The sequence below is a fragment of the Abrus precatorius genome, unplaced genomic scaffold (genome assembly GCF_003935025.1).
Source record: "Abrus precatorius isolate BTA unplaced genomic scaffold, Abrus_2018 Scaffold1, whole genome shotgun sequence".
NCBI lineage: Eukaryota > Viridiplantae > Streptophyta > Magnoliopsida > Fabales > Fabaceae > Abrus > Abrus precatorius.
Genome location: NW_020874291.1, coordinates 2181741 through 2253829, shown reverse-complemented (window position 1 = coordinate 2253829; position 72089 = coordinate 2181741). Strand labels below are relative to the sequence as shown.

Below are 72089 nucleotides of genomic sequence, written 5' to 3'. Positions count from 1 at the left end.
CGGCTAATGCTTCCGAGGGCTCCTACAAATCACATCCTTCCAATCCTTCAGTGGAGGTGGGGGAGCGAATGGCTGTTGTAGATTATGATGATGAGGTAGTGGCGTCAAGGTTACTAGACATTGGCAAGAAGGTTGGTATGGTTGTACATGGAAACGATGAGCAGGTTCGAGAGAAATTGATTGAGATGGAGGAATGCGATAAAATAATTGCAAAAAAAAATAACATGGGGTTTGCTTTGGTTCTAAATGAATATTGGCTCATTTAATTGTCGAGGGCTGGGGAGCATAGTGAAACGAAAGAAGGTGTGTGAGATTGTTCGCTTTGAAGGTCTGGAGTTTTTGAAAATTCAGGAAACAAAACATGATACATGTAATCACAACTTGTGTGCGCGTCTATGGGGTTCTGTAGATTTTGATTAGATTGTCTTGCTCTCCATTGGCAGAAGCAGGGGTATGTTTTCACTTTGGGATACTTCCAAAGATAAAATATTTTTCTTTTTTTCTAGTATTGAATTCGTGGATGTTTGCTTGCACGTATTGGCTATTGGGAACTTATGTGTTATGGTGAATGTCTATGCATCATGTAGACTAAGTGAGAAGAGAAAGTTATAGGATGATTTGCTCATGACAAGAAGGGGTTTTGGCAAATTTATGTAGTGTATATTGGGTGACTTTAATGCTGTGAGACAGGTGAAAGAGAGGAAAAGTTGTCAGGCAGACCATGGTATCTCTGAAATAGATTGTTTTAATTCTTTTATTCAGGAAATGGAACTTGTGGATCTTCTACTTGTGGGTAAGAAATTTATATGAATAAGGGGGAATGCTTTTATGATGAGCAGGCTGGATAGAGTCCTTATTTCTGGTTCCTGGCTTGATTACTGGAGAGATGGTTTTATTCAAGTTCTAAGCAGAGATGTGTTTGATCATTGTCCCATTATGCTAAAGTACAAAGTGGTTAACTAGGGTCAGAAGCCATTTCAATTTAACAATTGTTGACTAACTCATAAAGGAGTTGTGGATGTGGTGGAGGAAGCATGGAAAAGAGATATTAACTTTCTATGAGCTGCCCAGAGAGCTAGCCAAAGGTTGCGGAATGTTAAGATTGCATTGAAAAAATGGAATATTGAGGTGTTTAAAAATGTTGATAAGGTAATTTCTAATTTGACAACTGAGTTGAGCTTGATTGATGATAAAAATTCTGTGATGAAACTTTCTGATGTAGAGAAGGAGTGTCAACAGATATTGGTAGGTGATATTTGGAAGGCTAGGAAGAATAGAGAGAGTCTCATAACCCGAAAAACTCGGGTGTGATAGGAGAAGAAGGGTGATTTAAATACAAAATTCTTTCATTTGTGTGTTAATAGGAGGAGACAATGAAATAATATACATGTACTTCAAATTGGGAAGAAATGCGTCAAAGAAGTTGATGAGATTAAAGCAGGTGTGGTATCTTATTTTGCGAATCATTTTAGTAGTAGAGGTTGGCTTCAACTTACTATTGATGTTAATAATTTACTGAGAGTCTATGTTCTACATAATGAGGGGTTTGTTAATGATTTTTCGGAGGAGAAGTGGGGAGGATGTTTTGGAGTGTGAGGGGGATAAAAGTCCGAGACCTGATAGTTTTAATTTTATGTTTCTTAAGAGATCTTGAGGAGTGATCAAAGAAGAAGTGATAGGTATGCTTACTGAATTTTTTAGAAATGGAAAACTACCTAGGTCTTTGTTATCTTACTTTGTAGCACTTGTGCCAAAAGTGTCTTGCCCATAAAAGATATCTGATTTTCAGCCTATCTCATTGCTAGACTACCTTTATAAGATTGTTTTCAAGCTTTTGGCAAATGGGTTGAAAGGGGTTCTAGATTCAATAATTTCAGAATAACAATAAGCCTTTATCCTAAGAATGAACATGTTAGATAGTGTGCTTGTAACTAATGAGGCAGTTGATTATGTGCAAAGGCATAACAAGAGGTGTTTTGTGTTAAAGCTTGATTATGAGAAGGCTTATGATTCAATGGAGTGGGGATATCTTGTGTCTTGTGTTTATGCTACATAGCTTTGGATTTTCAAAAAAATGGGTCAGTTGGATGGAAGCTTATGTGTGTAGGGGTAGCCTGTCAACTTTGATTAATAGTTGTCCTACATTGGAGGTTCAAATTGGGCGGGACTTAAAACAAGGGAATCCTTTTGTCCCTTTTCTTTTTCTCGTGACAACAGAAGGCAGTGGCTTGTGGGTTGTTCTTTGGTATGAAGATTGGGGTAAGGGGACCATATATTTCTTTGCTGCAGTTTGTAGATAACACATTGATTATAGGAGAGACTTTGGTTCAAAACTTGTGGAATTTGAAAGTAGTATTACGTAGCTTTAAGTTAATGTCAAGTATGAAAATTAACTTTCATAAAAGTTGTGTATTGAGAATTAACACTGGCGATGACTTTGAAAACTTGGTTTCGAAGTTTCTACATTGTAAAATTGATAGTTTTCCATTAAAGTATCTTGGGTTACAGTAATGTATTAACCCAAGGAAGCCTAGTTCATAGAAAGGTGTGTTAGAGGCTCTTAAAAAGAGATTGGCATCATAGAAACATAGGTATTTATCAATTGGAGACAATGTGACTTTTATTAGTGTTGTTCTTAATTCTATGTCATTACACTCGTTATCCTTTTTTAAGGCGCCGAAGTCAGTGATAAAGGAGATTGTTCTTAATTCTATGTCATTGCACTCATTATCCTTTTTTAAGGCGCTGAAGTCAGTGATAAAGGAGATTGTTACTATCCAGCAAAAATTTTTATGGAAGGGTGTTAAGGATGGATCTAAAGTCCTTTGGGTAAAATGAGAAACAATTTGTAGACCAAAGAAGAAGGGTGGCTTGGGTATTAGGAATGTGTAATGGTTTAAATGGACGCTTCTTGGTAAATGGTTGTGGTGAGGTGTTAATTATTCTAATTTATTGTGGGTGCGAGTATTGGAAGCTAGGTATGACATATTAACTTCTTATATTCAGCGTCCATTAGTCCACAACAGATGTTCTTTGTGGTGGCGTGATTTGTTAGAGGTTATTCATCAAGAAAATTTATGACTGGATGAGAAGTTGAATAGGAGTGTGGGTGCAGGTTTACACACTATTTTTGGAGAGATAAGTTGATAGGCGGGGTGTGATTGTGTGAGACATTTCTGCAATTGTTTGCGGTGGTGATGAATATTGAATCTTATATATTTGAGAATGGTTTTCATTATGGTACTAAGTGGGTTTGGGATGTTAGTTGGCAAAGATGACTCTTTTAACATGAGACCTCAAGTTTTAATCTTTTGTTAGAGCTTATGGATGGAGTTTCTATTAAAGTATTACAAGAAGATAAATGGGTATTCTTCAGGTTATTATTTAGTGCAATCTGAATATTCATGGCTATTTGAACTTTTTAGTGGTCCTAATTAAGGATGAAAACAGGTCAGGCTGCCTGACAAGGACCTGTGGCCTGGCCTGATTTAGGCCTGACTTTTTTAATAAACAAACCAGACCAAGGCTTTTTTTAAGGCCTGTTTAAGTAAATAAGTCAGGCCTGAGCTATTTATAAAGTCTGTTAAGCCTGACATGCCAACCTATATAAATAAATAAATATATATATATATATATATATATATATATTATAATTTAAATATTTAAATAATAAAGTTATTTAATAATATATTTTTTATATTCTTAATTATGTTATTATTAAATTAATATATTATGTTATAATTTTATTTATTTATAATTATAATAAATAGAAATTATATTCTATTAAAAATTAATAATATTTATACATGATTATACTTTTTAAATAATAAATTTATTTAATAATAAATTATTATATTTAAACAATTTAAAGAATAGTTAAGTCATTAAACATGAATAAGATATAATTAAAAATAAACGAAATAAATTTTAAAAATAAAAAAATAATATTATATTAACATATTTTTTATACTCTTAATTTTATTATTATTAATTTAATTATTTAATTAATATATTATGTTATAATTTTTTTTATTTATAAAAAATAGAAATTGCTTAAATCTGAATTATATTTTAATTGAAAGTAAAAATTTATAAAAAAATAATAACAAAATAAAATAAAAAATTTATTATAATATATATATATATAATCAAACTATGAAGCAAATAATATAAATAATATAATTATAAATAAATTATATAATAATATATATTTTTGTAATTTGCACGTGTTTTAATTAAATTATTAGTTAATTTATCAATTTATATATAATATATAAGTATGTATTTTAATTTATTGTATCAGTAATATTTTTTATATTACATAAATGTTATAGTGTAGTTAATTTTACGTTTATTGTTAATTTAAAATAAAAAATTAATGAAACAAATAAAATTTAATATTTTGCAACTATTTTTTTTAATTTAATAGTTATTATTGTTGTCATTATATATATATATATATATATATATATATATATATATATATATAGTACATTAAGTTTAAATTTTTATATTAAGTTTTATCACATATTTTTAATTAAGATAAAAATTTAGAAATATAAATTATTTTAATTTAAATATAATTTTAATAATTCTTCTTATACTCATATGTTATTTTTCTGCATATATAAATTTTATAATATAAATATTTTTTATCTACAATTTTTATAATGAGGATATTTATTTACTTTTTAAAATATAATAATTTTTTAGCTGATTTAATAAATTTTGTAAGTGTTATTTTTTATTATCAATTTTATGTATTTACTGTGATTTTATTTATTGAATATAATATGTCTTTATACAAACAAAATATAAATATCATAAAAAATAATTAAAGTATTTAATAATTTAATAATTTTATAAAATTAAATTGAGAAAAATAAAAATATAAAAATTTTATAATATGAAAATATTTATAATTAATGCTTAAATAATATTTTAAAAATTATTTATAAAATTGTATAAAAATTATTATAATTATTTTATAATTATCAATAACACAAATAAAAATTTGAATATATGTAAACTAATTTGAGAATAAAATAATTATATTTTTATTAATATTATCCAATAACAACAATCATTATAAATTTTTAATAATATACAAATTTATTTTGTTGTTTATCTTTTCTTAAGCAATTTTATTTGTATAAAATTTATAATAAAAAATTTCATTGATTGTATTCACTGCATCATAACAAATCACAAATTTAGCACAATCACATACCTCTGAGTCAAACCTGCTATCACACTTATTTTTTATTCTTTTTTTATTAGTATCTATAAATATAAATATAAGGTAAATTATTACATTTGTTTGAATAAACTAAAAAGCAATAATAACTTCGAATAAGATTAGAACGCAATCAAAATTAAAGAAAATAATATTTAAAAAATAATAATATTATTATATTAATTCATTTTTTATCTTCTTAATTTTATTATTATTAATATTTAATTATTATATTAATATATTATGTTATAATTTTTTATATTTATAATAAATAAAAATTATTTAAATTTAAATTATATTTTATTTGAAAGAAAAAATTTTAAAAAAATGATAAGAAAATAAATAATATAATTATAAATAATCAGACCATGTAGCAGATAATATAAATAATATAATTATAAATAAATTATATAATAATATATATTTTTGTAACTTGCATGTGTTTTAATTAAATTATTTGTTAATTTAGCAATTTATATGTAATATATAAGTATATGTTTTAATTTATTGTATCATTAATATTTTCTATATTACATTAATATTATAATGTAGTTAATTTTTTATGTATTTATTAATTTAAAATAAAAAATTAATGAAATAAATAAAATTAAATATTTATATTTATTTTTTATTTTAATATTTATTATTATTGTCATTATATATATATATATATATATATATATTGCATTAAGTTTAAATTTATTTATTTTTTAAAACATAATAATTTTCTTTTAATTGATTCAACAAATTGTGTGAATGTTATTTTTTTTTTATCAATTTTATGTGTTTACTATAAATTTATTTGTTGAATATAAGATGTCTTTAAATTAACAAAATATGTTTCTAAAATAAAACTAAAATATTTACTATTTATAAAATTTTTAAAAAATAAATCAAGAAAAATATAAATATAAATTTTATTAATATAAAATATTTATAATTAATACTTAGTTAATATTTTAAAAATTATTTATAAAATTATATAAATATTATTATAATTATTGAATAATTATTAATAACATAGATAGAAATTAGAAGAATATATAAATTAATTTGATAATAAAATATTTATATTTTTATTAATATTTTTTTTTGTAACAAACTTTGTTAACGGGCTTCAGGCTAGGCCTGAATAAAGCCTTTAACAGGTAACAGGTCAGGCTCAAACTTAATAATTATGCTACAAGTCAGGCTTGTTTAGAGTAAAGTATGGACTGATCTTGCCTGTTTCCATCTCTAGTCCAAATAGTGTAGATTAGTGTATAACTGATGCCTTATAAAGGCTATGGAGAGGGAATGTCCCTCTTAAATATCTTGGTAATTGCTATTGAATGCACTTCCCTGTAAAGATTTGCTGATTAATTGTGGTGTTCAAATTGATGATACAACTTGTTGCTTCTGTCATGGTTTGAAGGAACTTCCAACTCATTTGTTTTTAACGTGCTTAATTTCATCTCAAATCTAGTATTTTACTGTGCGTTAACTTGGATTCTCACTAGTTTTGCCTTCAGATTTGTCGACTCACTTGCTTTCTTGAATTGGTGTTAGTTGTAGTAAAAGAGAAAATATATGTTTATTAATTGTTTGAATAAGTATAATGTGATCTTTGTAGTTACATAGAAATAGAATTATGTTTTTCAATAGTCTTTTGGATAAGAGGGAAGCCCTAGATTCTATTATCCTAAGGTCCTTGGAAATTACTATCACTTGTTAGCAAGAGAGAAACTATTTTATCAGCTGATTAGTATCTGAACTCACGAAATTGTATTTGTCTTAGCTTTGTATAAATATATTTTTATTTTTTATTTTTCTAAGTAAGTATTAATTTTTTATCTAGTATATGAGTTTTGAGTTCTCCTTAAACTCTCTCTAATAATATATGTTTTGCTTATAAAAAAATAATATATAAACTACTCTCTCTTGTTGTGATTTTTTTCTATCTTTTTATTAATTTTATTTTAAATTGTTGAAATAAAAATTGTTACATAATTTTATTTTGTTACCTTATAATTTTTTTATTATCTTATATAAACTTTTAATTTTTTTATAAATACATACATTTATGTTTATCAAATTTTTAATAATTAATTTATTATTTGTAGTATTATATGTTAAAATTCTCAAACAATTTTGTGTAAAAAATAAATTTTCTCTACTAAAAATTGTAGAATTCATTATTTTCATTTTTTTGTCCTTAAAATTCTCACATTTTTTCTAAATAAATATTTTTACTTATAGTTTTTTTTTTGTTAATTATAATTTTTATATTAATGTATCTTTTACTCTTTTTTATCTTAGCGTAGTATTACACACACATATATATATATATATATATAATATAATATAATACAATATAATATAATATAATATAATGAGCTTACTTTTCTATATTTATATCTTTTAAAATTACATTATAGATGTAAAGTATATTTTTGTCAATATATATTATAATTTGTGTAATTTTTATTAGTGTTTTACATGTGATTGATTTTACGATCATATAAAATTCTTAAATTTCATATCTTTTGTTCTTTATATTGTATTATGATGTTTTAAATTTATAATTTTACATAAAGACAAAAAAATTCTTATTTGATCTATTAGTGTTTAAATTTTTTTATGATTTCTATTTTGGGATAAGTATATACGTTAATATTTTTATAATATTTTATTTTCAGCTTTTAAAAACTATTTTACATATATAAATAAAGTCGCATATATAATTTATTGTACTTAAGAAACCTATATATTTTTTCAATTTTTTAGAATTTAAAAATTACTTTTAAGAGTCTTATTTTTTAAATTTATGACTAATAATATATATTAATTATTAATATTTAATTAAAAATTAATATTACAAGTCCTTCCCTCTCTTCAAAAAGTTTCTCAATTAAAGTTTCTTTACTGATATGGGAGGATTCTAAAAAAAGCCCTTTATTGGGTTATGTTTCTAAAGGAAGTGTTATTTAGTGGGCTTAACTTGGAAAAGTTGCTAAGAAGATAATATCTACCTAAGAAATCATTTTCCTTTTATCAAAAGGAATCAAAGGTGATAGATTCGACAAGCCAAGGGTTGTCAAAAGAGGAAGATGACTAATTGAAGTTTGAAAAAAAAGGATAATGTAGAGAAAGTAAGGAAAGCTTAGATCAACTAAGAATATGCTATGTTGGAAGGAGGTTTGAAAGAGGAGCTAACCTATAATTTTTCAAGGACATTGATATGATAAATCGAAGTAACAAGAAAGCTAAAGTGGAGGATATAGATGTTGAGGAGCAAACAAAAACAATGATGGATAATTGAAGAGAAGTCTTATAATCCATTCCAAGGTGTTTACTTACATTAATACCTAAAATTGTGTAGAGTTTAAATCTTATAAGGACTATCTTTTAGATTTAGATAATATGGATTGTATGGGTTAGGATCCCAAACTTGCCCATTGAGTTATACAATGATAGGTTTCTATGAAAGATTAGTTCTACCCTTAGTATTATGCTTAAAATTGACTCTCATATGACTATCCAGTCTAAAGGTAAGTTTTCTAAAATATATATTAAGATTTACCTTAGGAGGAAACTTATACCCTCCTTTCAAGTCTTGGTCAAAAGTTTAATGTTAATATTTGTGGGCAAGTGTACCCATTAAAAAGTAATAAAGGGTTCTAAAATAAGTTCTCAAAATATCATCCCATAAAGATTATTTTTAATTATTAAGAATTTCTTAATTTAATCGTTTGAACTTAGAGAATGCGAAATTAAATAAACTGAAGATTTAAATATAAAATTGATTAACAAAAAATTAAAATAACACAACATTTAACAATAAACTAATTAAGAAGAACCTAAGGCGTATGGTTTCACCTTTACAATTCTTTATATTATCTTTAAGATTAATTCTAATTTCAGTTTCCGTATAATTATCAATCACTCATACTAAATCTATTAACACTCAATGATTATATAATGTTAATAATCTTTTTCCTTAGTTATTACCCCAATGATCAAGCAAGATAAAAGAGAGAGAAAACATAAAGAGCCTATGAGCTATTAAGTTAATAACGATTGAAAGAGAAGAGAATTAAGTTTGGTCCATCTAATTCTTTATCTCATTTTACCTTATAAATCTATTAACTATATATGATACATATAACACCCTCTTTTTATTTATTTATTTATATATTTATTTATTTGTACTTTGATAAGTTGTTTGATATTGGGTATAGTTGGAAGGTTTTTCTTTTTTTTTTAATTTGAATTGATAAATGTTTGATAAAATTATGGTGCAGGGGATCTCGTTCAAACAAGATTGAATGTCCAGAACCACATAATTTTAGGGCAATCTCGCTCAAGCGAGAACAGGATAAACTTGGCCCAAGACATCTTTATATTACATGTTTTGAACAAAATTTATTTAATTTCTTTGTATTGTTATAAATTATTATATAATTCTAGACAAGTGATCAATGTCAATTCCTCATCTTTCTTTTTACTAAGATACAACAAGCTATTCAACCTTCTTTGGTCATAAACCCTACTTCAATAGTCCTCAAGGTTACATTTTATCTCTTTTTCATTGTAATGCAGTGTCCAATCGTTCTTTCAATCTTTGGATAATCCTTATGTCAAATTTCTTTAGCACTTAATCAAATCTTGTTTCTCAATTGAAGTTCGTAGTTCCTTAGGATTTGTTTGGAAGTTTGGAGAAAGGAGACAGAAAAAGATTTGAGCAGTAAAAGAATATAAGAGAAAGGAAAGGAAATTAAGGTATTAAAAAACCTTCAAATTGGGAGATCTTAAAATATGAGGTTATGAGAGTTTTAAAGAGTTTAAAAATTCTTCTCCTCTCATCTAAAAGTCCTCCAACAAGGATACCCTTGCTCAAACGAGAATTCACGAGAAAAAGAGGTATTTAAGTGATTTTGGTATTCTAAAAACACATATCTCAAAGAAAGAAATAATTTTCATCTCTCTCTCTATTCTCTCACTTCCCTTCCTTAGAGAAAACTCCCTTGAACCCTAAATTTCTTCCAAATTTGAGCTCTAGTATCATTTTCTCTTGATCTCAAGTAAGTTCCTTGGAGTTTAAGCTTTCAATCTCACTTATATTTATCTATTTTCTCCTTTCTTAAAAGTACTTTATTTCATAATGTATAGGAAGAATTTGGTCTTTGGACAATATCTTCTTCAAAATGTTGCACTTTCTTTTGAATCTTAAGGAGATCTTGGTCTCAGAGACATCATCTCTCATCCCTTTGGTTGTGAAAGACCTATTTCCAGATAAAGGGAGTTGATTCTAAACTCTAACTCCTATTTATGTATTTTGCTTTTAAAAACTCCATTTATTTCTTCTTTTGAATTATAAAACTATATTTTCTTAAAACCTCAGTGTTAAGAATGAAATTTTGGGCATGAAAAATCTATGGTTGATTCTGGAACTACCTAAATAAAATCTCATAATAAAAGCTTTGAATAAAACTATTTTAAGGAGTTTTATGATTTTACTATCAATCATTATATATGTACAGTTAATATTATAAAATTTTATTTTGAATAATATGTGTACTATGAATGATGCTAAACTTTAGGATATAAAATTTTATTTAAGACTGAGGGAGTATGATCTTCGACAATGTATTTCTAAACTGTACAATTGGTTTGAGTTCGAAGGTGTCTGACCTGCAACATATTATATTGATTTATATGAGTGAAATTGGTTGAATACGTTAGAAAGACTATTGGTGTGTGTGATTATGTACGTTCTTTTATTTTGGAAATATGAATTGAGATTATGGTTGTTTGTTTAAAGTATTGAATGACATGGCATGGTGAAATTGTGTTATGATAAGGAAAACAAATAATGAAAATTGTACTATCATGAAAAGTGATGAAAGAAAATAGAGGTGAATATTGAGAATTACTGAGAAAATGTGTCATGAAAAATTGACTAAAATATGTATAGATAGTTACAAAGATATACTGGAGTATAGAATATAGAGAATTGAAAAATATGAAAAAACTGTAGGGTGATGAATGACATTCGCTTGTAGGTAGACAATCTAAATAGTGTGAATCACATGACTTCACACTCATTTCCTAACTAGACATCTGACTATATTTTTGCTAAGGGATCCTATATTGTAATACGTTGTATCTGTGTGCAAGGGCTAACCAACAATTATCTATACTTATGGAATACCCCAAATGATCCTAAGGGTAATGATTGTAAAATTGTGAGATGTGTGTTTATAATATGTGAGTTATAATAGATTGATTGGTATGATTATGATACATATATTGTAATACATCGAGTCATAATAGATTGATTAGTATGATTATGATATATACATTGCAATACATCAACGAGTGTAGATATAATACATATATTGTAATGTATCGATTAATGTGATTATAATGCACATATTATGACATGTTGATCTATGTAAGAATATATGAAATGACATGATCTTAATATATATTTTGAAATATTAATGTTGTGATTGTTATGATATTTTATCGGTTGAAAATTATTTAGTATAGTATATAAGCTAGGATTATTTTGGTGTATATCGCATTCAATGATATTTCCATATGACTTATTTCATTTATAAAATAAAGGATTTAGTGGAGCGGTAATTACTCACCCTTACAATTATTTTTCAGGAATTAAAATGAAGAATGATTCATCCTGGGATCATATTCTTAGTAACGTTGTAGGAAAGACTGCTCTTTTATAATTTAAACTAATCTAAAGATTATAATAATTTTGATTTAGTTTCTATTTTAAGTTGACAAGATTATGTAAACACTTTAGTGATAATTTTAGAATTTATAATACTTTGATATTTTATTATAAATAATAATTTGAAGTGTATTTGTAAAATTGATAGTTAGCTATTTTAATTGTAGTTTACATTCAATTTTAGATAGAAATTTACTCTGCTGAAAGGCAATGTCATTTATGTTTTAAACTTATATGTATGCAATATGAATTAAGTAAATTGTCAAGAAGTAAATCTTAATTTTTACTCTATTTGTAAATTTAAAAATTTGAAACTATTTCATATAAAATTTTTAATACCTCTAAATCTTCATAAAAATTGAATACAAGAAATATAAACTTTACTTTTCTTCAATTTTTTAAGCTATAAATATAAAAAAATCTCACTTTATTTTCCTTTCTTGTTATATATTATTATCTATATTAAATAAAAAATTAAAGATGTTACAATCATTCCCAAAAAATAACGAAGTCAAGAATTCAAGCCAAACATTATGGCTCAACATGGGTGAGCTTGTTAAAAAATTCTTATAAAAGATACAATATAAAAATTGAATAAGATCCGGTTTGAATGAACTTGTAACTAAATCCTTTCAAACGAAAAAAAAATAGTATAAAAAATAATTTTTCTTTTATAAATTAAAAATGACTTATCTCTTCAAGTTTTAGAAAAATTAAATAAGAGTAACTTTGTTAAAATAGAGAAATATAAGTCAATTTCAATTTATGAGATGAGTTTTTTTCATATTACTACTTAGGCTATAGATGGAAGTGAAGAAATTATGCGGTTAGAAGAAAAAGAATACTTGAATTGCAAATCTATGAAGTTTTGGAGTATATGATAAATTTATATTTTGATATATTTTTGTAGTCTATTTTTATATACTTGATCATTGTTTAAATAAGTTTTTCACTTCTGTTAATTATCGAGTTTAACATATTAAGAGAGAAGCCTAATTTCAAGACACGATTATTCTATCTTAAATTTCTATCGTCCACCTAAACATAGTCTTAGTTTTTAATTCTAAGTATTTATGGAGAATTCTATCCAAATTAAGCTTAAAACTTTTTTATAAATTATTTTATCAAGTTTAAAAAAATTAAATGATAGAACTTTTAAAATATATATATATAAGTTTATTTTAATTTATGAGAGAAATTTAATTCTTTTACTACTTAATTTTTAACTTCTATAAATATTTATTAAAAAATTTCTCCAAATTGATCTTGATCTTATACTAGTTCCATGTCTTTTCAATTTATTATTTATGTCATTAATTTTTTTAACATTTAATATTTAACATGTTTTATTTTGTATTAAAGAAATATATAAAATAAATTTAACTAACGGATAACTAAAATTTGAAAGTGAAGGGAGAATGGGAAGGTTTTCAAGCCACAGTACAATCATCCAATATTAACAAAATGGTAAATTTTATAGCGTCTTATAAATTAAGAGTTCATTCTATATTTTCTCACACTTAAAATATTATTATCATTAATTTTATATTAATAAATAATAAAATTAGTAATTTAATTAAAAATATAAATATTTTTTAAGTTTATGAATTCTGTAACAAGTACTTAAGAAAATTTAACTAATAAAATATTTTTAATTTAAGTACAATTGTTTCGTGTAAAAAAAGTAAAGAATTAAATGTTATAAGTTTTTTTAAAACAATTATATATAATTATATTATTTTAACTTGACTCTAATTATAAAATATAAAATAATAAAAAATTAAATAAAAAAAAAGGGTTGCAAAAGACGTATGAGTGCGAAATAGAGTTGATTTTGATATATCCAATTGCAAGGCATACGTGGCCCATTCCTACGCAACCAACGCATTTATCCACGCGGTTACACGGTTGAGACGCTCGTTTTTCGTTAGCCACCTCATCCTTAATCTTACATTTTATTATTACTCATTCTATTATTTAACTACTAATTATATTGTTATTTTGAATCTCAATTTTTTCAACACCAACGTCGCAATCTCATGTGCCCAAATTATTAATTCCCTTCTCTGTTACGTTCCTTTCTCTACTCAGTGATATTTTCTAACAAACCCCACACGCCCTTATAAAAGTAACTACGCGGGTACCCTCAAATTCAGAAGAATGCTCTACACACTCCCATGTGATATCCACTCTTTCCCTTTCTGTTTCATGTTTTTCGCTCTGCTACTGTAAATGTTGCTATGGTGATGGATTCCTGTTTCTGAACTCAATCAAGTAAAGGTGACTGTGGCGTGTGTTGTAGTGCAAAAAAGTTTGCGGAATCGTGTTCCTTGTTTGGTTTTAAAGATATCCCAACTCATACACAAACTCGTTGAACACCTTGTCATCCTAAGTTGCATCACTTGAACTCGGGATTTTGGTTGTGAGTGACTCAATCTTATGTCGCTTTCTGATAATGGAGTTTGTTTATTTTCGTTACTAACATTCCTGTGTAAGACTGAAGCAATATAGAGTTTGACTTTGATATTAATGATGAATTTGTTTTCTTTTGGGTTTGTACTTGATCTTCATTTTTGTCTGTTCTGTTCTGCTTCAATTTTGAATGGGGAAGCTTGAGTTATGGACAAAGGAAGTGCCTTGTTGTGTTTGTCATTACTCTCTGGGATAATAATTTGATGCTTTTTCTTTAATAATAGGTTGGAAGAGAGAAGGATATAATGGAGTTGTAAAATAAATTTTAAAAAAATAAAATTGGAGAGGGATGACAATGACATTATGGTAGTTTACCAACAGTTTGGTTCGAATTTGTTTTATGTGAATCTAACTAGCCCTCTTTTTTTCTTTTGCTTACACCACAGGAAGGTGTGCATTCTTTGAGCAGAAAGAAATGACAACGCTGTCAGATATAGGGGTTGCAGCTGCCTTAAACATTTCCAGTGCATTTCTTTTCTTCGTGGCATTTGCTATTTTGAGGCTTCAACCTTTCAATGATCGTGTATACTTCCCAAAATGGTATTTGAAGGGTTTAAGAACGGATCCTGTACACGGAAGAGCGTTTGTGAGCAAATTCATCAATTTAGATTGGAGAGCTTATCTTGGGTTTTTGAATTGGATGCCAGAAGCCCTTAGAATGCCAGAACCTGAGCTTATTGATCATGCTGGATTGGACTCAGTTGTTTACTTGCGGATTTACTTGATAGGGTATGCAGCATTGAGGGAATGCCACTTTTAGCAAAGCATAACATTGTAGCACTGATTTTTGTCCCTGGTTTTATTGTGCAGGCTTAAAATCTTTGTTCCTATAGCATTCCTGGCTTGGACTGTTCTGGTTCCTGTCAATTGGACAAGTACTGGTCTACAAGGAGCCCAAATAAAAAACATAACATCCAGTGACATTGATAAACTCTCAGTCTCAAATGTTCATAGTCAATCTGAAAGGTTTCAATCACCATTCAATGCCTTTTGTCTTCTAAGTAGCTTCTGTTATATTTAATTTAAGTTACCTTTTCTGTCCATCAGAATATTTATTTTTGGGTTTTTGATGACATCACTTAATTAGCCAAAATCTAATTGAATATTACTGATTCTATTTTCTATGCATCATCTCACTTGTTAAAATTATAGAGCACTGGTTGCGTACATAACAGTATCTGATGATCTAAATCATCTACTAAAATTTTGTGTACTACCTCAGGTTTTGGGGACACATAGTAATGGCTTATGCGTTTACCTTTTGGACTTGCTATGTTTTGCTAAAGGACTATGAGAAAGTTGCATCAATGAGACTCGACTTTCTTGCAGCAGAAAAACGTCGTCCTGATCAATTTACGGTAAATTTGATTTTTCATTCTGCAGTTTTATAAGAAATTGTTGTTTGTAGAACTACATGGCAGATTGTAGTTCTCTCCTGTTTATTTTTACCATAATTTGTTCAGCTTTGCAAGGAAGCAATGATATTCTGTTTTGGATTTTATGGGTTGGAGGCGTATTATACTTGGTCATTTTTCCTGGTAGACTTTGATTGCAGATTTACTGCATGCTAGGAAAAGCTCTTTGAAGGAAAATAACCGCTTAATTCTTAAAATAAACTTAACTAAACACACTAATTAGTTTGTGATACAGTTAATCACCAGAAAAATAGAAAGAGCAAATAATAAATAGTATCTAAAATGTATCTCTCTTGAACAGAAATGGTAACCAGGTCTAAACACAAACAAAGGTAAACATAAAACAGAAAAACAATACAAGAGAATATCTCACTCTCTTGCCCAAGCCTCAGCCTAATTCTTACTACAACTCTTCTCTCCCCTGCTCATGTTTCCTTTTCTCTCTTATAACCTACTTCCCATTCCACATACCCCTCATGAGTGCCCAATGTCCAGCCCACTCCACTCGGCATAACAAATCCTTCACCATGTGTCACCTTGTTACCTCTCCTGGAATATACCTTCCAAGCTGTGGCATCGCAGTTCACCTGCTGATCCATTAACTCCATCTTATTTCTAGAGTAAGTTGGCTCACGGGTCTCACCAGTTTGTTGCAATTTCTTTTATTACAACAGAGCAATCCGATCCTTATGCATTTTATACTCGACAAGTTCAGGAAAACTGCGGCCATGGATTGAATTTTGTCATACACTAGTAACTTGTAACGCCCATGCATATTTTTACTTATAGAAATATATTATACTCAGGTACTTGTTAGAAACATTCCACCAGACCCTGATGAATCTGTGAGTGAGCTCGTGGAGCACTTCTTTCTGGTCAATCATCCAGATCACTATCTTACTCACCAGGTTGGTTCCTCCTGTTTATACTAACACCGCTCAAATGGTACAATCATTTATTGTCTCATTGATTTTTGATATTATGCATTTCTATTTTCTATGTTTTGTCCAGTACTATGAGATTTGAAAGTTTAATAACAAGAAATTGCTTGGTTACCTCATTTCACCATGTGAGATGAATTCATGTTTACACATTGAAATTACATATTTATTATTAAGTAGATGTTAAATAAAAATTTAAGGATATGTTTGGATGGAGAAAATATTTTTGTTTACATTTCTTGTTTTTGCCGATTTTTACATAAAAGCCACCTAGTTTTCACCTTGTTTCCTATTTTCAGTTGTAGAGGAAATAGTGAAAACAAAATTTTGGAGTTTTTACAATTTCTTGCTTTAATTTTTCAAAACTAGAAACAAAGTGTAAAAAAGGAAACATTTTTGTAACTATTGACAGAAACAAGAACCCAAAACAAAATGTTTTTGCTTAAACAATATTAATCCCTCTAATTTTCCCGTCTATTCTCCTCACTTTTGACACCCGATATAGTATTGTTATTAAGATGGTTCATATTTACTAGTGCATAGACAAATTCGTTGATAAAGGTCAGAATTATCATTGTTTTATTCTATTTTTTTTACGGTAGAAATAGTTTGTTTAAGGCTAATTATTGTAATTGTTTATGCAGGTTGTTTATGATGCAAACAAACTTGCAAAGTTGGTTAAAAAGAAAAAGAAGTTGAAGAATTGGCTTGTCTACTATCAAAATAAATTTGAAAGAACTTCTAAAAGACCTGATATGAAGGTATTTAAATATAAATTGATATTCCCTTAAAAGTTTATCACAACATCCAGATTTTCCCTGAGCGTTCCCTCTTGTATGTTTTTGCCAGACTGGTTTCCTTGGTCTTTGGGGAAAGAAAGTAGATGCTATTGATTATCACACCACTGAAATTGACAAGTTGACAAAAGAAGTAAGAATTTTATATTTTCTTTTCTTTCAAAATTTTTATCACATTACACATGCTAATGATTTTTCAAAGTAGAGATTTTCCATGCTTATAATAATAGATTAACAAGCTTAAGAAAATTATTTTTATATGGGAATCTGACTTTAGTCTTGCAGAGTTCATACTAGGCTTTGATTTCCCATAAATTTTGGTAGTATCTTTACTTATTCACATGTGCCTCAGTGAATCAGTGTTATTCCACCTTCAAAATGTTATAATCTCATTTGGCAGCCTTTACTATCATTTTGATTGAAAGAGAGTTTTCTGAACGTTTGCTGGAATTTGTGCTAATCAACTTTGGACTACAGCAAATGCTGAAGGAACTTGTTTAACTCAAAATTTCACTCTGGTCATTTTTAAATAACCATATTGTGATTCATCACTTTTTGTTTTCTTTCTTTAAGCATTGTCTTTACAGTCGGAGTGATTTAAATTGATCACCTCTTGCAGATAGCCGTAGAGAGGGAGAAGGTCACAAATGATCCCAAGTCTATCATGCCTGCCGCATTTGTTTCTTTTAAAACACGTTGGGGTGCTGCTGTTTGTGCACAAACTCAACAAACCAGAAATCCAACACTTTGGTTGACTGAGTGGGCTCCAGAGCCACGAGATGTATATTGGCAAAACTTGCCAATTCCATATGTTTCCCTAACAGTCAGGAGATTAATCATAGCTGTTGCATTCTTTTTTCTCACTTTCTTTTTTATGATCCCCATTGCATTTGTTCAAACTCTAGCAAGTCTTGATGGAATCCAGAAAGCGGCACCATGGCTGAAGCCTCTTGTTAGCATGTAAGCCTAAACTGTTTGTTCGACATCTCAACTTATCATTTCACTTGCATTACTGGAGATTTCTTATTCAAACATATTCATTGTGCAGCCCTTTCATTAAGTCATTCATTCAAGGTTTTCTGCCCGGTATTGTGTTGAAGCTATTCCTTATCTTTTTGCCAATGATATTGATGATCATGTCCAAATTTGAAGGCTTTGAATCTATATCATCTCTGGAGAGAAGATCAGCATCTAGATACTATCTTTTCAGTTTTGTGAACATATTTCTAGGAAACATACTTACTGGAACAGCATTTCAACAGCTGAACTCTTTCATTCACCAACCTGCCAACCAGTAAGTCACTCAATATAGAAATCTCACTTTTTTCTTCTTTGTAATTATTACTTTGTAAATTGGCATTACTATATTCCTGTGTTGTGGGTACCTTTAATATGCTTCTGCACCATATTACATCACTCTGATAAGATCCAATTGCAAACAAGGCATAAGACTTGAGTCCCACATCAGAAATATCTAGTTCTATTGTGGAGTTTATGAGGCCTTAGGCTCTCATAAATCTTATCAATTGGTAATAGAGTCTTCCGCCCCATCTCTCAGCTACAAATGAGCAACGTGGGTGGTGACGCTGACATTGCTTTGGTTACTTTGGACTGGTCAAAGGGATAATGTACAGCCAGCCTGGAATGTTAGGATCCAAAAGCAGGAGTCCCATATCAAAAGTATTGGATTCTAGGTTGGGCATAATAAGCCTTTGGGTTCTTATCACACTCCTTATTACATGAAAATGACATTACTTCTGGATTCACTCTGGCTATTTAAAAAATGTTTACTATGAAAAATTGCTTTTGAATAATAATATTTTAACAATATTGACTAAGCTCAGATATTTTGGTTGCATATATTGATCCAAGAATTTGTCATAAATTTATGCCATGTGGATAAAAATTAAGCAATCTTGTTACACTTTTGGCAGATATCCTATAACAATTGGCACTGCTATTCCTTTAAAAGCAAGTTTCTTCATAACTTATATAATGGTTGACGGATGGGCTAGTATAGCTGCAGAGGTTTTGATGTTGAAACCGCTTATTGTTTATCACTTGAAGAATTTCTTTTTGGTGAAAACTGAAAAGGACAGAGAAGAAGCCATGAATCCTGGGAGTCTTGGTTTCAACACTGGAGAACCACGTATACAATTGTACTTTTTGTTGGGTCTAGTATATGCTGCCGTGACACCTGCTGTTCTTCCTTTCATAATAATTTTCTTTGGCCTCGCCTATGTTGTGTTCCGCCATCAGGTACACAAATGTTAGATTATTATGTGCAAGTCAATGATTATTGAAGTTTGTTTGTGCATTTATGATTCAGGTTCCATTAATCATTTGTTAAGAATGCACACAACACATTAGCACCACATTGGCTTATGCATTAGTCCCATCTGTAGATGAATATTTTGAAAAATATCAAGAAAAGTCCCTGCACATAGTCGCCTGTAGAAAGATATTTTGAAAATTGCAAAATTGGAATTCTTGGAGAGAAAATATTCAGTTTAGGAACAATTAAGTTTTCCATACAAGATTTTGAAGGCTGGCTCTTGGTGATCTTAAGGTCATGGGCTAACTCATCCATAGTGAGAGGGGTTCAAGATGCCCTCATGTTATTTCTTTCTTGGCTTTCGGAGCTTGTAGGTCTTAACAGTTGTTTTCCAACTTGGAGGACGATGTAGTAAGTAGTCTACTAGTTGACTTAATTAATCACTTTTACAGTTGAAGTCCCTAAGCTTGAATTATACTTACATAGAATTTCCTTTTTCTAATTTTATGAAAACAATTTATGTTGAGTTTCTAAACTAGTTTTGTCTTTTTGAATATGAATGTTATGTCTTTTCTTCCCCACATTGATTGTAGGGTCTCTTCTCCTTTCAATGAATATCATAGAATATATTCACCTTCATTACAATGAAATCTCAACCACCTTATTTCCTTACATGAGATGAAGACCTGAACTTTCCAATTGTTTTCCAAATGCAGATCATTAATGTATATAATCAGGAGTATGAGAGTGGTGCAGCATTCTGGCCTGATGTCCATTTCCGTATTGTGTTGGCACTGATAGTCTCACAGATAGTTCTGATGGGACTCCTCACCACCAAAAAAGCAGCTTCATCAACTCCATTTCTTATTGTGCTCCCAATACTAACCATAGGGTTTCATCGGTACTGCAAAGGCCGATTTGAACCTGCATTTGTTAAATTTCCTTTGCAGGTATGTCAATTTGTCCTTTATGATTAGTAATTCTTTGGACTGTTTGCATTGATGGTAGAGTCCTTATTTCTATTGTTGGCAGTTTATTTGCTAGATATAGTTGATGTATCATATTTATTCTATAACAAATACTCTTGCCAATTTACTGTGTATGGTGTCATGACTCATGACAAAGGTTCAGATGTATTAGAATGCTGTGCAAGTGTTATGGTGAGTTGACTGCACTTCAGTATATCATCACGTTAGTTTAATCTGAAATTAATGAATTAATTTGTACATGCCATACATAAGTTTTCGGTAAATCAATTTGGATGTGGTGTACAAGTTCTCTACTTGGTGGCTGCCTTAAAATCAACATCACTAGTTTCTTCTTTCATGAAATTTTGATGTAGCCCTTCCAAATATACGCAGGAAGCAATGATGAAAGATACATTAGAACGAGCAACAGAACCTAACCTGAACTTGAAAGGTTATCTTCAGAGTGCCTATGTTCATCCAATTTTTAAGGATAGCATGGATGATGATGAAGAGGAAGAGATATTCAGTATGGACTTGGAAACTGAAAGTGTGACTGTACCCACAAAACGTCAATCCCGAATGAATACACCATTACCCAGCAGAATTAGCGGTGCATCGTTTCCCTCTCTGCCTGACGATACTCAAAATCATCAAGAGCCCTGAAGAAGAATGATATCACTGTGTATTTGACATTTACATCGATTCTTTCCAGACAGACCAGGTGCATCTTTGCACTCACCTATATTTGGTAGCTTTTTGAGAGAGATTTTGAAAAGTAAGTGATTATTTCCCTTAAAATAAGTTGTTCCAAACATTCTATAGGATGACATGCAAGTGCAGAAATAATAAGCTAAGTCAGTTAAGAATTGCCAACTGCATAAGCTGAGAATGATGGTTAATCTCTTGGAGTGCCTCCTGCAAAAGGATAGTTTTTGACCGGCAGATGAAATCACTAAATGGAAAGTATAAGGTGCATAGATTTTTTAAATGCATCGGATTTTGTTGAGTTTAGTGAATTTGCTTCCTTAGTGGACAAACAAGTTTTATCTTTTAGATCTGTATCACCAAGCACATGGAGGATATACATTATATTACACCAGGAATATTGTAAGTTACCAGAAACTGAATGTACATGGATTAAGCTTTGACCTTATCTGCCTTTATGAATGTTGAAAGAGAAAAGAATAGAACAGACATTAGTAACAGAAAAAATAGCGATATTGTTGCATTTGTTCTTTGGTATCTTCTCTTCTTTGCTGCAGTTGGTTCAAGTATGCTAGCTAAACTATGGTGTAACCCTTGCCTCTAAACTCCTTTTGCGAAATATTGAAGAAAATCAGAACAAAACGGTAATGACCAGAACCAATGCCCTGGATAAGGTTTTAAAATATTGATGTAGCTTTAACGCTGCACCAGGATTTGTCTAAACAAAGTCATTGTAATATAATCAGTGCGATCCCTCCATATCTGATAATTTATTTGATAGAAATAAGCACTATTGAGCTTTACACAAAATTCTTTAAAAAGAAGTAAAATCGTAAATCGAATAGTAAAATTTTACAAAAACCATATATATTTGCATATAAATTTATATTATGCATATAAAATAGCAGTAAGGCACATATATATGCATATATACATCACCACTGTTTTCACGAGCATTTTGGAGAACAAAACTATGAGGCACACTTGAAGAGTCAGCTGCAATGGAGTTGTCAGTTGTAGTGTTCTGACCAACAACCGTATTTGAAACAATTTTTAGACTCGAACAAGATATAAAAAAAACAGAGCAAGATGAGAACATAGCACAATTGGAGGGGAGGAAACCATGAAAAGATAACGTATTTAGCTGCAAACCAAGTCCCACACATTGGTCACTAATGTCGTCAACATTTTGAGGAAGAAAGAAAAGGAGGAGGCGCTTTGGAGGAAAAATATAAGTCAAGTCATTCAAAATTAGGCTTATATAGCAGGTTATGAATGAATTGCAATTTGTTAAGGATAGGATACTCTTTGTTTTGCTGGTATTAGCATTAAATTCATTGATTTTATATATAATTGCATTTCTTCGTCTTCAATCAATGGGAATGGGAATGGTAGCCATTCTAAGTTTTTTCCTTATCTCTTCGTATTGTATATTGAAAGGCTTAGTTACTGTATTAGAGATGAGGTTGATTTTAGTGGCAAGGGTGCCTTTCTCTTTTGAATTGCATTGTACTAAAATATCTCATTTCTTTTTCTTTTTTTTCTTTTTAATGATATTCTATTAATATTAATTTCTAAAGCTTCTTTGGATCGGGCCCACACTGTAAATCAGATTTTAGGTAAGTTTTGTGTAACTTATGAGATAGCGAATTAATAGGAAGTAAGTTATTTTCTTATAATACTGATTTTAATATGGCAAATCAAATAAGTGAAGCCTTAGCTATTAGTCAAATAAAAAAAATTGACTATCATCTAGTATTCCTATAATTTTAACGACATCTAATGAAAATACTTTTGCTGGTCTTATTGATAAAATAAGAAAAAAAATTGTTTTATTAAATGTCAAGCCTCTCGAGGAGAAGTTTTTATAAAAATAATATAAAAAAATAAAAAATTACATGAAAGGATCAACAACAAATATATTTACAGAAATAAACTTTTTTATTGTAGCAGATATTGGGTAGCTAGAATTCGGTTCTCCATGAACCAAATTCAGAACGTTGATTTTTTTTTCAAATTTGTTTTAATGTTTTTATGTAATAAAATAAATTTTATTATTTAAATTATATTTATATGTTTATATTTTGTTATGAAAATAAATACAATTTATTTTACATATTTATTAGAATTTATTTTACATAATTATGATAATAAATAATATTTTTAGAAAATAATAACAATTAATTTTTAAAAATTAATTAAAATATTTAAATAATAAGTATATTATTTTAGATAATAATATTAATGCTTAAATTTTTATACTTAAAGAATAATAATTATATTTTTAAAAATTAAATAAAAATATTAAATATTTTTCTATTTATTTATTTATTTATTTATTTAAATATGTAATTTTGACTTAATATTTTTAAATATTAGTATGATAAAATAAAATTTTGAATAAAAATTTTATTTTAATTAAATTAGTTTTTTTTAAAATGACATTATTTAATATTATAATTTTTAATACTTTAAATTCTAAAATTTTACTATTATTATTTTTAATAAATTTTATTTAAGAATAAAAAATTTATTTTTAAAAAGTAAATAAAATATTAAATTATAAGTTAATTATTTATACTTGAGACAAATATTTTAAAATTAACAGTTTCATATAGACAAAGTGTATTAACAAAAATGATAACAAATTCATAACAACATTAATAATTAACTATCTCCGTAATGGTAGTTAGTTTCACAACGAGGGCGACGTTTGTGATATGGTGAGTTTCGTCGTTGTGATTGTTGCTCTGGGATTTCAGGATGAACTTGTAGAAGATTTGGATTATCATGAAAGTCTAGTTGTTGGAATGCATTTGATGAATTACCAGGTTCATTAGCAAAATTTGATTGGTAAAGAGACTGCATGTAAGTTTGTGCTGAAGATGGAGCTGTAAAATCAACTCCAAATAAGTTTGTAAAATAATCCTCCGATGTTGTTGCAAATGAATGTCTTGTGTTAATTATGTTTGCTTTTGGCGTAATGTTAGGAGAAATTGATGCAGTCTCATGGTACGACGGTGTGGACATCGTACCGATTTCAAATATGTTGGTAGTCCTTAGTTGTTGGTCGCTCCTCCTTGGATCTTGTAGTAGTGGTGACACAGATAGGAAATAGATGAAATTGGCAATGTACCATTCCATGTATTCTTGTGTGTGACACAATGGATCTTGCATTGAATGACCCGTTATTGTTAGCTCACGTCTGTTGTTCCATATCTCAATCTATTGAGTATGTCTTGTAACCCAATTTTCATCCCGTCTTCCTCTCTTGTCAATTTTGTAGAGGTCATTCAAATTATTCAGTGGAGAAGGAACTTCTTGGAAGAGACAAAACTTTAATTTGACTCTATCTGTTTGGTATCATTCAACAATTGGAAAACAAAGGATGGCGGTACATGAAGTCCATAGTTGGACATCTCTATATGCTTCCATGGGTATTGATGTTTGCAAGTCTTGATATGGCGCCCATAAAAACTACAAATAAACTTAACTTTGTTACTTAAGATGATGTGTAAAAGATAAGAAAATAAATATGAAGAGTTACTTGATTAGCTTGAATGTAATCAAACATTTATCTGCACCCCACAACATCATTGTGAGGTTTATTTTGAAAATTTAGTACTCTACCCCCACTCCATTTGCACACGAGAGGGTATGTTGGTAAATTACTAGAAATTGGCGCAATATATGGCATGCGATACCATTCTCAGGACATTAACAGTGATGAGCAACTACCCATTGTTTTGCTACCAACTTCCGTGGCTCTGCATATTTTCCTATACAACATAGCTAAATAAGCAAAATCCTAACTATATCGTTTTGTTCTTCTAAGATTAATTAATAAAGCTAAATACATAAGATGTACTTTGTTGCCTGTTTTGTCAAGCATCAAAACACCTCCAATTAAACCTAGTATATAAGCCCTATAATGAGCGTGAACTTCTTCTTTAGATGGTTCTTCTAATAATGGCAACATGTTGTCTCTCAGCCACTTCACTTTTACGATAGAGCCAATAAATGACTCTCCCTTGACTGGCACGATACTGAGATATGTGTCACACATTTTCTCCCAGTCAAACATTGTTGGAGCAATGACTGGTAAACCATCAACTCTTAGCCCGGGTTGAAGTGCAACATCCTCCAGGGTTATGATACACTCCCCTATTGGAAAATGGATTGTGTGAGTTTTAGGTCTCTACCTCTCGATCAAAGCTGTTATCAATGCGTGATCTACCTTAAGATGCTTTAGTTTTGCTACTCCAGCAAAATCAAGTTGTTCAATTATAGGAACAATTAGAGGACTGAGTTCTAACATTGAATGACAGAAAGATGAAATCATGTTTTCAATTTCCTGCAGTTATTAATAAATTATTAACATTATATGTAGAATATTAATTTACATAATGGTAATGTATAAAACTTACCGTTCTTCCAATAAAGGCGGACATGTGTTTGTTTTGCTTCCAAGACAACATTTTTACTAATTGGAGCAAAGATAAAGAGAAATAAAGAACAAAGATGGATGCAAGTTTGAATGAAAACCTGTGGGACCTTGGATAAACATATTTATAGATAAACTTTGGTACTAGAGAGTAGCCTTGGAATCTTGAGAAGTCACTATCTCTTGGTCTGTCTGACTTGAAAAGTCACTATCTCTTGGTCTGCGTGACTTGAGAAGGAAATCATCACTCGTAAAATGTGGTGAAACATTGAATGACTGAGAATCCAATGTTACCATTATAAATAGTCATATTCGTGTTTATTTTATTCATTCAACCTTCTAAGCTTGTTCATTGTTCTTGTGACTCTTCTCCTTTTAAAAATGTCTTCAATCTATGTTATTGTTCACTTTGATGGTGCCATTAATCAATGTTCTTATGAAGGAGTCACGTTCACCTCATCATCAGCCAAATTGGTACATCTAAAGAGAGGAGTGACTCTACAAAGGCTCAAGAAAGTCATCCACACAAAACTTAACCGAGACGAAAATGAAAGGGTGACAACTATACATTTTCGCTACCTAATTAGACTTGGCCCGGGAGTTAGCAACTACACATGTGTTAAGTTGAACAATGATGAAGACGTCGAGGCACTCTTCAACATCCACGATTCAAATCAACTTCAATCAAGTATAGAATTATATGTTACATTTGCTACAAACATAACCCAGCCACCACAACTTTCACCTTCATCTTCATCTTATCAAACTTACGAAACCATAAATCCATCTTTTCCAACATATGATATGAATTTTGACCTTTAGTCCTACACATAAGTTTTAACTAGTCCATTCATGGACCTTAAAGAAATACCCTCCCAACCATTTGAGCAAACCCTATCCTCTCAGCCTCTTGAAGAAATCCCTATTAAAGAACATGCTGTTGTAGGTTTCCCAATTGAAGTATTTGATCCTTTTAGCGATGACGAAGATGAAATCCTATCTCAACAACAGGATGATGAAGAAGACTCCCTCCCACTTCCAAATATTCCACCATCACAACCATTACTATTATACAACTCACTTCCACATTTTCTAGACTTTTCCAGTCAAATACACGAACATGACTCTGAGTTTGGTCCTGTCCTTGATCGTGAAATGGTAGTGTATCCGCTTGGAATACTATTTGTTGGTCAGCGCTTCCTAACAAAAGAACAAGTGTAAGATGCCATAAATAGATTTCACATTGTCAATCATTGCACTTACAAGGTAAAGATGTCAAGCACGACTAGGCTTGTCGTGGAATGTGTTCACAATGACTATGCTTGGAGATGTCGCGTAATATTGCGCACCAAAGAGCAACACTGGGAAATAATGAATGATTTCTCATGGACTCATGAAATGATATAGACTGATCCATCCACACCCATCGCAACTATCTTAGCCCACATAAAGCCTACAATGGATTACACAATTAGCTATAGAAAGGGATGGTTGGGAAAACAACATGTCATTGAAAATATCTTCAGAAATTGGGAGGAATCATACCATAAGTTACCTAGACAGTTGCTTGCAATGCAATTGTATATTCCGGGCTTCATCTGAAAATTGAGTACACAACCGGCATACAAGGGTGGCTTGCTTGACGAGGGGAATGTGTTCTTTAAGAGGTTGCTTTGGACCTTCAAGCCCTGCATTGATGGTTTTACCTTCTGCAAACCAATTGTTCAAGTGGATGAAACATTTTTGTATGGCAAATACAAACGGACTTTATTAGTAGCAGTTGCGCAAGATAGCCTCAACAACATAATTCTCATTATCTTTATTGTGGATGAAGGTGAAACTAACGATGCATGATTTTATTTTATTTTTAAAAAAACTTAAGGAGGTACGTAATCCTGCAAGAGGGGTTGTGCTTCATTTCGGATCGTCACAAGGCCATAAGAAGTGCATACTTCAGAAATAGAAGTGGTAGGACAGAAAACAATTCTATCCATGTCTATTGCATTAGACATATTGCACAAAACTTCATGCGATGATTTAAAAACACTGCACTGAAGAAAGATGTCGTCAATATGGGTAATTTTAATTTTTTACATACTTTATATTATCATAATATTTTATATAATTGCTTAGCTAGTTATATTAATTTTATTTGTAATCTTGTTTCCAACATATGAGATGACTAAACTGAGATTCTTTTACTATTACAATATAGTAAAAGATAATAATCCTGAAGCTACACAATAGTTGGACAACATCCCAAGGAAAAAATGGACACTAACATGGGATAATGGACAACGCTGGAGACACATGACTACAAACCTAGCAGAGTCAATCAATTTGATCTTGAAGAAAATTAGAAACCTGCCAATTTGCTCCATGGTCATGGCAACATACACCCGTTGCAATAAATTCTTCATTGACAGAGGCAGGGAAGTAGATGCAATTATTAATGCTGGACATATGTACTCAGAGGTTGCAACTAAAGCAATTCAAGATGCGTAGTCAAAGGTGAACACTCATAAAGTCATCACCTTTGAAAGAACAAGCACTAGATTTTTAATTGAAGAAATGCAACATCTGACAAAAATTTGACCTGTAGGAAGATTTACAGTACGGTTAGATGAAATTTGGTCTGATTGTGAAAAATTTCAAAAAGTTCACATCTCATGCTCGCATGTACTTGTTTCATGCTTATACACACACTACAACTTTGACATCTACATATTTTTCATGTATACCTTACAACAAGTTTCTAAGATATACGAAGGTCAGTTTGGAGAACTTAAACATGAAGACTATTAGCTAACTTATACGGGTCCAACTTTGTGTCCAAATCTAAAACTGAAAATAACTTCAAAGGGTCGACCCAAGTCCAGTAGGATAAGGACAAAGATGGACATTAGAAAACAACAAAGTCGATCAAAAAATTGTTCTTATTGTCACACCCCTGGTCACACAAGGAAAACATGTTCAAACATTGCTCAAGCTTATACTTCCCGCCATTGATTTATGTTATTGTTAATACTTTAAAATTTTCTTAATGTAATTTTTAATTTTATGAATATCATTGCAACTTATAAATTTTTAGTATTAGTAATTTATATTAAATATATATATATATATATATATATCTACATAATATTATTTAATAATGTTTATTAATATTAATAATATATTTTTTAAATAAATAGTTATGTATAAATTTTAATAAAGATTAAATTACTATATATCTACATAATATTATTTAATAATGTTTATTAATATTAATAACATATTTTTTATATAAATAATTATGTATAAATTTTAATAAAGATTAATATCTTAAATTAAATAAATAAACTTATTATTATTTAATACTTTTATTTATTTTATAAAAATATAAAATTAAATAAATTATTATTGTATTTTTATCAAATATAAATTTAAAATTAATTCAATTATTATTGTAATTTTTCTTTTTTAAAAAATTTAATATTAAATAATAAAAAATATAATTTCAGAATATAATATTAATATCATTTTACAAAAATCAAAATTATATTAAATGATATAATAAGAAAAATAAAAATATTATTTATTATCATAATTATGTAAAATAAATTTTAATAAACATGTAAAATAAATATTATTTTTATTTATTTTCACGTAACAAAATATAAATATATAAATATAATTTAAATAATAAAATTTATTTTATTATATAAAAATATTAAAATAAAATTGAAAAAAAAAACTAACATCCGAAATTCGGTTTATAGGGAACCGAATTTTGGCTACCCAATACCTGCTACAGAGGTTTACTTTCGTAAATATATTTGCTCTTAATCCTTTTATGTAATTTTTTATTTTTTTAATATTATTTCTGTAAAAACTTCTCTCAAAGAAACATTTTTACTCAATTTTATTTGATGAGTATTTTTAGTTATATCTTATAGACCAACTAATTCCTTTATTTGTACGTGAGAAAATCAATAAAATTTAAAGATATTTTATGTGAAGTTTCTTGCAAATTAGAAAATGCTATCTAATTGGCTAAAATAAAATTTGTACCCTAAAGAGGAAGGAGGGTTAAGTTTTCAAGGTATTCATAATTTCAACCTTACCTATATGATGAAGTTGGGATGAAAATTTATTAACTCTCAAAATGATTTACGGTCTCAAACTTTTAAAGCTAAATATAAGTTTCAAACTATAAATTCCTTAACAATGTAATCAAAAAGTTATCTAAACACTTAGAGAGCCATGACTCTAATTTGACCCAAGATATATAAGTGTCTATAATGAAAAATTAGGGATGGAATATCTGTTGAGTTTTAGTACTAGAATTATAAATCTTATACTTCATGTTAGTTATCCCTTATGGTTTTAGATTCTGATTTTTCAATAAGGTTGTTCTCTCCTTTAGAGAGATAGAATTTGGATAAAATTAGACTTGTTTTACCACCCTTATATTTGTGCATGTATAGTTATTGTTATTCTCCCTAAATTTGGGAGTGTAAATAATGTTGTAGTGTGATTTTTAACTTTTAATTGAGTGGAATTGGCTTAGAACTTCAAAAATTCAAGTTTTCTAAAGGAAAATTGCTCATGGTAAATTAGAATTGGAACCATTGCCCACCTTAGCTTACTTTCCTGTTGTTATGTGATGCTATGGTGATGTTCCACTTGACGCTCTAATTTTTATTTCTTCCTTTTTATAATTCCCACTCATAAAAAATATATATTAAAAAGTTAATGAGATAGAGCAAATTGATGGAAATCACATAAATAAAATATTAAAAATTATATTATATCATATAAAAAATTAATGGAAAGATATCCCTAACTTATTCAAGTGTATCAAGATCTGAAATTTACATCAAATTTATGAAATGGTATTTAAGAGAAATAAAAATAAATACTCAAAACGGAAAAAGTCATAGGACTTAATAAAGATGAAGGTAGCTCTTAAGTCTTAAGATGCTCTCATTAGTTGATCATGAAACAAAATTATAATATAATTGCAATAGAAAAAAATTAATATGGTTTTTATCGATGAAGAATATAAAATTTTCTAGTTTTAAGATTTTTTCTTTTGCATTGATACTTTGCTATTATTCTGTATAAATGTTTAAAAGTGACTCTTAACTAGGAACGAGAAAAATATATAGATAACTTTTTTTTTAGTATATTTGATAAACAAATAAATAAACTAGTTGAAAGATGAAAAATTTAAAATGAGTTGGTTAATGTAAATTAACAGAAAAATATATTTAATTATTGAATCACAATCTAAAGTTTAAAATATTTTTAAAATAATAATCTTTTAAGTTTTAAATATTTTGTATAATAGAACACATTTTAAGATAAATTTATATTTAAAATTATTCTATGATAATTTTTCAATATGACTAAGTATAAATTCCTAAATATTGCTTTTAACTCAACACATAAGGAACAAACTAATTACTATTAAAAAAAAATATCATTAGCCATTTATCACTATATTCTCATAACACCACTAAAATTCATATATTTAAAATTAGCAGAGAATAATCATTTTAATTAACTAATAAAATCTTTTGTTAAAGAATATATTATTCCTCTAACATTTGTTGATCTCTTTAATAGTATAAAGATTTATTTTTAATTTTCTTTGCTTTGTGAAGAAAATAATTCTAATACAATTGAAGAGACTTATATTTTGTAAAAAAAAAATATTTTACGAATAATTAGAATATAATAGTGCAGTTTTGAGAAAATTAATCCAACGAGCAAACATTCTACAATGATAAATAGTGTACAAGGAACTGTGAAAAAAAGATATAAAGATAAAAATTAAAATAACAAGAATAAGAGTTATTGAAAGAAAGAAACTTTACCAAATATGTTTATCTTAGAAAAATCTGGTAAGATAAATAGTTTGGTAAAACAAACATTTAACAAGTCAAATAGGTTAGTAGTTAGCCTAAAATAGGGGGAAGAATATCTAATAATAAAATAAATAATTTTAAAATATGAGTGTCCCCAATCCCTTGAGCGGCGCATGTGGTTAACGATAAAAGTAAAATTGGAGATAAGGCTTTTGTTGAGTTGAGAATTTGAATGAAGCAAAGGTTTGGGTTTGGGTTTCAATGGAAAGTCATAAGTATTAAAGAAAAAGGGTATCGTAGTTGCGTCGCTCGCAGAGGGTAATTGGCGTGCGTGCGTGCCACTCCTTCGGTTTCAATACAAATCAGAAACTCACTTCAACGCAAAATCTCTTTCTCTGTCTCTGTTCTTTGGCTTAGGGTTTTGTTCCAGAAGATGCAGATAGAAGCATGGGTGTGTCCTTGACCTTGATGACCATGCGCCCCCTTCACAGCCTTCAATTTTCTTCGTTCATCACCACCATGTCCTCCGTCCGGTGCCGATTCCAATCGGCATTCGATTCCTATTCCGTTGCTTGCGAGGCCTTTTCTGAACCCCACCCTTTTCCCCTTTAATACAGACTTTCCTCTCCCTCTCTTCTTTTTTCTCCTCCATGTCTTCCGTTACCGATAATCATGACGTTGGCGTTGTGGAAAAAGATCCAACTTCGCGATACGCGCGGGTACGTTATTTTTTTCTTGGATTCAACTCCACTCAAGTGAGACTGCCAGTGCTTGGAATTGAATTCTTTATTAATTGTAATTCGATTTTTGTTTTTTCTTCAGTACGATGAATTTTTGGGGAAAGGAGCCTTCAAGACTGTGTATGCCTATTGCCTGTGACTCTCTTATGTCGCTATGTGGAAGTTTTTTTATTTGTTTATTGTTTGGGTTGTTGCAGATACAAAGCGTTTGACGAATTGGACGGAATTGAAGTGGCGTGGAACCGGATCAGCATTGAGGATGTTCTTCAATCTCCGCAACAGTTGGAGAAACTGTACTCAGAGGTTCATTTGCTCAAGTCTTTAAAACATGAGAACATCATCAAGTTGTACAATTCTTGGGTGGATGATAGAACTGGCTCCATCAACATGATCACTGAGTTGTTCACCTCTGGGAGTTTGAGACAGTTGAGTTTATCGAATTCGGGCAGTGCGATAAGCATTTTTTGAGTAATTTTTTTTTTTTTTTTTGGTGATGCTTCATGTTGCTCTTGCCTGTGCAGGTATCGGAGGAAGCACAAGAATGTGGACATGAAGGCCATCAAGAACTGGGCGAGGCAGATTCTTCGTGGTTTGTGCTTTCTGCACAGTCACAGTCCCCCCATTATTCACAGGGACCTGAAATGTGATAACATTTTTGTCAATGGGAATAATGGACAAGTTAAGATTGGAGATCTTGGATTGGCGATTGTCATGCAGCAGCCTACTGCAAGGAGTGTCATTGGTAATGTGATTGAATATTGATCTTCTCCTGCAGTTTTTGGTGGATTAAACCTTGCAAATTAAATGAATATTTTGGGATTTCGCATGGTTGCAGGAACACCGGAATTCATGGCCCCAGAACTTTATGAGGAGGAATACAATGAGCTTGTTGACATATATTCATTTGGCATGTGTATCTTAGAAATGGTCACCTGTGAGTACCCGTATGGTGAATGTAAAAATCCGGCGCAGATATATAAGAAAGTTACCTCTGTAAGTCTGCAGTCAGCGATGTTAATTTAATCTTTTTATGTTGTTTTGAACTTCTGTTCTTGATAAACCGTTTGTCTCTGCTGATTTATCTTGTTTTTAGTCATTACCAATGTAAGTTTGTTTTCTTTTCCCTTTCAGGGTATAAAACCTGCTGCGCTTGCTAGAGTAAATGATCCTGAAGTGAAGCAATTTATAGAGAAGTGTCTGGTTCCTGCATCTATGAGATTGCCGGCATCTGAACTATTGAAAGACCCGTTCCTTGCAACTGAAAATGCAAAGGAGATCAACTGTGATACACTGAAGCCACCTAATGCCCATACCAGATTGGTGAATCCACTGACAAGTGAGCCTCATCCCATGGAGATAGATTCAAACTCTAGGCATACTTCACCTGGCTCTTCTGAGAGAAGAAACGAAGAAACTTCTCAATTTTCAGTTATTGATCTCACGAGGATGACAGAAAATAACGAATTTAGGTTAAGAGGGGAGAAAAATGCTGAAAGTACAATTTCACTTACTCTGCGAATTGCTGAAACATGTGGTGAGTGATTGTCAGATCTGTTTCTTTCTTTCTTTTTACCTTGTGCTAATTGTTAATGTGTCTGTAGGTGGAGCAAGGAATATCCATTTTCCATTCTATATCGATTCTGATACAGCAATTTCAATTGCTGAGGAGATGGTGGAACATCTGGAACTCACAACTGAGAATGTATCTGTCATTGCTGAGCTCATACATGACATGCTTGCTAAGCTTGTGCCCAACTGGAAACCCTTCTGTGAAAACCTCTCATCTGGAACAGATCATTTGTATGGGCCTTCTTCAGAAGTTCAGAGCAGTGAACAATTAAACTGCCATTGGCCATTACGGTCAAGTGATTTTGATAAGAAGACAACAATCTATGAAGATTTAGTTCACTCCCAGCTTGAGGATGGAGATGATCAGGAGAAACAAGAATCTGTTCTGTCAGATATTTCAGCGGAGTGTGGAATTATTCTTGATGAATTCTGCGAGGGGTTCGATTGCTTCAATTCCAATTCAGACGTCAGGCTTTGTGAGCAAGAAGATGGACACAAGAATCACTCTGAGAATTCAGCAGGCTCTTTAATAAATTCATGTTGCAATCCTTCCAAAAACTTTGAAACGTTAAGCAAATGTTCTCATACTCTAGTTGACAATGATCATTCAAATGAGCTGCAGTTGGAGCTCGAAGCAATAGAAACACAATATCGGCAGTGCTTTAGTGAGCTTGTGAAGATGAGGGAGGAAGCCATAGAAAATGCCAAAAGGAGATGGATAACTAAGAAGAAAATATCAGTCATGTGATGCATTAGGATCATTTTCTGTGATTTTTTTTTCTTTTAATTTTTTTGGCATTGTTTACATCATTCGATTTCTGGCTGCTTAGTCTTTACCTTTATTTGATTTCTTAATGGAATAGGTATTTTTTTGTTCAGTACCAGGCAATAACAGCCCATGCGATTTTAATAGATATTACTTTGTGTGGATGATGACGAAGAAAGAGCAAATTTATTTTTTGTTATTGACAAATAAGCTGTGAATTTATCATTTCAATTTCTTATCAAATGCATATTGCTACTGCAAATTTTGTCCGACTACATTTTTTACCATTTATGTAAATGACCCATTCCGTGGTAAATTGTGGCACCTTATATATTGCCATGGTCACAGTTTTAGTCTACAACACCTATTAGATTAAAAAAAAAAAGTCGCTGAAACAAGGGAACACATCAAGTTCCAAACCTGTGCTCAGATTGATTAATTTTGTTTGAAAGAGTAATTGCAAAAGTTGTGTGCTCCAATATGCACTTTTGGTACCGACTGAGAGTCATGCACAGGTTCGAATAAGTCAACACAAGGTCTTTGTCCTGCAATTGCGTGTTTGACTTTGTTCGTGGGTCAAAGCTTCAATCCATGATGAAAAGGATCAGACTGAGTAGGAGGGTCAGGAGGTTGTGGTTGAAGAGGGTCGTCCACGTTTACCACTGGCCATATTTCTGCATGCATTTCACAAACCAAAATATTCAGTAACAAGGTCGAGAAATTAGTGCTCAATCAAAGCATAGCTGCCCTTTTCCACTACAACAGTCCAATGGATTGAACTGCTGTTATACTATAATCTAATACATTGATTAATATACAAAGCTTACAAGAAAAATAAAATGGTTTTCCTTAAAATTTTGAAATTTAAAAGCTTAGTTAGATAGCCTCTTATTAGAAAGAATAATGCTCCTCAATTTAACCATTGTGAAATATACCAATTATATACATCAATTGTCATTTTAAAGACATAACTGAGTACTTAGTACAAAAATATGAGATAATACAGTAATTATTATGTAGTTACATACATGTATCTATTGAATCTTAGAGCATAATCAAAATATTAGGCTTTTTTTACAGACGTGCAACTTTTTTAATATCAAATTACATATGTTTTTCTTCTTTTTTTTACATAAATGTCCTAAAACGTATATGTAGAAGTGGATTATAGACGACTTCTACATTCCATTTAAATTTTGTTTTTCTTTTAAAAAAGTTGACTTCAATTAACTTCTATTCTTCAAAAAAGTCAATTGTCACCGAGATTGCAGGTTATTTGTCATTTCTACAATCTTGGGCATGGTATAAAATACCTTAGTTAGCCCCTAAGCACCATCATCCTCTCATTTTTCTACTAGCATTGAGGTACAAATTAATTCTATCAATATATTATTTTTTTGTTATTTATATATGTTAATTTTGCAAGTAAAAACTAATTATGCATATTTCAAGTGGAAAAGTTATAGGTTATCAATAAGATCAAATACGAATAAATTATTGTGAAATAGAAGGATCATTGATTCAATTGGCATTACTGAGGTAAGTTCAAATAAGGTGTGTTACTAAATTATTTTGTTTTAAATAATTATATTTTTGGTCTAATATTTGTTATTTATTATTTCAGTTTAGGTTCCTACAACAATGAGGTCAGAAACATTACACCTCCTTTCGTGTATGATGAGGCTGATGTTTGAGCATTTGTGACTGCTCTTATACAGTTTACTATGATTGTGTGACACCCTTTTGATCGCGTAGTTCGACAATTTGGTGGAGCACAACACATACCAATGAATCTGATAAATATTGATTGGTTGCACGCTAAAGATGAGAGGGGTGATCTAGATATAAGGTGACCTGATTATCATGTGACATGGTATGGTGTATGAGAGGTACGTAGGGATCGACGAGTACTTTCAATGGTACTTGTCATTCGCTAATAGATTTTTGTCATTGGATGGAGGTCCACAAGATGCAGAGCTTAGGGACTTATCTGATGGTGTACCACTAAATGTTTCCCCTGCACCTGACATAATACACCCTGATGACATTCTAGATAGATGCTCTTTCATACGTCATTTGCGTGCAGGTACACATGCTAGTAGACGTCAGTACCATGATAAGACGGATATACTAGCCAACCTCCCAGCACACAATGTAGAACCTGATGCAAATCCAACTATATAACATACCTAACACTATGTATACCACCCGACATCCACATACCCCAGCCACCACCTCATGTCAGGACCTAGTCAACAGCAGTACATGGCTGGTCCTTCTCAGCACCAGTTCATGTCGGGCCCTAACCAACCATGTATGACCCTTAGCTACCATTTTATGGCAGGCCCTAGTCATCAGTTCATGTTAGATACTAAGGCTACTCCCAGTCCTATGCAACATTTTGTCACAGGTCTATCTCAAGATGATATTGCACAACATATATCTTTTAGTCCACGTTTCATGTCAGATGTTGAGGTTATAACTTGGCTAAATTCGACCGGTACAAGTAGATCTGTGCCACCACCAGATAATGTATATCGACCATCACCAACACATATCTGAACTCCCTCCTTTAATGGTTCACCAGAGGAGGAGGAGCATCACACACCTTTCCAACAGGAGGAAGCGGATGATCAGTACATGCATGATCAAAGTCAACAGAAGGAGGAACATGCACACCGCAGACCTGTACGACAGATTGTATATCGTCATTGTGCAATAAGAAGTCACCTTGTTGGGGCCAAACGCAACAGACGTGGCTCATAGTCACATATGCTGCACAGTGATCTACATATTTTATGGACTATGTACTTTAGAATTTAATTTTCTCTACTTTAGAATTTTAATTTTTTGTCTTCAGAATTTTAATTTTATGTACTTTATAATTTGAATTTTATGCGGTTTAAAATTTAAATTATATGTCTTTTAAAGTATTATTTTTACATTGATATTATTTAATAATTTATAAAATTATTATACAAAAATATTAACAAATTTAATTAAAATTATTATTTTTCTTTAATTTAGATAAGACATCTAAATAAATTATATGGATAGGATATGCGTAACACACATTACAGAAGTCGATTATAATTAATTTCTGTATTTGTGTATGAAATCAATTTTAATCGACTTCTATGCAATTCAAATCAGGACATTTATGTAAAAAAAAAATTTTGAAACATATACATAATTTTATATTTAAAATGTTTTATTTCTATAAATTTTCCAAAATAACCCAAAAAGTAGAATTCTAGCACACATAACTACTGTCTTAAATTCTATCCCCATGCCGATACATACAACGATAATCCAAAATACAGCAATTACTAGTCTATTTACATTCAAGCTGTTAATCCGAAGCACACAAACACCAGAGTGCAGCTTCTCTAAAAGAAGTTGCAACCAACCTAAACCTATGAATCGGAAAAAACCATTTTAATGAGACTAGAGACTAGAGTCCTACTGAGAATAATAATAGTATTTTAGGAATAAACTAGGAAAATCAACATTGTATTCAGCTAAAGTTACGTAAGAAAAACCATCCATATTGTAGTAGGAATTGTTCAATACAAGTGGATCGGGATAAACAATTCCTCTAGTATAGACTGTCTTCTATGGTCATGGTCATGTGTCAGAATGTGGTTATACAATTGTACTATACAATGGTTAAGTTACCTTGGTTTTAGCATAAGCTAGGTTGGTTTGATGCAACTTGTCCGAAGTGATAAAAGTGATTGCTAATGAGGGGTGTCTTGTGACGGTAATCTTAAAGGTTAGACCCCAGATGAAGAAGCCTAATCAAATAATTAAAATTCAGCATTTCACACTTTAAAGCCTTTCACCCTATAATAATAATAATAATAAATGAAGTTTTGGTCCAGTATACAAGAGAAAAGGAGGTTGAATCTATTTTGAGAAACATTTAATAATTTTTAAATCAAAAGGATTCATCCAAAAAGCTAAGAGTTACATTGAGAATGGTTCTGATTCCTATAGTCAATTTCTTATATTGATGCTTCCTTTATTCTTGAGCTTCTTAAAGTTTGTATATGTGTTTGTATATGTAACAGTCTCTTCAAAGTGGATACTCTTATATATAGACAATGCTTGAAACATTCTTCCCCTTGAATGGTATTTTCTCTTGTTGCTTTAAGAGAATAGTCTTATAGATGGTACTACTGAAATACTTCTCTTGACTGTTAGATTAGACAAATATACTATTTGTATTAAAAGCTTTTATAGTCATCAAAATCATAACAAACCTTTCATACTTTAACAGCCTCTCCCTTTTTAACAATGACAAATTCAGAGCATAAGATGAGTATACACCTTTAACTTTGTATTCAAATTTATATTTAGTGAATAATTAACTATAAAAAGATAGAATAATCATTTTTATTAAAAATTATTTATTTTAAAAAAAATTGCTTGAATTATTTAAAATGCAATATACAGAAACACCACGTTATAATTACTATTGTCAAAATACAAACTGTTTTAGAATTTTAGATGTTACGTTGAAAGTATTAAAAAAAAATATTAGTGAAGATTCATATATTATTACAAAATACAGACAAACAAACAACAAAGAGGAAAGTGAGATTCTAATTCATGTTTAAATAAGATAATAGAAAATAATTAAGTTTAAGTCTAACATACAAAACATATCATTCAATTGTTAGTAAAGCATATCTTATTGTATCCTACGTGTAAGCAGTAGCGGATCTATGACCCTAAGGTCAAGAGTGCAAAAACATAAAATTAAGAAGTGCAAAATATAAAAAAAAAATATATTATTAGTAATTTATTAAAATTAAAATTGTTTATGAAAGTTGAGGGGCTGCATTTGCAGGGGCTCCATGTGCATCCACTACTGCGTGTAAACATTGCTATTTTTAAACCAAACTTTTTTAAAATATATTTTTTAATTAGTTTTGTCAGCACACCTTATGTATAAATAAATAAAAATATAATACTTTCTTTATCATTTTAAATTTTTTGTTACAAAAAGGAATTTTAATAATTTTAATATCTAAAAATATATTTAAAAATTATAATTTTATTAATATTTAACATAATAATTGTTATATTTTATTAAATTTTTGCATATACTAATATTTAATAATTTTTATGATATTATATTTATAATTTATAATTTAATAATTTTTATCAAAAATATAAACTCTAGAATTGTTGTAGCATGGCATCCCATCTTTTCAAATCTCAAATCATGAACTTAAATAATATTTAATTTATAATTATTGAAATATATAAAAAGTAAAAAAAATGAGATTTTACATGGCAATAATAAATTAGATACATATGAAAAGATATTTTTTCAATTTTACTAATTTATAATTTTCTTCTAAAATATTCATCTTTCATTTTATTAATAAACAGGTCTTTAATAATAATAATAATAAGAAAAATTGATTGTTCCATAGCAATAATAAAATATTAAAGACCATATTTATCAAGGATAATGTATAATAATTTTAAATTATGATTAAATACTATATTTAGTGAATGTTTAACTTTTCAAATTTATAAAATTTATTCGAAAACAAAAAATTAACTATAATAATAAAATTGACCCATAGAATTTTCACTATCCGTTGATTAAATTACCTGAATGTATTTTAAGTCTTAGTTAATATATATATATATATATATATATATATATATATATATGACATATTATTCGCAACAAGTGGGTGTTTATTATATATAAAACCGGAAAAGGGGTTAAAATATAGAATATTTATCTTTCCTTTTTATTCATAAATAAGTTTTCAATTAGGTATGCAACTAATTTTATCTTCACTTATACAGAAACCTAACTGCGCTGTATCATCAATACAGCAAGAAATATTATATTTATAAAGAACAATATAAATTCAATTTAAATAAAATAATTCAATACTAAATTTATGATTTTTTAAATAAAATAAATATCAAATTTCATAAATGTCCTTATAAAAGAAAAACTCGAAATATGTCTTTTCTTTGTAATTGTATAAGTTGCACAAGGTTAATACAATTTATAACTTACACTGCCACTTATGTATGAACACTATTTTTTTTTTTTTAGGAATATGTTAGTTTTTGAATTGAGAATTTTTTTTTAAAATTTTATAAAAAAATAAAAATATTAATTATAAAAATATTAATTTTTAGAGAAAGAAAAATATTTAATTTTTTTGTATTTAAAAAATAAAAAAAATAAAAAAAACAATAATAAAAAATATATAAGATAATAATATCATTTACATGATTAAACTTTAATCATCTTTTCCTTTAAATATTAAACATTCAAATAAAGGAGATTTTAACTCTCTTTTCCACTCTCTTTCCTTTTTCTCTCCTCTCCAACTTTCTCCTTCAAATTCTTTCTTTCTCTCTTTCTTCAAACATATAAATAAGTCTTATGCATTAAGTCATATTTATGATGACCTCAATTATATTAATTATTGAACAAAACATAAATTGGACATGTTTGTGATATATATTTATATTAACATAGACATGCTTAGTTTAATTTGGATATTTTTTTAGCCTTTTTAATCTTAACTTTTGAAGGTATATAGTTTTTTACATAAAATTTGTTAATTTATGTAAAATACATGTTCATTTTACATAACTTTTTGAAATCTTTTATGTAAAACATCCATAATCGATTTGACCCAAATTTTTTTCAAAATACAAGTTTAGTTGAATAAATCTAAAAAAGTTATATGAAATTGAAATATAATTTGCATAAATTAGATTCGTGTACAAAATGTTATAACTTTTTAAAGTTTAATAAAAAAACTCAGAAAATTCTAGACATAATCCCTCTTAACTCAAGTAAAGTCGTGTTACTTATCACGCCACTTTTAAGTATATGTGAGCATGTCCCGTGCTAATTAATTTGAGCATAGTTGTGTTGCTATTTCACATAAAAATGACATATATAAAATTTTGTATTTATTTTATTTTATTTTTACAAAAAAATTTCAATTTAAGTTTTAAAATTTACAGTAAATATATACATATATTTTAAGAATGTATAATAGATGTTAAAATAAAGTTGTCTAGTAAACTATCAATTATTTCTTAATTTGTATAATTTTTTTAAAAATTTGAGCTATATTAGGTAAAATGAGTTAGAAATATGTTATAAAATACAAATAAATCTTTTCATATGTAATGTCAATGATATTATGTGCCAAATAACGGGTTTGTTTACAAACAGATTTTATAGACAGGTTTTATCTATTTGTAATACAAATAGATTTATAGATGAAATTTTGCAGAAAATTAAAAAAAAAAATTTTTTTGACTTACCATATGTAAACAGCATGTTTGTAATAGTAATTATTAGAACTTATTACAAGATCCCCAGTTTTAGGAGGCAAGACCAATTGAATGATTTCTTCATTTTTATAATAATATTTAAATCCCTAAACTCTGTCATTTTATCTTTAATCGAAATAAAAATAATTGAGTCGTGTTTACAAAATAAACAAATGATTAGTATGGATGTCTTTAGCCCTATTTTCTTGCATGAACACGTGTTAAAATCTACCTTCAGTTTCTTCTTACTTTGATTTATCATATCCAGTTCTTTTGTTGAGTATTTCTGTACTTTAAGTTGTTCCATCTTTCAGTAGGCCGCTTCAACGACAGACTTTCTAAGGTAAAAACCCTTTGCTGAGTCTTTGGGATAGTCATCAAGCCTCGACAACAACTATAATTAATAACAATAAATGTTCTATGACCCTAATAGAGTCATAGAAGTCTTCTCTCTCTCTACAAAACTAATCTTTCAAGCACAAAAGTGCTAATTTTTACTTTCATAATTAATAACAATTTTACTTAACATATTTTATATATTAAAATAACTTATTGGTATTATAACTATGACAACAACTATAATTATAACTGTCCGCAGTTGTGTGTAAAATTTAGTATACTTTAATATTAAATGATATGTTTAATAAATGCAATATATGTATGTCAACACTATCATAATTATTGCTTATTTCTTATGCCTTCTGATTAATTTTGTTTGAATGTAAGTTCCGGCCGTTGAATAATAATAAAAATTAAATTAGACTTTATTATATATAAAAAAAGATTTTGTTAACATTATTTCTATAAACAACTAATAATAGTAAAATTTTATTATAAAAATAAATATTTATTATATTTTTATAATTTTAATATAATAATTATATATTTTTTTATAAATTTTTTTAATTATAAATACTTAAGCTTAGGTCTAAAGATAAAATCTATATATAAAACGAATAATTATTTAATACACATTTAACATGTTTTATGAAATAACATAAATTAATCTATACTGTCATTTATAGACCTTATAAGGCTATATAAATTTCGGTTTGTTTATAATAAGAGACTAGATAGGCAAAGCGTGACTTCTTGGGAAGTGTAAGTGTAACGTGGATTTATGCCTTGCAAACATGTAACACTCCAAACAAACAATCATATCTGATTTTGAAAAAATAATATTATTTTGGTAACATTTTTGACGGGTATTGAAAAATATATGTTAAGAATTATTAAATATAGTATATTAATTAAAAAAATATTTTAAATATTTTTTATAATTTTAAAATAACACACACTTTTATCTTTAATAAAAAAATAATTTTAACCTTCTAATACGTATCTTTGGAGTCATGTGAGAAAATCCTATTTTTATAATTTACTTTTCTTTTAATTTGGTGAGAGCCATTAATGGACTAAGCTGGAGGATCTGGTTGAAGCTGGGCATATACTTAATTTGGCCCTTCACCTACAAACTATTGTCCACCCTTTCTCCTCATTCTCTTGGAATCATATATAGTTTGAAGAACACAAATTCAGAATTAATCAAGTTGAAGATCCAATTCATGGAACAATCCTCGCACGAGATCACATCCCCTCTCTGTAAGCCCCTGGTGCTTTTACTTAAAGATCGATGGTCAACTTTTTCTTCTTTAATTTTTGTTTATTAATTGTTGCGTTGAAATGCAAAACCATGTCTAGTGCCAAAGAAGGAGGACAATGTTGACGAAGATGTGAAAGAGATTGGGGAATCATCGGGTGAAGAAGAGAGAGAGAACTCACCCATAAAGCAAGTGGCCCTAACGGTGCCAACCACAGATGACCCATCGCTTCCGGTTCTGACGTTCAGAATGTGGGTGCTGGGAACCCTCTCATGCGTTCTCTTATCATTTCTGAACCAGTTTTTCTGGTACCGAACCGAGCCTCTCACCATCACCGCCATATCGGCTCAGATCGCGGTGGTGCCGCTTGGTCAACTCATGGCTTCAAGAATCACCAAACGTGTCTTCTTCAAAGGAACACGTTGGGAATTCACACTGAACCCGGGTCCCTTCAATGTGAAGGAGCATGTGCTCATTACTATCTTCGCCAACTCTGGCGCTGGCACCGTTTATGCCATTCACGTTGTTACCGCTGTCAAAATCTTTTACCGCAAACACATGTCCTTTTTTGTTTCCTTCCTCGTAGTCATCACCACGCAGGTGCGTTGCTACATGGATTAGTTATTTTGTTATTTTGACTTGCAGTAACTTTTTCTTTTACTCTTTATACACAGAGAAAAAGCTTGTCTTTTTTGTATAAAAAACTTTAACATCAAAAAAGGTTTTTTTGTCAGTTATTTTGAATTCCAGTTATACCTGCCTAACAACCCCCATCCACCTAACTTTCTCGGTTTGCCTGAACAAATTTGTTGCGGCAGTTACCAATAAAAGGAATTTGACTTAAATTAATTACTAAAAATTAAAAAAAATTATTATAAAACATAAAAAATTAAGATATATTTTTTTATAATATTATAAATCTAAAAACTCTTAAACTTGATCTTAAATTTTTATTTAATTTATATATAATAAATTATAATTTTAGATGTAAGTTAAATAAAAAAATTAAATTAAATTTAAAAAAATTTAAACTTAATTTTAAATATAAATTAAATAAAACAATTAAATTAAGACTTACTATAATTTTAAAAAAATTCTTCTTCATGAAAAATAAGAATGGACGGTATATTATTATTTTGTGAAGGTATTGAGAATGCATTGAATGACAGGTATTGGGCTTCGGATGGGCGGGCATATTCAGAAGATACTTAGTAGAGCCAGCGGCGATGTGGTGGCCGGCAAATTTAGTTCAAGTTTCACTCTTCAGGTAATAATAGTAGAGTCTAAGGGTAAACATTATAATAATGCATGACCAACACATTATAATCATCTAAATACGAAGGGTGTTAAGTTGCATAATACTAAATTAGTAACTATTAGCATAATACGTAAGAGTTAATTTGCTTCAAAATATCATTACATAATACGAAAATATCTACACCCACTAGCCACCAATGACGTTAACCTCATTGCATAAATACATTATAATTTTTTTTTAACAAATCTTCTAATATACTTCAAAGACACGCCTTATTAATATATATTATCATTCAGTGATTGATAAAATTTTTAAAAATTGTTATTGTTAAAATTTAATGTTTAATTTTTTTATTTTTAAATTTTATTTTTATTTTGAAAATTTGTCATTAGTATTTTATAATTTTTAGATATTTTATCTTTGAATCTTATATTTTTGTAATTTTTTTAAAATATCATTATTTTGATATATCTTATTTTTAAATATTATATAAAAATTAAAAAAGTTTTTGCCGGTGGAACAAGTTGTTGCAGCTATATATATCACGTCATTGCTTACTTTGATAACCCATTTACAATAATTATGGATGGGCCCAAACGTTCCGAGAGACCCTTATCATGCTTCTTAAATTTCGGAAATTATTCTTTTCACTTTCTAATATATATATAGTTTAAAATAATTTTGGTACATTTTTTTAATAAATATACGTTAAATTAATGTAATTATAAAAACAAAAAAAAGGGTGAGCGTTGACTCCTTTGTCTTACTACTTAATTATTTCGATGTCCGTTAATTTATTGTCTACAGTTATAAAAAAAATTCCTTAAAACTATTAGAATTGAATTATTTTAATATTTAAAATTATGAAGTCAGTTATTTTAATTCTAAAATTATAAAATCAATAATTTTAGTCTTAAAACTATAATATATCAGTCTCATCCTTGAAATGAATAAAAATCGATTATTTTATTCTCTAAAATTATAAAATCAGTTATTTTAGTCTATAAAAATATAGATATTTATCAACTTAGTCTCTAATATTATGAAAAAGGCATAGCAAAAAAAAAATATTAGAAAAAGGATTTTCATTACTTTTATAAAAAAAATTAATCATTTTAGTCATTGAATAAAAAATTGTGTAACCAATATAATTTTTAAACGTCTATAATTTTTTTAATCACTGGAGGACAAAAATACACCATTCCTTATTATTGTAAGCTTTTGTCATGAAATGTCATTGAGTTATTCTTTATTATTATTTCAAGGACTTAAGTAATAGGTGCCTATAATTTTAGGAGTTAAAATACTTGAGTTTAGTAACTAAATTGAATGATCTTATAGTTTTAGGAGTTAAAATGATTAATTCTAACTCAATGGCTTAAGTCATCTTATAATTTCAAAGATTAAATTGAATTATGCTTATAATTTTAGAGGCTGAAATGATTAATGTCTTATATTTTATCTACTAATTATTATTTTTATAATTTAAAAGACTAAACTGATTAGATATCTATAATTTATGGGACTAAAATGACCAATTTCTAAATTTATAGATTAAATTGACAGATGTTTATAATTTCGAGAACTAAAATTATGATTTTTTAATTTCAAGGATTAAAATAATTATTTTTATAATATTAAATACTAAAATATCTAATTATAATAATTTTATAAAGTAAAATTTCTTTTTCAGAGATTAAATTGACATTTTCCTATAATTTTAGGAACTAAAACAATGTTCTACTATTTAAATATATCTTGGCATTTTCTTTTTTAATTTTCAATGCATCATTCAAAAATTCATAAACTAATATATGTTTGTTCAAGTAGTTAGAAATTTAATTTCTCTTAAATAAAGCCTTATGTTTGAATCTTATTTATGAAAATAAACCTAAAAAAGCTTTGCCTTCTTGAGTATATTTACTCAACTTAGATCAATCAAAGTTTAAAGTAACTTTTCATATACTAATTAAGAATCTAAATTTTATAAATCTTGAGTTAAGCATGTTTCTTTCTGTTATGATTATATTTAGTGAAAAAATATCTTCAAAATTTATAATATTATTTTAGAAAAAAAAAACAGAAAATACGCTCCACAAAATACAAAGCTTTAATAGTTAACATCTCAATATTATTTCACGGGGGAACAAGAAACGGGTTCTAAAAGGAACAGAAGAGCCATCACTGCTAGAAAAAAGGACTTTTCTTTACAAGCATACCATACATTCCAGCTTCATTCTGCTTTGACAAGGATAAGTATATAGCTATGAAAGTTTATATTATATATATATATATATATATATATATATAGGGACAAGATTTTTTATACCGGTATAAGTCTAAAAATACTTACACTTAATTTGAGTTTTTTTATTTAATTTAATTCTAATAAATTATAATTTATTACTTTACTGACCGTTAGATTTAAGTTAATTGAAAGATTCAGATTATATGTAAGAATTTTTAGAATTACACTAGTATAAGAAGATCATTCAATATATATATATATATAAAAGAAAGAATTGAGTTGTTTGACTCATTGTTATTTATTGAGAAATGCTATTTGTACAAAAAAAAATAAAAAATGTATAACACTTTTTATATATAATATAGAGAAATAAGAAGAAGAAAACCAAAAAAAGAAGTGATGTAACGGAGAAAAATTAAAAAACAATGTTTTAGAAATTTATTGTAAGAACTTACTATAAAAACATTATAACCCTTATTTATTTAGCAGTGTTTTTAATGTAACATAATAAAAGTTTATATATTAAAAATCATAAGTTTTAATGTATTAATAATATTAAATGGTTATAATTTTTAATAAAATTGATTATTTATTAATTTGTTTTTATATATCTTTCCACATACATTAAAAAAATGGTTATAAATTGGTTTGATACATTACACTCAGGGCCCTGCACGAGAAGGAGGAACGAGAAAAAGGAGGGTTAACGAGATCGCAGTTCTTTGTAATAGCGTTTTTGTGCAGCTTTGGCTACTACGTGCTTCCTGGTTACATTTTCCAAATGCTGACCTCTCTCTCTTGGATATGTTGGTTATTTCCCACGAGCGTGCTGGCCCAACAGCTTGGGTCAGGCCTATATGGGCTTGGCATCGGTGCAATTGGGCTTGACTGGTCTACCATTTCAGCCTACCTCGGGAGCCCACTTGCAAGCCCATGGTTTGCCACTGCCAACGTGGCCGTGGGATTCGTGTTTGTGATGTACGTTCTGACTCCATTGTGCTATTGGTTCAATGTGTACGGTGCCAAAACCTTCCCCATTTTCTCCGACGATCTTTTCACTTCCAAGGGTCAAATTTATAACATCACAGACATAATTGACTCTAATTTCCACCTTGACGTTGCGGCTTATGAGCGACAAGGACGACTCTATCTCAGCACTTTTTTTGCCATGACCTATGGTGTTGGCTTTGCAGCACTTACCGCTACCATTGTCCACGTTGCTCTCTTTCACGGAAGGTGTGTAGCAATCTCAACTCCATTGTTTTGTTACACATCCACCCCTCAATTGAAAAATAACATGTAAATACAGAGAAATATGGGAGCAAAGTAAATCAAGTTTTAAGGAAACGAGAGTGGACATCCACACGAAGCTTATGCAGAAGTACAAACAGGTTCCTGAATGGTGGTTCGTGTGCATCCTCATCGCAACCATTGCAGCCACCGTCTTCACTTGCGAGTATTACAACGATCAGCTTCAGTTGCCTTGGTGGGGCGTTCTGCTCGCATGTGGCATCGCCATCTTCTTTACTCTCCCCATTGGGATTATAACTGCAATCACAAATCAGGTACGTAGATATTATTTTCATTCATTCTTTAAAAATAATTCACATTTTCGGTATTTTTTTTACTACCTATTCCATTGTAGTTACTTTTCTTTATTTGATAATTTGAAAAAAAATGAACATTGATATTTTAAAAGGAGTATCTACTTCTGCAGTACAGGAACATCACATGTATACTATCAAGAAGAAATGTTATTTATCTAACGATTTTGTTGTATTCTTTTTTTTTTAACAAATTAGAAAGTGATGGGAGGAGAAAAGGAAGAAGGAAATGATTAAATGAGTAATGTGATAGATAAAAAAATAAAGAACTTTATTATTATAGAAATTCATTATAAAATATTATCATGAAAATAATACAACTCTACGTGTCCTTTATGATATTCCGAAATTACAGACTCCGGGGTTGAACATAATCACGGAATACATTATAGGATATATCTACCCGGGCTATCCAGTAGCTAACATGTGCTTCAAGGTTTATGGTTACATAAGCATGACACAAGCCATCACTTTCTTGCAAGACTTCAAGCTCGGCCACTACATGAAAATCCCTCCACGAATCATGTTCATGGCACAGGTCAATCCTCAGCTTTCATTAACTCAAGGCATTTAATATTTTACTGCTAATACATAGAGGCATAAAGGTAGAGTGAAAAAAAAAGTGTCCAAAGTTAGTAATAACTGTTTGAATGGAATGCTGTTAATTGATTAGGTTGTGGGAACGCTGATAGCGGGTATTGTGTATTTGGGCACTGCGTGGTGGTTGATGGAAACGATCCCGGACATATGCGAGGACACATCCTCTGTTTGGACGTGTCCAAGTGACACTGTGTTCTACGATGCGTCGGTTATTTGGGGTTTGATTGGGCCGAGGAGAATATTTGGAGACCTTGGGACCTACGCCCAAGTGAATTGGTTCTTCCTGGGTGGGGCCATTGCTCCTTTACTCGTTTGGTTGGCTGCGAGGGCCTTCCCACAACAAGAGTGGATTAGACTCGTCAACATGCCAGTGTTGATTGGAGCCACGGGAATGATGCCTCCAGCAACTGCAGTGAACTACACTAGCTGGGTCATCGTTGGTTTTCTCTCTGGCTTCGTGGTGTTTAGGTACAAACCCCAATGGTGGCAGCGTCACAATTATGTGCTCTCTGGAGCACTTGATGCGGGTCTCGCTTTTATGGGGGTGCTTTTGTATCTTTGCTTAGGATTGGAAGATATTAGTATCAATTGGTGGGGAAATGACCTTGATGGCTGTCCCTTGGCTCATTGCCCAACCGCCAAAGGGTTTGTGGTTGAAGGTTGCCCCGTTTCCACTTGACTAAAGTTAAAATGTCCTTCCCTTAATTCAAGCTATAGGCAACCCTCCTTTCATTCGCTTAGTGCTGTAAAATGTAAATATTTTCCAAATTCATCATTGGTAGCATTATATGGATGTCATAGTTCAATTTTTTTTTTTTAAATTCCTCTTTCGTTAACCGTAGATGTCATAAGTTATGTTTACATGAGTTTGAAATAAATTGAGTATTTAAAGTTTAAATTTGATTGTAAAAAAAAAAATAGAGAGAATGTTAAAGTTTGGTTTATTTATTTAATTGAGTAAGATTTAAAGTTTAAGTTTAGATTGATTAATAATTTTAGTTGAAGAATGAGTTTACAAGTTTGTTTTTGTTGTTAAGGCTTTAAAATATTATTTAATAGCTTAATAAATAGTTAATATTATACTCAATTACAACATTAAATCATTCTGTATATTTTAATATTTCTTAATTTTAAAAATTGTCATTAATATATTTTATATATTCCTTATTTTAGAGTTACCACTTTTACAACTCTTCTCACTTATTGTTGTATGTATATATGTATAAACATTCAACAACAATTTAATAAGATCATTCTTCTTAATTTGTCTTAGAATTAGAGTTGTTCAGTTCTAAATGCCTAATAAGTCATAGCCTTTGCTACAAACTCTATTTAAAGGAATAGTCTCCCTTCAACCGTCCCTATCAAGTTGGCCAAAGACATGGAAGTTTCTCCTTTTGCCACTAATCATAGGGAACAAGTTAGATAGTTTCATTCTCAAAATAAAAAAGTGTCATGAATAATTTATCACTAAAGTTTCAAGCAAAATGACTAATCCCTACTTATGAAGAACAACAAACCAGTAATCAACAACTTCTCGGGTGGTTATAACACAATGATAGTAGATGTTGCAACACAACTACTCCATTGTGAAATGTCCAAAGAGATACACCAAGTCTCGAGTCACCCTGTTGAAGATTAAATTTCACAATACTTGCACGAGATAATTGAAAATGGAGGAATATCTTATCAAGATGAAAACTTTGGCAGACAACATCAAACTTGCAGGGAGCCCAGCTTTAACTTTTGATATGATCATACAAACTCTTGTTGAATTGGATAGTGAGTATAACCCTATTGTTGTCTAGTTATCTAAGAAATAAAGCATGACTTGAGTTTATATGCAAGTTCATCTTTTGGCATTTGAAAACAAAATAGAACAATTGAACAATTTTTCAAACCTCACAATCAATGCTTCTACTAATGTGGTCACGTATAATACAATGAGCATGGAATTCAATCATAACAACTGGAGAGGCATATTCTAGAGATGATTTAGAAGAAGAAGAGACAAAGGTAAATCCACTATAGACAAATTGATTTGCCAATTATGTGGAAAGCTTGGACATTTAGTTGCGGACTATTTCTATAGATTTGACAAGACCTAAATTGGCCATTCCCCCAGAAGAAAACAAGTAGGAAAAGCTTGGAAATCATAATTATAGTGCATTTGTTGCTAGTTTATATTCAAGAAAAGAATTCAAGTTGGTATTTTGACAGTGGCATTAACAATAATGTCATGCATAACTCTAATCCTGTTTCAATAATTTTTGTATCATGCTAGTAAGAGTAATCTTATAGTTGGTAATGATGAAAAACTTAAAATTATTGCATAGGGATCTACTACTCTTAATACTAATCAAAGGCCTCTAAATTTGAATCAAGTCTTATATGTGCCTAAAATTACTAAGAATCTATTAAGCATATCAAAACTTATTGCTAATAATGATATTTATGTTAACTTTCATGAGAATAATTGCTTTGTGAAGGACAAGGTAACAAGGAAGGTACTATTGGAAGGGATGATTAAGGATGAACTATACCAGCATTCTAGTGTCACCCCTTATTTCTTTGGACTTATTGCATATTTGTCTGTCAAAGAAAGTTGGCATAAAAAGCTTGGTCACCTAAATACTGATGTTTTGAAGAGCTTTAACATGAAAATCCCAACTAATGATAATTTTTCCTTTTGTGAAGCATGTCAATTTGGAAAATTTCATACTTTACTATTTAGCATCTCAAATTCTTAAGCTTAGGAACCCCTTGAGTTAATTCACACAAATGTTTGGGGTCTAACACCAATATGGTTGAAAATTAGTTCAACAAAAGAATCAAGGTGTTGGAATGTGATGGAGGGGGAGAATACATAAACTTTCATAAATTGGCCCAAGATTTAAGAATCTAACTGAGGTTGTTTTGTCCTTTCACTTATGCTAAAAATGGTAAAGAAGAAAGAAAGCATAGACACATAGTGAAGTTGGGATTTACTATGCTAGCACAAGCAAAAATGTCTTTCTATTTTTTGTGGGAAGCCTTTTGTACAGTAGTTTACTTAATAAATAATTTACCTATACCTGTGCTTGAAAATCAAACTCCCTACACACTATTGTTTCATAAGAATCCATAATAAAATAAGTTGAGATCTATTGGTTATCCATGCTTTCCTTGTCTCAAACTCTATAACAAGCATAAGTTGCAATTCAACACAAGGTGTGTGTTTCTCGGTTACAACAACTCTCATTAAGGTTACAAATGTCTCAACTTAATTAAGAGAATTTTCATCTCAAGACATTATTTGATGAGGAACACTTTTCCTTCTATGAAGGCTTTCTTAACATCATGAAACCAATTAATATTTATTGTGATTGTATTGTATTCTTTTATTTTCTTTCTGCTGCAGGTGACTTTGAAACTCAAAATGTAATTGATCTTCAAGCAAGTGATGTAGCAAGCACTAGTAGCAGCGGATTAAAAAATATTAGCAGCATAAGCAACCATGATAAATCTATTGAAGGTAGTGAATTAGGAAATACAGGTAGTAGAAACAACAAACCTATTACACTTGTTAACAATTTTGCACCTTAAATATATAGCAAAATGATGCATTTGGAACTAGTGATACAGTGAGAACAACTAATGATGATGTCGTGGCAACAACTAATGATGTGTTAACAACCCTAGGAAACATTCATAGAATGTGTATAAGAAGCAAAGTTGGCATCTTCATACCTAAGAATTCCTTTGTTGGGATAACTTAGAAGTTACTTGATGACAAAGAGCTTAAGACAATCCAGGAAGCACTACATGAACCAAAATGGAGGAATGTTATGGAATCTAAATTCAAGGCACTTATATCTAATAAAACTTGGACTTTAGTGCCATATCAAGGGCAACAAAATATCATAGACTCAAAATGGGTCTTCAAGATAAATACAAGGCAGATAGTACTATAGAAAGGAAGAAGGTAAGATTAGTTGCTAAAGAATTTTAATAAACAACATGCTTGAACCATGAAGAGACATTTAGTCTAGTAGTCAAGGTAAACAATGAGAGAATTATTTTGTCTATTGCTATTCACTTTGATTGGGAGTTTAAAAAAATAGACATTAATAATGTTTTCCTAAATGAATACTTTAAGCAGACAGTCTTCGTGCACTAGCTAGAGGGTTTTGAAGATCCTACCAAACCACAACATGTATGCAAGTTAACAAGGTGGATCTATGGACTAAAAAAAGGCTCAAAATGGCCTTGCTCAGTTGGAGATTTCATAATACCAAAAGTGATTCATCACTATTTTATCTTAGAGAGAAAAATTACATCACCTACTTGTTTATCTATGTTGATGATATTATAGTGATAGGGAGCAATTCCAGCTTTGTAAGGAGCTTTGTCAAGTGACTAAACTTGTTATTTGTGTTAAAAGATCTTAGTGAATTACACTATTTCCTTGTAGTTGAGGTGAGTAGAGACTCAGGTGACATATACCTTATACAAACTAGATATGGTTACAAGAAAACAATTTACAACAAATGGAGAGTTAATGAAAAATCCTTCCTTATTTCAAAAGGCAATTGGAACACTTCAATATTTAATAAATGACTAAACTTGTATTTTGGTCCTTGAAATAGTGAGTGTCAAGTATTTCAGTCCCTGAAATTTTAAAAATGTCACGTTAGTCTCTGACTTCTATCTTTGTCAGACATTTAAGGCCCTAGACCTATACACTGTTAATAAACAATAATAGAATGTTAACATGTCACATGTAATTGATTACGTGACAAAAACGATGTTGTATGTGGTATGCTATATGTTTTCATTTCATTTTAGTCTTTGAGATTGTTACCCGTTGGCATTTAGTCCGTGAGATTGTCATCAATGGATATTTTAGTCCATGGTTCTTAAAACTTTTCAACTACCCATCATTCTTCTTCTTCATTCTCTTGAAAACTACCTTGCCGACTACAAGATTTTAGTCAGCTTACACAAAAATGCTTCCCATCGAAATCTCAAAACTATGTACTAGAAATATGTACATGAAATTCTCAACTGTTGATAAAGGAGGTGTCACTTTCTTACATCCACGAGAAGATATCGAAAAGCATTTATAGCATCTTAGTGCATGCTTGATTCCACATAAATTAAAATATAGTTTGTTAATTTGGATATGCATTTGAACCAAATTAACACAAATTAAAACACTTTTAATCCATTGGTTGGACTATCTCACGTTTTGAATATACTTAGGCATAATGATAACTCTCTTGGCATGAATGACGTAGAGGTTGGTGTCCTTACAGAGACCAACAAGATTAGCTTCAGCGACTTCTTGAAGAGTAGAGACGACACTGCTCTAAAACCTAATATCAATTTTGAAATCATTAGCGATTTCTCTCACTAGTCTTTGGAATGAAAGGAGGCTAAGAATGGTTATGGTGAGAAGGTAGCTAGCAAGGGTAGCTTTCAAGAGAATGAAGAAGAAAAAGGATGGTTAGTTAAAAGGTTTTAAGAACCAGGGAATAAAATGTCAATCAGTGACAATTTCAGGAACTAAAATACTAGATAGGTGATAATCTCAATGACCAAAATAAAATAAAAATATATACCATACCACATACGACGTTATTTTTATCACATAATGAATCATACGTGTCACTTAACATGATATGTCAGCATTCTGTTATTGTTTATTACTGGTGTCTGGGTCTAGGGACTTGACTATCTAATGGAGATAGAAGTCAAGACTAACGTGACATTTTTAAAATTTTAGGGACTAAAATGCCATACGTTTACTATTTCAACGACCAAAAGAAAGGTTTAATCTTTAATAAGTACTAGACTAAACATTCTCTATTTAGTCAATAAGTTAAGTCAATACATGAATTTCCTAATGGTATAACATTGGTAACACATAAAAAGAATCTTTAGATATCTTCAAGGAACAATCTAACCCTCCCTCCACATCAAACCCTCAATTGATCTTTAATGTTAATTGGGTCACTAATATGGATAATAGGAAGCCAGTCGTTGGTTATTGTATTTTCTTGGATGAAATTATCATTAATTGGTCTTCAAGGAAGCAAATAGTGGTGTCTAGATCAAGCACAAAATCAAAATATAAGGCATTAGCAGAACTGGCTGCAGAAGTTACTTGGATCAAGTCTTTTTTACAAGAAATTCAATTGCTTTTACCCAAAACATCAGTCGTATGGTGTGACAATTTGAGTGCCAAAGCCTTGTCTTCTAACAATTACTTCATGCAAGATCAAAACACATTGAGATTAATGTTTTCTACATTAAAGACCAAGTATTGCATAATCAAGTTTCCATAGCTTATATGTCCTCTACTAATCAAATCGCTTATTGTCTTACCAAGGCCCTTACACATACTCGGTTCACTCAACTTAGGGACAAACTTGGGATGGTCCCACAACCCACTTGTTTGAGAGGAGCAGTTGAAGAATGAGTCTACAATCTTGTTGTTAAGGTGCTGATATGCTACTTAATAGCCTAATAAATAGTTCAAATTGTATACAATTATAAGTCATCAAATTATTCTATTTATTTTAATATTCCTTAATTCTAGGAATTTTAATCAGTATATTTTGTATATCCCTTATTCCAGTTACCACTTTTACAACTCTCGTCACTTATTGTTGTATGTATACTTATGTGTAAACATTCAACAACAATTTATTACAATCATTCTCCTCAATTTCTGTCTATTTTGATGTTTGAGTTTTACTTACTAATTTATTTATAGTGTTAGTGTGTGTGTGTGTGTATGTGTGTGTTTAATAAATAAATGAGCCTAATTGAACATGTAATGAGTCGAGCTTGAATAGTTCATTAGCATGTTACCTCATTTATATTCCTAATTAAGGTAACTTATTTTGAGCTTATGAAACAAGGGTCTTGACAAAGGGAAAAAAAAAATGGCGATTTGGATATGAAACAAACAAAAAAGTATTAAAGGAGTCATCACTAAGATTTATAAAAAATCTTTAAGAACTTAAAGAAAAATTATTTGTTTAATAAGATATGAGTTCTTGAGTCTAATTTTGTATGGAGAAGGTGTTAGCACTTCTTGACATTGGAAAAAAAAGGTTATTTTAAATTGCACAAAAGTCAAAGTTTTATTTTATTTCCAAATTTTAATATTTTATTTATTAAAAAAGAAGAAAAAAGAAGAGAGAAAAGATGTTTTAAAATAATTGGGTTTGACAAGGTTTAATTTTTGTTTCTATATATTTTCTAGTATAGTAAGGAAATTAAGGCTAAAATGAAAAACCATTTTAAAAGATATTTATTTGAGAATAAGAAAATTGAATGTAAAACCATTTTGATATGTATTTACAAATGGAAGCAAGCCATTTGAGGTGTTGACATAATTGAGAGAGAGATATCTTTTTTATTTAGTTTTTTCTAAAAAATAGATAAAAGTTTTAATTTTAAGATTGTATAATTTGTGAATGACATAGTAATTTATATATCATTATGTTTAATTGTTATATGAATTTAAAAATTTATTATAACTTTTACATAAGAAAATATCTAGTATTTAAAAATTAAAAAAAATTAAAGTAATTCACATGTTATGTACAAGTTACTTAGATAATGTAGTTAAAATATTATTCTTACAATTTTATAACTTGTGAATGATAAGATAATTTATAGATAGTTATTATAAATCATTGTGTTTATGATTCAGCTTAACTTTCATACCATTATTTTGTTTATGATCCAACTTAGATAGAAGTATATCATTAGGACTCATTTTTTTTAACCATGAGGCATAGGAGCCTCTTGAGACTCATATGATCTATCTTGACCCATATCTTGAGTAGAATTACCTAAAATATCAAAAAGATAACCTAACTATGCCTCTTTCCTTTTCCCATTACTAATAGGGTTACTGTTCAATTAAGAGTAATTTGATTTTTTCTTAAAAGTTTTTTTACTAGCATCCAAGGACCAAAGTAGTCTATATATTTAATATTACTCCTCTCCTGGCTACCCTGAGTTTGCTCTATGTCTTCTTCCTGTATCATAGAAGACTCCCCATGTTGCTTTTCTAACTTGGAATTATCACTAGCCATTTGATTATTATTATCATTGCTATATTTGGAAATTTTAGTGCAAATCTCCTACCTATACTTATACCTTCCACATTTGAAAACAAATTAGATGCAAACCCTTATATTTTACCTTCAATTCTTGACCAAGAACTCTAAAGGAGGAATTAGTGTTTTTCAAAGGTCTATTTCTATGCAAATTCTGAAAAATCTACCCCTGAAAAACAAATATGTGTGAGGATCAATCTTTTAACATTGATCCCATACAGACTCTCACTTGCCACAAGAACTTTTCATTATATAATTCTAAGAAGAGATCAGGGATGTACCCAAGCATCAATCTTTCTAGGGCTATAATCTTTTTGCCTAAATAGGGACTGCCATCTTTGAACAAGGAGATATTGATTTAGGATAAGTCAAAGCCTCTCAAATAAATCTCGCTTATAGTCCTCTATGTTATCAAATTTTACAAAAAATAAAATAAAAAAATTCACTTTTGAGATCCAGGATCTTAAGGAGGCCATTTTCCCCTTCCTCCTCAAATATTACTTAATTTCTGATTTAGGTAGTTAAAGCTAATAGTTTTACCTATAAGTTTAACTATTAGAGTAGATTTCCATGGAAAACACCATGTTTCATAGTCCTCTAATGTGATTTTTAAACTAGAGCACAGATCTTGGGTTTTATCAAAAATTTCATTTGGTTCTTCATTATCAGAGCCAATATTAAAGTTCTCAAAGATAGATTTGACTATTTCCTCATCTCCTAGAACAAGATCTAACTCTTTATGTTCAATAACCTTATCTTTATAAGATATTCAGATCTAACAAGTTTCGAAAGCAACTGATATGTGTGCAGATTTGTACAAATCTCTTCCTGCATGTTCTTCCTTAACTCATCCATAGGTGATGCAGTATCAACCTTGACTTTCTTTGTGCTTCAGTTCATCTGATCTAGCTCCTCCGTCGAGTGTTTTTCAGCTTACAGACGCTCCATCCTGCAAAGGCCACTGGGGTAGTGAACTTCTTTAGGGGTGACACCGTTGAAGGCCTTTGAACCCTTAAGACACGTCAGCGCTCAAGCTAAAAAAAAATCCTATAATAAGAAGTCCTAAGAAAACACTACTCTCAATTCTTAGAAACACTAGAAAGGAACCTTGAAAATGCTCTTTGAAGTCATCTTTAATTGTGCTTTGATATAAGGATTATTTATACTTTATTTGATTGAATAATTAAATTTATATTAATTTTTTAAACTAAAACAATCATTCTTTTAAAATTAATCGTTACTAAATATTTTTTTACGTAAATTAGAAGGCTCAAAACAATAGTTTTTTTTATTATTTTTTTTCTTTTTCGTATATAATCTTAAAATATGTGCTCATATTTTTTTTTCAATAGATTAGAAATGACAATGTTAAAAATTGAGTAAAATATTATAATATTTTTTATATTTATATTTTTAATAAATTATTTATCTTTAAAATCAAAATATATACCACATCTCAATCTCATTTCAAATTTCATATAACAAGTTTAAAAATATGTCAAAGAAGAGTTTGAGGAGAGTATTATAATATCTAATATTTATTTTTATATTTATATTTTAAAAAATAATTTTGCCTATTCTCATATTTGTTAGATAATGATTTTGATTTTTATTTTTGTACTTAAATTTCTATACATGTACTCATTACGTGTAGTTAGTTTACCAAAATATACTTTTTTCCTAATATTTTTCCATAAATTATTATCATTGTCAAAAAATAAATTTTAAATTACTTTCAATAGTGTATAATTTTTAAAACACTGTAATAATTTTCATGAAAACATTATTCTTTAGCAAGTGAAAATGAATGACATGACTTAAAAAGAAAAAGGAAAAAGAAAAGACTCAACGAGCTGGCAAACCTGTCGCTAATATTTTATATTTTCGTCATATTATTTTATTTTATTTTTGCTTTCTTTTTATAGAGAGTCCCTCTTTTCCTTATAGATTCTCACAAAAGCTATTTTTTTGGGAACCGTCGTTTGATGGCCTTTGTATTTGGAAGTAAATGTAGTGTTACGTCTTACTTGGGCAAAACAATAAAAAGTTATCATTTTTTGCTTTTTTTCACAGTTAATACATCATTTTTTTATATTCAACGGGCTAACAAAGCCCAAACAGTTCATAGATATTATATATTCAAAAAATATTTGATCTATTATTAAAATTATTTTTTAAATTATTTACATACTTTTTTTATAATTTGTATAATATATATTTTACATAATAAAAAGTTATTCACAAAAGATCAATTTAAAATGATTTAAATAACAAATTCTACATTACCTCTTTGAGTAGAAAGACATGATTGCCATGCATCATTGGGATGACTATAGAAAGTAAAATTCTCTCCAAAATTATTTGAAGCAATGCAATTTTAGAACCCGAAATACAATTTAAAGATACTATATAGGTTACACAGCGTGCAAAAATAACAAAAGTTCGAGGGATAAAACAAAACCAGAAGCGAATCCAATATCAATAATTACATTGCATTGAAAGAATGCAGTGAAAAAGAAAAGAAAAGGAGCCCAAGAACAGTATCACCGTGGGATTTCCTCGTTATCTTTGTTCCTTTGTGGTCGGTTACAACAGGCTAGAGATGGCACATACAAAGAGTCCAATAATGAGAAGTGAAAAATTTGAAGTTATCTGAGGCGTGGAAGAAGGAGACATTGGAATGGTGCCAAACACAGTTGGATAAGAGGGTGCGTTTGCAGGCAATGAAGTTGGAGAAAGTGCATTCACGTTTCCCCCAACTCCCACAGTTATACGAAGCTTTTGATTCTTTTGGCAGTGGCCAGGCTCACCGCTAGTGAAGTAGAAGTTCCCCTCTGATGTAATGTTAAACAAAGAATTGCCATTGTTCATATACAAGATTGGATCTTTAAGGTTGCAGCTCTTGTAGGACTCCTCTGTCACTTGAATCACCGAATCTTGACTTGGTGGGTATAGAAACACTGTGTATAAAAATGAACATATTAAGCAATGTCAATTAGTATAGAAAGGAAGATAGATTGAAGTAACTTACAGAGCGAATCACCAATGGTGAGGTTGTGATATTTGGACCATTTGTCGTATACTTGTGAATTTAGCGAAGTGGGGATTCCCCAGGCATGTAGATCTCCAACTTTGAACTGGTAGCATAGCACCTTGGTTTGGATTTGGAGCAACGTAACCAAGAGACACGCCAAGAAGCGGTTAAATCTAGGACTTGGACTTGTGAGATTGAGCATCTTGGTTCTGTTCTGCGTCACGCTAACTTGGATTTTCTTTGATTTAGAAGCTGAGGGAGAAGGATGCATCTAATTGGTTCAGTGTGCTACCGACATGGTTGATAATGACATCTCGTAGGGTTCGCCATTACCTATAGGTCAAACTATAAAAGGTAAATTTACGTCTGTGCCCTCTTCCTCGCTATTATTTAATTATATTTGAACTTCATTATGTTTTTAATTTTTTAATTTAGATTGTATGTTGTCTTGATTCTTTATTTCTTTCTTAGTAAATTATTTTCCTTTTAAGTTATACAACTTTAATTTTTTTGGAGCTCTTTTTATTTAGATTTTTTATTTTTTACTAAATTTTAAGAGACTTGTTATAAATGACAAAACTTAAGTATAGTAGTACCTATGGTTCTATTAGTGTTGTTCTCCTGGTAGACTTGAAATTTTACATGATAATGTTTATTGACCTTTAATTGTAATATGCTAACGTTTAATGTTAACTTTTATTATACAAATTACTTTATTGAGATAAAGCTTTAATTTTGATTAAAAGATAACGTTTATAATATTCATGATATTTCACTTAAATTTTGTTTATAATAACATTAGCACATGAAATGAGTAAATTTTAGAAATAATATATTATTGAAATATAATAAAATTTTAAAAACTTTATAAAATTGATTAGATTTGGAAAAAAGAGAAATTTAAAATATTTTATAAAATATAATATTTAAATAAAAATTTATTTTAACTGATTTAATTTGTAAAACTTTAAATAAGAAATAAAAATTTAAGAGTTTTAAATAGAATAAAATTAAAATATGACTAGCTTTCCTAAAGCTTATTTGTGGTGGTGATAACTTTCTAATTTTTAGTTTTTAAATGCAAATTCTAAAACAAAGCATATTTAACTAAAATAAAATTGAATTGATTTTTAATTTAATTTTAAAATTAATTCAATTTAATTTTAAAATAATAAAATAAAAAATTGTAGTTATACAAAAGACTTATACACCTTGATTCCTATTGTAATTAATTACTTCTTTCTATTTTTGTTATAACTATCATAATTATTATTACTAATTGATGACTACTTTCTTCTGTGTTACTACTATTATTACATTATTCCTACCAATTATTGTCTTGGAAGCATTACTTCATTTATTATCACCATTGATATCAATTATTTTTTTCAATCATTCACCATTAGTATTATTAGTATTATTGAACTATTGTTACTTTGATTATCATCTTTATCATTGTTGTTATATATCATCAACATTAATCGTCATTATTATCATTACACTATTGTCACTTTGATTATTATTTTTACCATTGTTGTTGTATATCATTAACATTAATTATCGTTATCATAATTATTGTAAGCTTTGTCACCATTACAATCAATCGCCTTTTTATTATTTTCCTTTTAATTACTTTGACATCTTATTATTATCATCACTACTGCTACAATAACTATCTACTATCATTACAACTATTGCATTGTGACTATCATCTTCTTTATTAACATTATCATCATCATCATTACCATTGATTATCCATTATTATCCTGCCTTTTAATATTTATTACTATTACTATGATAAGTCAATTTATCTTTAACAAATAAATCTAAATATATTTTAAAATTAAAATATAAGAACTGAAAGATAAAACCAAAATCATAAAATTAAAAACATATTTTAGTTTTAAAAGTTTTTAAAAGCTTAAAATAGACTGTAAATTTTAAATTTTGGAAAACTTAATTAGCTAAAGAACTTATAAAAGACTCTAAGTTATACATAATCTAAATTAGAGACTAAATATAATAAGTCAAATTTTAAAAAAAATTAATTGCAGCTTATGATTTATTTAATTGGATTCCAATTAATTTTTTCGTCCATATATTTAATCTTTTTATGTACTATAGAGGGTTAAGATTGGAATCAAAACAGATAAAACATTATAAGGTATATATAATTTGCACACGTGCCCAGCTGCCAACCTGTATTTCTATAAGATTTTGCAAATGTGCTAATGGGTGCATGACAGTATTACATTGTCATGTGCAGCATAGATACAGCACAAAACAAGTTGTCTAGGCAAATCACATGGTTGGCGAAATAAAATTATGTGAATGAAAGAAAATAAGAGCAGATTTAGTCCAACCCAAGTTGTCTATGCATTGCCGAAGGCTTGGACGATGATAAAAAAATATCGAAGGAGATTAAAAGAGAATAAATATAAAATAAATGTTTAAGATAAAAGAATATGACAAAATTATAATTAAAAATAATTTATTCTTATTTAGTATTATTATATTATTCTTATAAATGTTGAGGGAGTAATTCAAAGTTATTTTACTTACTTGTCTGTTAGGAATTATTGATTGTAGTTAGTATGAGCTTAATTGTTTAATCAACCAACAATGATATAAATACATGTACAATATTTAAATGAATATTCATCAGAAACTATTTTTCTGTATACCATGCTAACTCTAATAAATTGGTATGAAGAGCCTCTTTTCTTTCTATCTTGGACCTGGAGATTTGAGAGCGATCTATGCTGTGTGACTTACTTTGCTGCATTTTGTGCGTGTGAATGAGTACTGCTGAATACCATGACTTGGTCAAATACGAACCTTTTTGGTAACCTACCCATTCTAGATGGCAAGAAATGGGACTTACGGAGGGTGCAAATGAAGGTCCTATTTGGATTTCAAGATGTGTTAAATATTGTGCAACATGGGTACCCGGATTTGAGTGAAAACTCCACGACCATTTAGCAAGTCACATGCCAGGAAAAAAAAAGAGAGAGATTGCAAAGTTATGTTTCTCTTGCACCAGTGTGTTGATTTTGCTCAATTTGAAAAGATAGTCTTAGCAACAAAAACAAAAAAAAGCTTGGGAAATTCTTGAAAAGCCATGTGCTGGAGATGCCAAGCTCAAGAAGATAAAATTTCAGAGCCTATAGAGACAATTTGAGTTGCTAAAAATAGAGTCCTAAGAAAATATCATATTACTTTAAAAAGTTGTTAAGTTTTGCCAATCCAATGAAAGCCTGTGGTCAAACAATGTCAAATCATATGGTAATTGATAAGGTGATGCACACTTTGTCTCTAATATTTGACTACATAGTAGTAGCTATTAAGTCCAATGATATTATAACAACTCTATTATTCACAAGCAAAATAGAACTGAATTGAAATGAAAATTATGTTGGTGAAACTCTGCGGTTTGTATATACTGTTATAAGTGTAATCAAATGAAAATAATTTGTAATTGAAACAAATTAACAACTAAGACAGTATAATTTAATAACTTTACAGAATGCTTAACAATTAGCATCAGCAACCTAGCACAGAGAAGGTAGAGAAAGAACAGATCAGAATTTTAGAACAAAACCGATAATTAGGAAGAAGAGAATCATTAGAAAGAAAGGCTCACCACACACATAACCTTCTCAATAAGCATAGCCCTCCAATAAAACATTCCTCTACTTTGCTTTCGTCCTTTTCCTTGTGACCCCTTCTAGATCCTTAGCCATATCCCCTTCATGCGTAACTAACTTTTCCATATTTTATTGCTCCACTTGTTGGGTTAGGAGAGTTTGGTTTGAGCCTTGATTTGGGATGCATGTTACAATACTCTCCTCATAAAAAATAACCTTGTCCTCAAGGTTGAATTGAGGATAAGATTCTCTAATAGTCTCGAAATCCTCCCAAATGGCTTTATTGAAATCAGTGGGAGTATTGAACAAGGACTTGAGGCACTTTCTTGGAGTGACAAATGATGGTGCAATAAGCAAGGGCTTTCAATAGTTGAACTACAGGACCTACTTCATTGGTTGTTAAGGGCAATGGTATATAAGGTTGTATGGAGTTGCCTAAGAATTTCTTCAACAGTGAAATGTGAAAAATCAGATGAATTCTAGCAGTATCTGGCAACTTTATCTTATACGCCACTGAACCAATCCGAGACAATACTTCAAGAATCCAAAGTATTTTATGCCTAATTTCTGACTTTTTCTCAAAACCACCGAGTGCTGTCCATATGAGTGGAGTTTAACCAAAACTAAATCACCCACCACCAATTGCATTTCTCTTCTATGTTTGTTAGCTTGCGGCTTCATGCAGCTTTGAGCCTTAAGCAAATTGAGTTTAAACTGCTACATTAATTCATTTCTAACTCGACAGATATCGGTTCTCCGGAATGACTTTCATAATGTGCAACAAATGGTGGATCACGACCATATAAGGCCTTCAATGGAGACATACAAAGGTTGTGATGAAAACAAGAATTGTACCAAAACTGAGCCCACGGAAGCATCGGATACCAAGTTTTAGGATTATAAAAAATGAAGCAACGAAGATACATCTCCAAGGTTTTTTTCAAGACCTCAGTTTGCCCATCACTTTGAGGGTGATAAGCAAAACTCATAGCTAAAGTGGTACCTTGGGCTTTAAACAGTTGCTGCCAAAATGAACTGAAGAAAACTTTGTCACAATCTAACACAATTAATTTGGGAATTCTATAGAGCTTCACAATGTGATTAATGAACAGGCTTCAGCTACACCTTTGCTAGTAAAAGCTGCCTTCAAGGCAATGAAATGTCCAAACTTAGAGAGTTGATCCACAACTACCATGATAGTAGAGTACCCATGAGAGAAAGGCAAGTTGGTTATGAAATCCAGAGAAATATCACCCCACACATGTTGTGGAATAGGCAGGGGTTGTAACAACTCTACAAGTAGAGTTTGATCTACCTTCACTTGCTGACATATTGCACATTCTTTCACCAATTTTTGTATATCATCCTACATCTTTGGCCAATAGAACTGAGAACAAATCCTGGCAGATGTTTTGGTTACTCTTGCATGACCACCTATTTTGAACCATGAAACTCATGTAACACTTGTCAAATTAATTCTTCCTTCTGAGGCAGTACAATTTTGTCCTTACATAATAAAAGACTGTTCTTAATTGTATAATCCTTACTCTGTAATGAATTAACTTTACATTTGTTATAAAGCTCGAGTAGTCTATAATCTTCTTGAATCAAAGTTGCTACTTTATGTAACCATGTACTAACAGGTTCATACCAAGCCATCATAAAGTTTCTAGATAAAGCATCCGCGTGAATATTTTCCTTCCCAGACTTATACTGAATGGTAAAGTTAAATCCCAAAACTTGGGTAACCATTGTTACTGTTTCGGTGTGTGTAGTTTCTGTTCCAACAGCTTCTTTGGTCAATTTTAATGACAAATTTATGACCAAGTAGCAAGGGCCTTCGTAATTGCATAAAATTTGCGTATGTAAGCTAAATTTCTTTGTATCCTTGGGAATAAATATTTTGAAAAATAAGCAATAGGATGATTATTTTGGCTCAAAACAGTTTTAACACCAGAACTGGAAGCATCCGTTTCAAGAACAAAGGATTCATGGAAATTAGGAATTGCTAAGACCAATGTGAACGTCATGGCCTCTTTTAAGTGCAGCAACCACAAAAGTAGCAGCCTCTGACCAATGAAATGAATGTTTCTTAAGTAAATCGGTCAAAGGAGAAGCGATTTGAGCATACCTTTGCAAGAATCTTCAGTTATATCCTATGAGACCTAAAAACCCACGAAGCTGTTTAAGATTCTGAGATTGAGGCCATGCTTGAACAACAATTAATTTACTGTTATCCATTGCCACACTGAAACCTGATAATGTATGAACAAGGTACACAATTTCTTTAACTCCAAAAGAACACTTAGAGAAACGAGCATATAATTGGTGTTGTTGCAAGATCCTTAATACTACATCAAGATGATATAAGTGGTCTTTCCAAGAAGAGCTATAGATCAAAATGTTAAAAAACAAAAAACCAACACAAACTTCCGGAGCATGCCACTAAAAATTTCATTCATAAAGCTTTGAAATGTGGCTGGAGTGTTAGTTAATCTGAAAGGCATGACCAACCATTCATAATGGCCATGATGTGTACGAAATGCAGTGTTATGCCTATCATCTGGATTCAATAGAATTTGGTGAAACCCCAAGCATAAATCAAATTTAGAGAAAAAAAAGCACCATACAACTTATCAATTAATTCATCCACTGTTGATATAGGAAAACTATCCTTAATGGTAATAGCATTGAGTGCCCGATAGTTAGTGCACACTCACCATGATTCATCTTTCTTTTTTACTAAGATAATAGGAGAAGAAAATGGGCTCTTACTCGGTTGGATGATCCCCTCCTCCAACATACCATTCACCAACTTCTCAATCTTCTCCTTTTGGCTATACGGATAGCGGTAAGGTTTAACTTTCACTGGAGAAGAACCATCTAACAATGGAATAGAATGATCTTGTGCATAAGGTGGTGGCAAAGCTGTGGGGGTATAAAAAACAACACTTAAGAATGAAGCAATAAGGCTAACTCCAACTCCATGTCAGTGGGTAACTCCAACAGGAAAAAAAGTTGTATACAAGGTGAAAGCTGCTACATATTGTACAATTCAACAATATCAATTTTCTATACCAATCTTCTAATATGATACAAATAGGCCTGTGAAGGTAAATTATCAACCTCACCTTGTAAGGTGCATCTTGCTAGAATGCAGAAATTTCAATTGCAATGCCTCGTAGTCAGCCAAGTGAGGCCCAATAGTTTGAAGCCAACTAGCATCGAGTATAAGGTTAGCTCCAGAAATTTGTAACAAATGTACTAGTAATTGGAAGGTACTGCCTTGAGCTTAAACAGTAAGCTACTGAATAAGTCCCTCTGTTGTCATATAATTACCATTACCAACCATAACTTTAAATGAGGGTGCAGGTTTAATCGGAAGTTTCAAAAACTTAGCTATTTGTGGCTGCAAAAAGTTATCGGAACTTCCACCGTCAATCAAAACTTTGACCAGTAACTTATCAATATATGCCATGAATCTAATAGTTCCGACACCAAGTCCACCCTTCAAAGCATTTAACGACAAATGATTATCATCATTTGAAGGTATAAGTGACTACTTCACTTGTTCTTCAACATGTATATTTTGCTGTGGGTCTCCAAGATTTTCTTCTTCCAATCGTAAAAACATATATTGCCGATTTGGACATCTATGGTTGAAGGAGAATTTTTCATCACAAAAATAACATAATCTTTTCTCCTTACAGATCTGCATTTCAGTTGGTGTGATTTTCTTAACTAAGTTACTACGCAATGGGGTACCCAAAGGAGTAGGTAACAATGGAGGCATGCAAAGCTTGTTTCAGAGCAGATTTGGCTACAGTTTGAGTGAAAGTATGTGAGGAAGATGAAAAGGAGAAGTGTTTATGGATAGGCGTAGACTAAAGTGATTTTGCAACAGTGTAATAATGGGTCTCATACAACTTAGCCAATGCTATAGCACGCAATAAGGTAGTTGGAGACTGAGCAACAACATCCCTTTTGATTTCAACATTTAACCCAGTTAAAAAGCAATTAAGCATAGCTTCCTCAGATAATCCATAAGAACGATTAGCAAGAGACATAAACCGCATATGATAATTTGAAACCAAACTTGATTATTGCAATTTGAACAAATCTACCATAGGACAATTGAAAGGCGATAGCCAAATTGAGATTCCAAAGCCTTCGTTAATGTTATCCACAACTCCACTGCTGACAACCGCTGCAACATTTGAAACCAGGGTACCATATCTTTCTCAAAATGCATCGCAACAATCTCAACTTTATCTGCATTTGGCGTGTTATGGTAATTGAAGACTTTTTCCACCTTAAAAATCCATTCAAGCACTGAAGAATGGTCATCAAAGTGTGGGAACCCCCAATGAAATGTCCTTAACTGGGAAATTTGGTAGTAAAGGCTGTTGAAATAGGGAGGTATATCTCAAAGAATGATTACCATGATGCCGAGATTGTCATTGAATTAACAGATCAATAGTTCGGTGCAATTGATCCATTCAAACTTGATTATCAATATGCATCTTATATATCTTTTCTTGCTTCTGGTCTAAAATGGTATGGTGTTCCTGATTGCGTATTTTTAGCAATTCTTCCACCGACTGAAGCTCCTCGGCATATCACGTAATCATAGCTTGCGTCTCCTTCATTCTAGTATTCTCAATCATGGAGATCAATGAAAGCACCAATGTAACAACTATATTATTCACAAGCAAAATAGAACTGAATTGAAATGAAAATTATGTTGATGAAACTCTGCAGTTTGTATATACTCTTATAAGTGTAACCAAATGAAAATAATTTGTAAAACAAATCAACAACAAGGACAGTGCAATTTAATAACTCCACAGAATGCTTAATAATCAGCATCAGCAACCTAACACAGAGAAGGTAGGGAAAGAACATACTAGAATTTCAGAAACAAAACTGATAATCAAGAAGAAGAGAATCATCAGAAAGAAAGGCTCACCCTAAGTTGCATAGATACGGGTACGGTACGGATACGGGTACAGAAATAGCTAATTTTTTTAAAACTAGGGAACAAGTACGTCTATATATAATATAAATAAATAAATAAAATTTAATATAAACATAATTAAATAGCATAAAATTGTCTACCAATTCATTCAAAATGATATAACATAAAGTGAATTATATAGTTCAACAAATAAGATTCTAATAAAAACACAAATTTATAAATTATTCTACAATCAACAATAAAAAGGCTAAACATTTATACTCTGACAGTGTCAATTTCATTGTTCCCTTCTCCATCATCAGTAAAAAGCATTACCTCCAAATCTAGTTTATTAAAGGAAAGAGTAGCAACTTCAAGAAAACCAGCCCCTGCAAATGGATCCCACTCATCACCACCAATATCTCACAGTTTGGTCTCACCCTCATAATAATTTTTACTCTTTCTTGAGAGCAATCGAAGATTTGTATGTATAAAAACTAAATCTTCAGCCCTCTTAGAGTTGAGCCTATTTCTTTTCATGGAATAAAGGAAAGAATATGTGCTCCAATTTCACTCACAACAAAAAGAAGATGATGGTTGTGAAAGGACCTTTAAGGCAATGGTTTGAAGTTTAGGAAGTGCAGCACTATACATGACACACCATTCTTTTGGCTTCAAGTTCCACCTATCTTGTAAACAATCAAATTGACCAATCTCTTTTCCACCACTTGAAAATTTAACAAACTCCTGGGTTGCCTCTAATCTTTCCCTTGGATACAAAAAGTAGTTTCTCAAACATTTGTTTCTCCTTGTACAAATCTCATTGTCTTTGTGTGGAGGTACTCGATTTGGTGCTTCATCAAACCATTGCCTACAATAATATCTATCAATAACTTAAAATTAGTTCACTATAGCCCAACAAGTAAAATAAATTAAAACTTGCAAATTAATTAACTTTACCTAGGATTTAGTGAATGAGCCAAGAAATGAAGTGATGTGTTACTTTTAGTCCACCTATCAATCAAAATGTTATACACCACTTCATAAAAGGATGAATGTTCATTTAACTCATTGCCCTCATGTTGATATATTGCATATTTCACTTGCTCGATCATGGCATCCCATTTTTCATAAACCAAATGAAGAGTTGGTTCATCGGTGTCACAAGAACGAAGCATCTCATATATAGGGTTTGTAAAGCTCAAGATATAATCAATCTTATCCCAAAAACTTTCATTTAGAATTGTTTCTTTCACAAAGGTAGCTCTTGGGACATCATCTTCTTTATAATGAGACCGTTGCTCACTAATCAGCATAGTTTGAAGACCATGCTTAAGGTTTCTCAACCTTTTAAGCATGATAATGGTTGATGAAAATCGAGTCTCAGCAATGGCAAGCAATTTTAAATTATTAAATTGATTGAACATGGCAAGTCTCATAGAATGATTCATACTGAAATTTCTTATGAAGTATGCGTCATCAGCAAGTTGAGAGATCCAACTACACTCATTATAAGCAACCTCATTAGCTAGTGTATTTTTCGGAGAACAAATACCTTTGAGTGCAAGATTTAGTGTGTGCACAACACAAGGTGTCCAAAAAATGTGAGGATGCACAGATTCCACAATAGATCCAACAGCTTTGTAAACAGGTGCATTATCTGTGATTATTTAGACAACATTTTGTGCTCCAACTTCATCAATGGTAGATAGAATGAGGTTTGCTATATAATTCTTGTCCTTGTATTCACTAGATCCATCAATTGCTTTCAAAAACATAGGACCTAAATCACATGCTGCCATGAAGTTAATTAGTGATCTTCTTCGTGCATCAATCCAACCATCACTAATTATGCTCACACCTTTTTCTGGCCAAATGTCTTTGATAGGTTGGAGTAACTTTACTATGTTGGCCTTTTCCTTTTGCAAGAGTGAAGTTCTTATAGCATTGTAACTTGGTGGAAGAAAATCTGAGATTTGAGTGTTAGCAGCAAATGTGTAGGAACTAACAAAATATGGATTACGAGCAATATTGAATGGCAAACCGGCTGAATAAAACATTCTAGCAATTTCACAAGTCAAGTGATTTCTAGCCTCATTGTTAAACGCCCTTTCCAATGGTCCTCCCTCTTCTTCTCTTTCTCCCATCCATAGATGGATTCAAACTTGTTGTTCTAGTAGGTAAAGTCACTTGCACAGATTTAGCTTTCTCAATAGTCATTCTCTCAACTTGTTTTATTTCTTCAATACATTCATTTGACACTTATGTATAAATTGCTACACCATGTCCCTTTTCCCTCAACAAATGATTCTTTAACTCTAGAGTAAGAACCACTGTAAATTGCATTGCAATAATTGCATTTCCATCTAGCATTCCATCCTCCATCTTTTTTACTTTGTACAATTGTCACATAGGCCCAAAGAGGACAATGACCCTCAACACTTCCAAAAGCAAATTTACTACTATTGGATATGGAAGAGACAGACGAGACATTTGCAGACTCACTACTAGAATGGTGAAGAAGACATTTTGACAAATCAACCTAACCATTCAATCATACAATAAGCATCCAAAGGTAAATTTAATAATAAAAAAATTGTATAAAACTTTTTACCAAATCAAATGCCTAATTTTTTTTTTATTATGATTAATAAATTAAATTTAATAAGAAGAAACTATTTATCATAATCCCAAACCAAAACAACAATACAACTGTAGTAGAATAAAAATTAAAATTGGTGTCAATTAAAATACAACAATCAA

General features: G+C 30.1%; 4 protein-coding genes across 8 annotated transcripts; 3 read left to right on the top strand and 1 right to left on the bottom strand.

Moving 5' to 3' along the window:
- Positions 1-13977: 13977 nt before the first annotated feature.
- Positions 13978-23114, top strand: LOC113856221 (calcium permeable stress-gated cation channel 1-like). Of its 2 annotated transcripts, XR_003502876.1 has the most exons (13): positions 14052-14394; positions 14831-15173; positions 15255-15410; positions 15667-15802; positions 16666-16767; positions 17445-17561; positions 17650-17730; positions 18217-18557; positions 18646-18891; positions 19532-19856; positions 20589-20822; positions 21234-21561; positions 21663-23114. XR_003502876.1 is itself a non-coding variant. In XM_027487958.1 (12 exons), exons 2-12 carry the CDS (start codon positions 14860-14862, stop codon positions 21501-21503), a joined length of 2322 nt encoding a protein of 773 aa, XP_027343759.1. In that variant the 5' UTR covers positions 13978-14394; positions 14831-14859; the 3' UTR covers positions 21504-23114. The 2 variants fall into 2 exon arrangements, 1 of the variants encoding a protein (XP_027343759.1); XM_027487958.1 differs by having other exon boundaries at positions 13978-14394; positions 21234-23114.
- Positions 23115-32015: 8901 nt separating this feature from the next.
- Positions 32016-37131, top strand: LOC113856234 (serine/threonine-protein kinase WNK8-like). Of its 4 annotated transcripts, XM_027487980.1 has the most exons (8): positions 32059-32162; positions 32262-32563; positions 32667-32704; positions 32782-33009; positions 33106-33326; positions 33420-33577; positions 33716-34118; positions 34186-35155. In XM_027487980.1, exons 2-8 carry the CDS (start codon positions 32495-32497, stop codon positions 34899-34901), a joined length of 1833 nt encoding a protein of 610 aa, XP_027343781.1. In that variant the 5' UTR covers positions 32059-32162; positions 32262-32494; the 3' UTR covers positions 34902-35155. The 4 variants fall into 4 exon arrangements, with proteins under 4 accessions (XP_027343774.1, XP_027343781.1, XP_027343788.1 ...); XM_027487973.1 differs by having other exon boundaries at positions 32016-32563; positions 34186-35189; XM_027487987.1 differs by having other exon boundaries at positions 32106-32563; positions 34234-37131.
- A 6593-nt stretch (positions 37132-43724) lies between these two features.
- Positions 43725-50282, top strand: LOC113856363 (oligopeptide transporter 7-like). The gene is made up of 7 exons (XM_027488156.1): positions 43725-43859; positions 43959-44458; positions 45028-45125; positions 48031-48600; positions 48674-48929; positions 49324-49506; positions 49642-50282. The coding sequence occupies exons 1-7, from the start codon at positions 43823-43825 to the stop codon at positions 50245-50247; spliced, it is 2250 nt and encodes a 749-aa protein (XP_027343957.1). The 5' UTR covers positions 43725-43822; the 3' UTR covers positions 50248-50282.
- Positions 50283-60274: 9992 nt separating this feature from the next.
- LOC113858124 (early nodulin-like protein 1) lies at positions 60275-61016 on the bottom strand. The gene is made up of 2 exons (XM_027490609.1): positions 60720-61016; positions 60275-60648 (listed from the first exon to the last, which is right to left on the bottom strand). Exons 1-2 carry the CDS (start codon positions 60991-60993, stop codon positions 60275-60277), a joined length of 648 nt encoding a protein of 215 aa, XP_027346410.1. The 5' UTR covers positions 60994-61016.
- Between the last annotated feature and the right edge of the window lie 11073 nt (positions 61017-72089).

Coding starts and splice junctions, on each gene's coding strand:
- LOC113856221 (XM_027487958.1), top strand. CDS start 14,860: ATGACAACGCTGTCAGATATAGGGGTTGCAGCTGCCTTAAACATTTCC. Junction 15,411..15,666: donor GTTCATAGTCAATCTGAAAG/GTTTCAATCACC, acceptor GTACTACCTCAG/GTTTTGGGGACACATAGTAA. Junction 20,823..21,233: donor TTGTTAAATTTCCTTTGCAG/GTATGTCAATTT, acceptor AAATATACGCAG/GAAGCAATGATGAAAGATAC.
- LOC113856234 (XM_027487973.1), top strand. CDS start 32,495: ATGTCTTCCGTTACCGATAATCATGACGTTGGCGTTGTGGAAAAAGAT. Junction 33,578..33,715: donor TATATAAGAAAGTTACCTCT/GTAAGTCTGCAG, acceptor TTTCCCTTTCAG/GGTATAAAACCTGCTGCGCT. Junction 34,119..34,185: donor GCGAATTGCTGAAACATGTG/GTGAGTGATTGT, acceptor ATGTGTCTGTAG/GTGGAGCAAGGAATATCCAT.
- LOC113856363 (XM_027488156.1), top strand. CDS start 43,823: ATGGAACAATCCTCGCACGAGATCACATCCCCTCTCT. Junction 48,930..49,323: donor TAACTGCAATCACAAATCAG/GTACGTAGATAT, acceptor CCGAAATTACAG/ACTCCGGGGTTGAACATAAT. Junction 49,507..49,641: donor GAATCATGTTCATGGCACAG/GTCAATCCTCAG, acceptor TTAATTGATTAG/GTTGTGGGAACGCTGATAGC.
- LOC113858124 (XM_027490609.1), bottom strand. CDS start 60,993: ATGCATCCTTCTCCCTCAGCTTCTAAATCAAAGAAAATCCAAGTTAGC. Junction 60,649..60,719: donor CACCATTGGTGATTCGCTCT/GTAAGTTACTTC, acceptor TTTTATACACAG/TGTTTCTATACCCACCAAGT.